General features: G+C 41.5%; 3 protein-coding genes and 1 pseudogene across 4 annotated transcripts; 1 reads left to right on the top strand and 3 right to left on the bottom strand.

The window, feature by feature from the left end:
• Positions 1-5015: 5015 nt before the first annotated feature.
• LOC124040023 lies at positions 5016-20019 on the bottom strand (annotated as a pseudogene).
• A 10029-nt stretch (positions 20020-30048) lies between these two features.
• On the top strand, positions 30049-31834 carry mphosph6 (M-phase phosphoprotein 6). The gene is made up of 5 exons (XM_046346102.1): positions 30049-30275; positions 30730-30842; positions 31044-31134; positions 31242-31342; positions 31429-31834. Exons 1-5 carry the CDS (start codon positions 30228-30230, stop codon positions 31556-31558), a joined length of 483 nt encoding a protein of 160 aa, XP_046202058.1. The 5' UTR covers positions 30049-30227; the 3' UTR covers positions 31559-31834.
• hsd17b2 (hydroxysteroid (17-beta) dehydrogenase 2) lies at positions 31769-35490 on the bottom strand. Of its 2 annotated transcripts, XM_046346079.1 has the most exons (5): positions 35071-35490; positions 34608-34820; positions 33084-33269; positions 32662-32799; positions 31769-32428 (listed from the first exon to the last, which is right to left on the bottom strand). In XM_046346079.1, exons 1-5 carry the CDS (start codon positions 35345-35347, stop codon positions 32073-32075), a joined length of 1170 nt encoding a protein of 389 aa, XP_046202035.1. In that variant the 5' UTR covers positions 35348-35490; the 3' UTR covers positions 31769-32072. The 2 variants fall into 2 exon arrangements, with proteins under 2 accessions (XP_046202035.1, XP_046202044.1); XM_046346088.1 differs by lacking the exon at positions 33084-33269.
• A 666-nt stretch (positions 35491-36156) lies between these two features.
• Positions 36157-65870, bottom strand: gpia (glucose-6-phosphate isomerase a). The gene is made up of 18 exons (XM_046346066.1): positions 65202-65870; positions 63715-63805; positions 59023-59091; positions 58282-58401; positions 57511-57594; positions 53418-53564; positions 53051-53122; positions 52797-52841; positions 52628-52681; positions 51632-51692; positions 51392-51435; positions 51013-51165; positions 50320-50449; positions 50079-50155; positions 49675-49803; positions 49359-49434; positions 36738-36804; positions 36157-36643 (listed from the first exon to the last, which is right to left on the bottom strand). The coding sequence occupies exons 1-18, from the start codon at positions 65318-65320 to the stop codon at positions 36520-36522; spliced, it is 1662 nt and encodes a 553-aa protein (XP_046202022.1). The 5' UTR covers positions 65321-65870; the 3' UTR covers positions 36157-36519.
• Between the last annotated feature and the right edge of the window lie 6219 nt (positions 65871-72089).

Here is a 72089-nt window from a genome sequence, read left to right as displayed (position 1 = left end):
AAAGCATTAACAAAGGAAGAAATCCCACAAATTAACCTGTTAATTGAAATGCATTCTTGGTGACTACCTCATGAAGATGGTTGAAAGAATGCCAAGAGAGTGCAAAGCTGTCATCAAGGCAAAGGGTGGCTACTTTATAAAATATATAATTTATAAAATATAAAAATATATTTTGATTTGTTAAACACTTTTTTGGTTACTACATGATTCCATATTGTTTTATTTCATGGTTTTGATGTCTTCATTATTATTCTACAATGTAGAAAATAGTCAAAATAAAGAAAAACCCTTGAAGGAGTAGGTGTCTTTTGACTAGTACTGTGTGTGTGTACACAGACACACACACTCATATATATTTATATTCATTCATCTACATTCCACCAAAATAGAATTATCGAAATGAAAACTATCAATGTGAATAATATGAAAATACAATTCAATGAAGGAATTGTACATTTCCAGTTGAGAATGAGGAGAAAAACAAAACAAAATGACATTCAACGAAACAAAAAGGTTCAGAGCAATAAAATAAATGTGTTTTCCTATTCCATTTCAAATTGGTTGGAAAGTGACATTTTTTGTTTTGCATGAAATGTTGACTGGTTTAGAATTGGCATAGACATTAGGCAATGGCATCAACATACTGAATAAATATTATTTATCAAATTGAAGCATTTTGTTAAATTAAGATGCATGTTTGTGTCTTGGCTGCCCAATTAAAAACAAATTCAGTGTTGAAATGAATGAGCAGTGAGCACATCAAATACATTTTCAGTGAACAAAACATTGTTTAGTCATCATTTGTTCTATTCTAATCGCATAGAATAACGAAGTTTGAAGAACTCAATGGTTCAGATCGGTAGTAATTTACACAACAGCTACCGACTGGGAAATGTAATTTATTTCACAACATCCTCTCATTGATCCATATTATCACTTGTAAAATAACAAGCTACACTACATGACAAAGTATGTGGACACCTGCTCGTCAAACATCTCTTTCCAAAATCATGGGCAATAATATGGTGTTGGTCCCCCTCTACTGCTATAATAAATAGATTTCTCTCTTCTGGGAAGGCTTTCCACTAGATGTTGGAACATTGCTGCAGGGACTTGCTTCCATTCAGCCACGAGCATTAGTGAGGTCGGACACTGATGTTGGGCGATTAGGCCTGGCTCGCAGACGGCGTTCCAATTCATCCCAAGGATGTTTGATGGGTTTGAGGTCAGGGCTCTGTGCAGGCCAGTCAAGTTCTTCCACACCAATCTCAACAAACCATTTCTGTATGGACCTCGCTTTGTGCACGAGGGCATTGTCATGCTGAAACAAAGGGCCTTCCCAAAACCGTTGCCACACAAGTTGGAAGCACAGAATTGTCTAGAATGTCATTGCATGCTGTAGCATTAAGATTTCTCTTCACTGGAACTAAGGAGACTAGCCTAAACAATGAAAAACAACCCCAGAACATTAGTCGTTTTCGACCAAACTTTACAGTTGCCACTATGCAATGGGTCTGGGAGCGTTCTCCTGGCATCCGCAAAACCCAGATCTGTCGATCCCAGTGCCGGTTGGTGAAGCATGATTCATCACTCCAGAGAACGTGTTTCCACTGCTCCAGAGTCCATTGGTGGCAAGCTTTACAACACTCCAGCCGACGCTTGACATTGTGATCATACGCTTGTGTGCGGCTCCTCGGCCATGGAACCCCATTTCATGAAGCTCCCGACGAACAGCTCTTGCGCTGACGTTGCTTCCAGAGGCAGTTTGGAACTTGGTAGTGAGTGTTACAGCACTTGGCTGTCCTGTTCTGTGAGTTTGTGTGATCTACCACTTCGCGGCTGAGCCTTTGTTGCTCCTAGACATTTCCACTTCACAATAAAAGCACTTACAGTTGACCGGGTCAGCTCTAGCAGGGCAGAAATGTGATGAACTGACTTCTTGTAAAGGTGGCCTCCTATTCCGGTTCCATGATGAAAGTCACTGAGCTCAAGTAAGGCCATTCAACTGCCAATGTTTGTCTATGGTGTCATGACGTTGCCCTCTGAGTACAGCGAGCACCATCCCCCGCTCTCTGCTTCTACAACCAGACTGCTGTGGTCAGAGGTCGTAAATTCCTGAGAAGACCTCATGGACACAGTAATAGAGTTGTTTTTCATGGAGACAAAGGAAATCCTTCCACCTCACAGAACTTGAGGTACAAACAAATTTCATGTTCCTGAGAAAGTGTAAAAGACCGGTGAAGAATCCAGCTACGAACTGGTGCGTTTGGCACAACTTGGGAAGCTCAAGAGAGACGGTGTAGCCACATTACCATAACACTGTTTATATAATAGCCTCAGATATGAGGTTTACATCTAATTGTTGTATGAGATTAATGAGTGAGTATGATACTGTTTGTATAATTGTGTAATATGATTGTGGACCGTTTAATGAAGAAAAATACAATTCCCTTTTGATTTGAACTAAATCAGAGGACCGCCCCTGAGCCCAGTTAGGGTCAGACATCCTGGGACAGCCCTTTTCTGCCATTCCGAATAAAACCCAACTTTGAGAAATTATCACCAGACCAAGCTTACCTTAATTACGAGATGGCTAAAGGTTGTATAATCTTTTAACCATACCACGTGGTTAAACATAAAGACTATTGATACCGACAGAATAAGAACAAGTCTTTGATATTGCTTACTAGTCTGCAGCTAGGAATTCGGCATCATTGAACGCAAAGAATGACAACCGCCTAAACATCCATTCTATAATGAATGTCACTTTAAACTATCCCCTCTAACCAAGACAGGGAAAGACGGACAATTCTACAAAATACATTTCACCAGCGATCAAGACGACACACTGAGCGTAAATATATATATTGATTGCAATTGTTCACATGAGTGAGTGTTCATGTGTAAAGTATTAGCATTTTAATTGTTAGAATTAACTCTGTAGTGACTTCTTGGTAAAACCCCCACTCCCCTTTTGTCAAACAAGCCACCATGCCGGTTTAGCCCACTAGGGCACATTCTATCATTTCATGTAACCATATTTACTGTTTGTTTATGCATTTCTGTGAATTACTTAGTTAGTAATAAATACATAATTTAAGACAATTGATGTATGGATGACTCATAGTGAAGACTGGGTTCGTGCAGATAACCAACAATTTACGACATTTGGAATGAGACTAACGTGAGGTAAAGTAAATTATTCATTAATCAGAAGACTATGGATCAGATATGAAAATATCTGAAAAGTTATATTGGGAAATTATAACTTTGTAATCTGAATACTTTCCTTCGTGCCCCAACTTCCTAGTTAATTAGTTACATGATTATTCAGTTTAATCGAGTAACTAATTACAGAGAATCTTTGATAAAAACAAAGTATTCAGTTTAATGATAGTGAAGACACGACAATGGCGATTGTATGGCTGTGTGCTCAATTTTATACACGTCAGCAACAGATGTAGCTGAAATAGCCAAAGCCACTAATTTGAAGGAGTGTCCACATACACTTTATATACAAAAGTATCTTGAAGGTTGGAACAAATGTCTGGATACAACTGAACTGCATACAAAATGTTTTGTGAGGAGAAATTTTGGGAACGTATTAATCGTGGAGAAAGATGTCAGAGACTTGCTAACTCCAGGACAAGCAGTGGCCCGGCCCTACCCTTATATGGTGGCATTTCCACAACAGAAAAGGTGCAGTCTAAACATTCAGTAACTTTGAAATAAATACAGTTACGATCAAAATGTGTGTTATATTGTCAATTAACATTACGACAATATATTTGTAATGTCAAAATTAGGCCAATATTCTTTATGGATCTGAAAGAATTGGATGAATGAAAGCAACTTGGCAAAAGCTGCACTCAGCCTCTTTAAAAGCTAGGAGGTCCCATCACCATATTGATTACATCTAGTCCGATCCATTTAGATCTGTGAACGCTAAAGGGCTAAGGCCTGGACAGGAAGAGAAAGCAAAGTGTTGGACACCTTCCAGCCCAGATAAGTTAAGGAAATTGTATGACTATTAGGACACAGCCTGTCTGAGATATTCAGTACAAAATGTGCATCACATCCATCTCTTAAACAGGCATACGGGCTATTGCTAAGCGTTCCATGCATATCCCCTTCACATTATAGATTCATATAAATATACTACAAAAATAAATACAGAAACAAATACAAATAATTTTGTAATAGGCAAAATAGTTGAGTACTGATCTTTTCATATTAGGAAGTTTGCAAACTACAGATATTGTCTATTCTACCAGTAGGAGCATAAAACTGTTCGCCATTAAACAGTATTGTGAAATAGCCATTGAACAGATCATTACAAAAATCATCCCCATTATGCAAGGAAACGGGTCCATTTGGGCTGTAGCAACTCAAGGATGTATTCTGCTGATGGTTGGATTGCCACATAGAACCCACACTTGGCCCAGTTCACAAGAGATGGCAAAACCATATTCATTCAGCTTGTTAAAAAAATAAAAATAAAAATACAATCCCTAATCATTGTAATTTTTTCTTCCTTTCCCCACCATTTTGCCTTTTGAAAATCACAAACGAAGGAGTTGCTGAAAAGCTTAAATGTTCAATGACTAGTTTTGTCAGTGCAAACATTTGACCCAATATAGTAATAATATCCACAGTTTAACCATACATTTTTTCTTGCAATTTCTGCTGTAAAGTGTGAATTGCCAGTAAGTAATAGAGACCCAACTAACTGCTAGTCCAATAAACCAGGGTGTACTGCCAATGCTAAAGTTCAGGCTTGACAACCTTCCTCCATATTCATATTACAGAAAGACTATACCCTCAAGACGAGGTCGAAGTCAATCTGCCCTTTCAACTGACAGAAATAGGAGAAATCTCCTTCCAACTTGGCTTAAAAAATATCACTACCAAAAGCCCTGGTAAGATTGCCTCGATCCTCCCGTTTCAGCGGCAGAGAGTGGAGTTGAGTTCTGTGACATAGCGCCCCCTACCTACAGAGGTCCTGCACTACAGGTTTACATTGGCGCTTTGGCTGGAGTTTCCTCCTCCTGCCAGGACAGCTCTGCTTTCTGTCTTGGTGGCTCCTGCTGTTGCTGCCTGATGACTGTCCTGTTCCTGTGCTTGGCTGTATGTTGGCACTGCTGTTCTGACAAGACATCAAACTCGCTCTGTCCACCTGTTGCCAGGAAAACATATAGGGTAAGATTAACTTTACTGTCCCATTTTTCCTTGAAACAACATTTACTGTGACATAATTTGATGTGTGGTAATTTAACACTAAAACGTGTCTGTTATAGTCACCTACCATGCTCTTGTTCGACTGGCTTACGTGGCTGCTGGAAGAGAAACTTGTATCCCTGTGATTGGTCAATCCAGCACTGGGTGCAGATGAGCCTCGCCTACCCCGCGTCGAGGTCACCGGTTTACAGCAGACTCCGTCCGAATCCTGGAGGAATCATGGCAACCAATCGAGCGAGGGCAAAATATGATTTCACGACAGGCATCTCAATGTTTTAACGCATGAAAGGGGAGATTACCTAAGGGACCTTTCTTTTTATTAACCCTGTTTTCTCCCCAATTTTGTGGTATCCAAGTGGTAGTTAAAGTCTTGTCGCGTACGGACTCCGGAGATGCGAAGGTCGAGAGCAGTGCGTCCTCCGAAACACAACCCAACCAAGCCGCACTGCTTTTGACAATGCCCACTTAATCCGGGAGCCAGCCGCACCAATGTGTCAGAGGAAACACTGTGCACCTGGTGCCAGGAGTCGCTAGTGCGCGATGGGACAAGGACATCCCTGCCGGCCAAACCCTCCCCTAACCCGGACGGGTCAACCAGACGCAGCCAGCTGCGACAGAGCCTGGACTCTAACCCAGAATCTCGAGTGGCACAGCCTTAGACCACTGCGCCACTCAGAAGGCCCCTAAGGGACCTTTCTGATACATTAAATATTTTAGAGCTTTAAAATCACAGGTGCGAATGAAAGGCCAACACTGGGGCTGTAGTTATAAAGCATCTCAGATCTACGCGCCAGAGTATTCGTAAAGTATTCAGACCCCTTGACTTTTACCACATTTTGTTATGTTGCAGCCTTGTTTTAAATGTATTACATCGTTTTTTAAATTTATGTAAATTAGATATTTCCATTTTTTTTTACATTTGCAACATTTCTAAAAACCTATTTTCGCTTTGTCATTATTGTGTGTAGATTGGTGAGGAATTTTTTTTATTTGATCAATTTTAGAATAAGGCAGTAACGTAACAAAATGTGGAAAAAGTCAAGGGGTCTGAATACTTTCTGAGGAGCAAAGTGTGTGGAGAAGAGCAAAGTGTGTGGAGAGAACTCTGTTTCACAAGGCACTCACAGCGTCACTGGAGCTAGCTGATGAAGAATGTGGCGAGGAGAATGACGAAGAGGGGGGGAGGAGAGGAGGAGCTGGGGGACTCTGCCCCTTCCTCAGAGAGATTGTTGATGCATTCCTCCATCTCCTGAAGCTCCACCAGCAACGTGACATTACCTGTGACATCAAGGGGGAAGGGGAAAAATGTGGGGTTCGACAATTTTATACTGTTTTGATATAGCGCTATAATTGGGCTCTAAAATGTCTCCTCTCCTTACCTTTTAAGGTCAGGGAGTTCAGTGATAGGGCAGCCCACTTCATGGTGATCCAGTCTCTGTATTCAGCAACTTCCTGGGTCACCCGGATGATTCTGCCCAGTATACTGCAAGACACACAATCATTTATATTACTATAAGTTCGAACAGTAGACACAATACTTTTTCCACTTAATATTGTTGAAAATATACAGTGCATTCGGGAAAGTATTCAGACCCCTCAACTTTTTCCACATTTTGTTACCTTACAGCCTTATTCTAAAATGGATACATGCATGGATTACAACCTTGAGTATGATGTTACAAGCTTGGCACACCTGTATTTGGGTAGTTTCTCCCATTCTTCTCTGCAGATCCTCTGAAGCTGTCAGGTTGGCTGGGGAGCATCGCTGCACAGCTATTTTCAGGTCTCTCCAGAGATGTTTGATCGGGTTCAAGTCAGGCCTCTGTCCTTGAGTGGCCCAGCCATTCAGAGACTTGTCCCGAAGCCATTCCCATGTTGTCTTGGCTGTGTGCTTAGGGCCATTGTCCTGTTGGAAGGTGAAACTTCATCTTTCCCTCGATCCTGACTAGTCTCCCAGTCTCTGCCGCTGAAAAACATCCCCACAGCATAATGCTGTCACCACCATGCTTCACTGTAGGGATGGTGCCAGGTTTCCTCCAGACATGAGACTGGGCATTCAGGCCAAAGAGTTCAGTCTTGGTTTCATCAGACCAGAGAATCTTGTTTCTCATGGTCTGAGAGTCTTTAGGTGCCTTTTACTGCAGGCTGTCATGTGCCTTTTACTGTGGAGTGGCTTCCGTCTGTCCACTCTACCATAAAGGCCTGATTGGTGGAGTGCTGCAGAGATGGTTGTCCCTCTGGAAGGTTCTCCCATCTCCACGGAGGAACTCTGGAGCTCTTTCAGAGTGACTATCGGGTTATTGGTCACCTCCAGCCAGCTCTAGGAAGAGTCTTGGTGGTTCCAAACCTTCTCCATTTAAGAATGATGGAGGCCACTGTGTTATTGGGGACCTTCAATGCTGCAGAAATGTTTTGGTACCCTTCCCCAGATCTCTGCCTCAACACAATCCTGTCTCGGAGCTCTATGGACAATTCCTTCGATGTCATGGCTTGGTTTTTGCTCTGACATGCACTGTCAACTGTGAGACCTTATATAAACAGGTGTGCCCCTTTCCAAATCATGTCCAATCAATTGAATTTACCACAGGTGGACTCCAATCAAGTTGTAGAAACATCTCAAGGATGAGCAATGGAAACAGGATGCACCTGAGCTCAATATCGAGTCTCATAGCAAAGGGTCTGAATACTTACGTAAATATGTTTTTGTTTATATATATTATACACACGTGTAGATTGTTGAGGGGAAAACATTTTTAAAAATCCATTTTAGAATAAGGCGTAACAAAATGTGGAAAAAGTCAAGGTGTCTGAATATTTTCCCAAATGCACTGTAGTGTTCAAAGTTCCATTCCTGGCAGTCAGCTCCAGCGAACCCATCACTCAGAATTACGTGACTGTAACCCTCCCCATGTGTCCCGGCCCTGCCCAATACCTCTCGCCGTGGTTGTTGAGGTGGTACTTAGCGATGGGCGACACAGCGTGGCTCAGCACCATGAAGGCATATTCAAACACCTGCTTCACCTGCATGGCCCCGTATGAGCTACGGCCCACATCATTACCTGGACAACACAGGACAGACACCAAACTCTCAAGGTCAGGTACAAGCTTAGACTTGGTAGGTGCTTATTGCAGGAGTTCTCAAACGTCATCTCAATAAAACAACTGCATCTGATGTTTTATTTATGGCAGAAGTCAGAAGCACAAGCCACTACATTGAATTAATTTTACTAACCCCATTTTCTCCCCAATTTGATGGTATCTAATTGGTAGTTACAGTCTTGTCTCATTGCGTACGGACTCGGGAGAGGTGTAGGTCAGAGATGCATCATATAGGTAGCTAGCTACCATACTGTAACCAGCATATGCAGTAAGGAGTCTTAGACAAACTACAAAGGTGTGAACCCGGGCTCACCTGGCTGCAGTGGGTCTTCAATGTAGAGCAGGGAAGGTCTGTATCCATCCAGCATGCTCTTCTGGACCTCGTCTTTGGAGAGGTAGCAGCCCCCATCCTTGATCCGGATCCCAGTCTTCAGGTAGTTAAAATGGCGGCCGTACAGCTCAAAGAACTCTATGAGTAGGACACCAGTGTTGGCGTTGGGACTGCAGGCGTTCTCCCTGCTATGGAGCTGAAACGCACACACTCTATTGTCTATTACTTGCTTCCTTCGTAAGAACACGTAGGAGTAAGAACACTATGCTGCTGGTGACAAATACAAGTTTATTCAACGGTACAAAATGTATATCTCCTCACTCTCAACGGTTGAGGAAAGGCCGGACAAATGCATCATATAATCATTTAATTGGAATACTAGATTATACTCTCAATGACAATAATACAAGGATGACGGGCACCGACCCACCTGTAAGAAGCTGACAGCAACAAGGAAGAGGCAGTAGGAACTGATGCCTCCTGTAAACACTTCATTCATGTCTCTTTGTAATAAGAACTGCTTCAGGACTAGCACCAGGTACGGAAGCACAGGATATTTCTGAGGAGAAACAGATGGAGAGAAAACTTTAGAGAACAGTAGTTCACACTATGAGGATTGTGCCTAAATTCAGATGACGCTCAATCATTAGAAAGAAACAGACACATACTACCAGATAAGCTAAATGCCTTCCATGCTCATTTCGAGGCATATAACGCTGAACCATGCATGAGAGCACCACCTGTTCCGGACGACTTTCTGGTCACGCTCTACGTAGGAGATGTAAGACCTTTAAACAGGTTAATGTTCAAAGCCGCTGAGCCAGATGGATTACCAGGACGGACACGTACTGACCAGCTGGCAAGTGTCTTCACTGACATGATCATCCTCTCCCTGTCCCTGTCTGTAATACCTACATGTTTCAAACAGACCGGCATAGTCCCTGTGCCCAAGAATGCCAAGCTAACCTGTTTAAATGGCTAATCGGCACGTAAAACTCACATCTGTAGCCATGAAATGCCTTGAAAGGCTGGTCATGGCTCACATCAACACCATCAGACACGCTGGACCCACTCCAATTCGCATACCGCCCCAAAAGATCCCCCAGATGACGTCATCTCTATTGCACTCCACACTGCCCTCTTCCCACCTGGACAAAACTAACATCTATGTGAAAATGCTGTGCATTGACTACAGCTCAACATTCAACACCATAGTGCCCTCCAAGGTCATCACTAAGCTAAGGACCCTGGGACTGAAAACCTCCCTCTGCAACTGGATCCTGGACTTCCTGACATGCCTCCCCCAGGTGGTGAGAGTAGGCAACAACACATCTGCCATGCTGACTCAACACCGGGGCCCCTCAAGGGTGCATGCAACGTTCCCTCATGTACTCCTTGTTCACCCATGACTGAGTGGCCACGCACGACTCCAACACCATCATTAATATTGCTAATGACACGACAGTAGTAGGACTGATCACTGACAACGATGAGACAGCCTTTAGGGAGGTGGTCAGAACCTCTCAACATCAGCAAGACAAAAGGAGCAGATCGTGGACTACAGGAAACGGAGGGCCGAGCACGCCCCCATCCACATTGACGTGGCTTTAGAGGAGCGGGTTGAGAGCTTCAAGTTCCTCGGTGTCTACATCACTAAGGATCTATCATGGTCCACACACACCAACACCAGTCCTGAACAGGGTACGACAATGCCTCATCCCCCTCAGGAGGCTGAAAAGATTCTTGCATGAGCCATCAGATACTCAAAAGTTTCTACAGCTGCACCATTGATAGCAGTGACTAGCTGCAATACCACTTGGTATGGCAACTGCTTGGCATCCGACCGCAAGGTGTTATAGAGGGTAGTGCGTACGGCCCAGGGTTTCCGTTAAGCGGCTTTTGTCCGATAAAACATTTAAAAGCTGAAGAACTCAACTGGCACCGGCAAATTGGAAGAAGAAAAAGTGCTATTGCGAAATAATGCTTTTTAGCCTATTGATTGATGGAAATACATTTAACTGGTCATGCTTATTGGTCTATAGGTTAATTTGCATACTTTTGTAGAATTAAATTGGCGCAGATATACAGATAGAGAGCCTTTGAGTGGAGAATCTGTCAGACTGTGCATGAGCCACTGCAGTAACATCTTGTGGTGCTTTCAAGACAACTGGGAACTCAGAGAAATAGGAGTTCAAATAATGACGTCAGTGATATTCAGCTTGTAAAGTCGGAGCTCTGGACAGGGGACCGAGTTCCCGAGTTGGAATTCCGAGTTGGATGAACGACTGGAATTCCAATTTTCCCCAGTCGGCCAAACCCTGCCCTAACCCAGACGAAGTTGGGCCAATTGTGTGCCGCCTCATGGGTCTCCCAGTCGCGGCCGGCCGACACAGCCCTGGAGCGAAATCCGGGTCTGATGCCTCTAGCACTGCAGCCTTAGACCGCTGCGCCACTCGGGAGGCCCATGCAGTGCCCTTTTGACAACAGTGTTTTCCCCCTAAGTGCATTATGGAATGAACATTCGCATGTAGCCTACTGCCTTGTGCGCATTACTGTTCTCAAATATGAAGAAACAAATGTTTATCAACATTTTTAGCTAAATGTCCTGACCTCTTGAATCACTCATTGCTTTTTAACAAAAACAAATTATGTAGCCATGGTCTACTGGTTGTATGAATTTAGGATCTATCGTCCCACAACTGTCTCAGAGTACGTTTGGAATAGGCTATTTCTTTCTTGACAAGCTGACCAATTGAATATGTAGCCTAAACTCTTCTACTATAGTAGATTGACATAGGCTGACGATTTTGCTGTTCGTTACTCGTCTTGTTGGCTGAGGAAAAGTAAACGTGGACAGTTATTCTAACATGTTCAAAGAGCACATCAGAATTCGGTAAGGACAGGACATCGTTGCATCCTCAACGTGCATGTTCTATTAGTATGAATTACCATAATCTAAAATGTGATTTCTGTCATTCTGAGCACCGTGGGTGGACGCTCGAATCAGGTTACCCACCTAATGCATATGGAGCCGGTAATCAAAATTTTGGCGGTAAAATGTCAGGCACCACCTTTTTCTAACGGAAACCCTGGTATGGCCCAGTACGTCACTGTCAAGGACTCCAGCTACCAAAGTCATAGACTGTTCCTTTTCCTACCGCACGGAAAGCGGTAGCGATGCACCAAATCAGGAACCAACAGGACCCTGAACAGATTCTACCCCCAAGCCAGAAGACTGCCAAATATACTGAAAAAAGATATAAAATGCAACAAGTTCAAAGATTTTACTGACTTACAGTTCATATGAGGAAATCAGCCAATTGAAATAAATAAGGCCCTAATCTATGGATTTCACATGACTGGGAATACAGATATGCATCCGTTGGTCCCAGATACCTCCGGATCTCGTCAAGGTATTTCTGTGCATTCAAATTGCCATCGTCAAAATTCAATTGTGTTCGTGGACCTATGTTATGCCTGCCCATACCATAACCTCACCATGTGACACTCTATTCACAACTTTGACATCAGCAAACCGCTCGCCCACACGACGCCATACACGTGGTCTGCGGTTGGGAGGCCGGTTGGATATACTGCCAAATTCTCTAAAATGACATTGGAGGCGGCTTGTGGTAAATAAATTAACATGACATTCTCTGATGGACATTCCTGCAGTCAGCAGGCCAATTGCACACTCCCTCAAACATTTAGACATCTGTGTCATTGTGCTGTGTGACAAAAGTGCACATTTTACAGTGGCCTTTTACTGTCCCCAGCACAAGGTGGATCTGTGTAATGATCATGCTATTTAATCAAGCTTCTTGATATGCCACACCTGTCAAGCGGATGGATTATCTTGGCAAAAGAGAAAACGCTCACTGGGATGTAAACAAATTTGTTTAGAGATAAGCTTTTTGTGTGTATGGAACATTTCTGGGATCTTTTATTTCAGCTCATGAAACTTGGAACCAACACTTTACATGTTGCATTTATATTTTTGTTCAGTGTAGTAAGTCCGGGTAGCCATTTGGTTAACAATCGACGTTGACCATTATTATTATTATTATTAACTTTTTTGACTCACACACTGTCACGCATTGGTCTTAGTATTTTGTGTTTTCTTTAATTATTTGTTCAGGCCAGGGTGTGACATGGGTTTATTGTGTTGTCGTATTGTTTTTTTTTGTAGGCATTGGGATTGCGGCTCAGTAGGGGTGTAGCATAGGTTTGGCTGCCTGAGGTGTTTCTCAATCAGAGTCAGGTGATTCTCGTTGTCTCTGATTGGGAACCATATTTAGGTAGCCTGGGTTTCACTGTGTATTTCGTGGGTGATTGTTCCTGTCTCTGTGTTAGTATTCACCAGACAGGCTGTATAGGTTTTCACGTTCCGTTTGTTGTTTTGTATTTGTATAGTTATTTCATGTATTCACTATTCGTCATTAAAGAACATGAGTAACCACCACGCTGCATTTTGGTCCGACACTCCTTCAACAAACGAACGCCGTTACACACACGCTGCTGCTACTGTTTATCTATCCTGTTGCCTAGTCACTTTATTCCTTGTTATATGTACATATCTACCTCAATTACCTCATACCCCTGCACAACTCAGTACTGGTACCCTTTGTACAGTGCCTTGCAAAAGTATTAATCCCCTTTGCATTTTTCCTGCATTTACAACCAGTAATTTAAGTGGATTTTAATTTGGATTTCATGTAATGGACATACACAAAATAATCCAAATTGGTGAAGTGAAAAAAATTACTTGTTGAATTTTTTTTAAAGTGGTGCGTGCATATGTATTCACCCCCTTTGCTATGAAGTCCCTAAATAATATCTGGTGCAACCAATTACCTTCAGAAGTCACATAATTAGTTAAATAAAGTCCACCTGTGTGCAATCTAAGTGTCACATGATCTCAGATATATATATATATACACACACACACACCTGTTCTGAAAGGCCCCAGAGTCTGCAACACCACTAATCAAGGGGCACCATGAAGACCAAGGAGCTCTCCAAACAGGTCAGGGACAAAGTTATGGAGAAGTACAGATCAGGGTTGGGTTATAAAAAAATATCAGAAACTTTGAACATCCCAGGGAGCACCATTAAATCCATTATTAAAAAATGGAAAGAGCATGGCACCACAACAAACCTGACAAGAGAGGGCCACCCACCAAAACTCACAGATCAGGCATGGAGGGCATTAATCAGAGCGGTAACAAAGATGACCCTGAAGGAGGTGCAAAGCTCCACAGCAGAGATGGAGTATCTGCCCATAGGACCACAGAGCTGGGCTTTACGGAAAAGTGGCCAGGAAAAAGCCATTGCTTAAAGAAAAAAATAAGCAAACATGTTTGGTGTTTGCCAAAAGGCATGTGGGAGACAACCCTAACATATGGAAGAAGGTACTCTGGTCAGATGAGACTAACATTTAGCTTTTTGGCCATCAAGGAAAACACCTGGTCTGGCACAAACCCAACACACCTCATCACCCCGAGAACACCAAGCATGGTGGTAGCAGCATCATGCTGTGGGGATGTTTTTCCATCAGCAGGGACAGGGAATCTGGTCAGAATTGAAGGAATGATGGATGGTACTAAATACAGGGATATTCTTGAGGGAAACCTGTTTCAGTCTTCCAGAGATTTGAGACTGGGATAGAGGTTCACCTTTCAGCAGGACAATGACCCTAAGCATACTGCTAAAAGCAACACTCTAGTGGTTTAAGGTGAAACACTAAATGTCTTGGAATTGCCTAGTCAAACCCCAGATCTCAATCCAATTGAGAATCTGTGGTATGACAAAGATTGCTGTACACCAGAGGAACCCATCCAACTTGAAGGAGTTGGAGCAGTTTTGCCTTGAAGAATGGGCAAAAATCCCAGTGGCTAGATGTGCCAGGCTTATGGAGACATACCCCAAGAGACTAATAGGCTGACCACACCGCTCATGTAGAGTGTGCGAGCGTTGCAAAATGAATTTAGAAATCTATGTTAATCAATTATTGCACCCACACTGCTCACGAGCGTCTGCGTTGCCAAGGGCTAAAATAGAACTCCTTTCTATTTATGACGCAGATCGCTCTGCAAGTCCTGCCTCTCCCATCTCCTCATTGGTTTATAGAAGCAAGTACCCACATGCCATCTCCTCATTGGTTATACCCACGTAGGTGATTTAAAGACAATCTGTGTTGCCATTCGTTGTAGTAATACTACGAAAGTTAGATGCTCTCCAAATGCTCTCCATCCAACCTCACTGAGTTCGAGCTGTTTTGCAAGGAGGAATGGGAAAAAAATTCAGTCTCTCGATGTGCAAAACTGATAGACATACCCCAAGCGACTTACAGCTGTAATCGCAGCAAAAGGTGGCACTACAAAGTATTAACTTAAGGGGGCTGAATAATTTAGCACGCCCAATTTTTTAGTTTTTGATTTGTTAAAAAAGTTTGAAATATCCAATAAATGTCGTTCCACTTCATGATTATGTCCCACTTGTTGTTGATTCTTCACAAAAAAAAAATGTTTTATATCTTTATGTTTGAAGCCTGAAATGTGGCAAAAGGTCGCAAAGTTCAAGGGGGCAGAATACTTTCGCAAGGCACGAAGTATTTTACTAATAGTCTAAACCTTTTCGTTACAAAGCATGTGACAAATAAATACATTTTGATTTGACACACACACACAGGGAGCATTGTACCTTTTTATAATCTTTGATGAGGGCAGCAGCTTTGACAGCATTCTTCATGTTGAAACTGATGTCAACTTTGACCTCTGTGAGAGAATCTGTCAGTTTGATGATTGGCACCTAAAGACCAGACAAGATCAGATTTGACTGGCATAGACACCGATAATTCCCTGTCCAGAATTATGTTCACAACACACACACACACTTAACAAGGCTTCCCTCCACAGACAGACACACAAGACACACACTACCCATTACCGTGGCCTTGTCCAGCACTTTGACAGAATTCTCCTCCACCACTTTGTGTTTCCTCAGCGCCTCTTCTAACCTCCACAGAGGGAGGGTGTCTCCTTCCCTGAACTTCACAAACACCACCAGGTCAATGTCACTGCAACATCAACACAAATAATCACATTATATTCCTCCTTGGCGTAAGTTGGTGATAAAGGTTATGAATACTTTTTCAGTAAGGGAAAGGACTTGAAATTCAACGACAGGTTACCTAGTGGGTAGATAGAGACCCGTGCTGAAACTTCCAAATACTTGAACCTGCAAAGCAAGTTCACACCATGAGTAATGAGATTGCATATAAAACTCCATGACAACAACGATAAGCTATAAAATTATCATATCAGTATGCATGCTAATAAGAATTACTGCACCATTTCAAATTCAATAAATAACTAGACAAGGAAGTCAATGGCTTTACATCTCCGACTACAGTGAAGGTGATTGACTTACGTCAGCAGTGGGCCAAAGGTCCTTAATGACCCTCTCTATCCTCTCCACCACCTCCCTCCTCATTTTCTCCTCCTCCGGCCGCGGGGACATGTAGGCATAGAAGTCCTGGATCTCCTCATGGAGCCTGCAGAGTAAGAGACACACAGCGTGGTTAGAATGTTGTGTTCTAGAACACGTTTGAAATACTTCAATAGTAATGCAGTCAGGGGTTCCCTGGTAGATTTGACACTTGAAACATGGATTCATTAAATGTATTTTTATCAAGTCTCGAGCTTATTGACAAACAAGTAGGCTAAATACCTATTACATTTCATATTTTCTGTTATAGCAAACTAATCACATAGCACTACAGTGCGTAGACCAGCAGTGGCCTTCAGTCTTCCAGTGTACTATGTAGCCTGTGATTACTGAGCAGGGAGTTACTATAAATACACTTGTGGGTAAGTATGACACTATACTAAAGAGCAGCAGTGTGTATTCCCAGGAGGACATGACATGTGCCAGCCCAGCCAGCTGCTTTTCAATACGTCATTCAGAGGGTAATAAAGTGCTTTAGAATAACCCTCAATGGTTCATGGGACAAGGCTATCTGCTGCATCACACTAGGCTTTAAATACAGTAGAGGAGATACGGTTCAAATGAATGTTTCTGCATGTACAGGTCTCAGTGCAGTGGTGGGTTTAACTGAAAACTCATAGTATAGGCCCTCGGCAATTGTGATAGTTTTGGGTATAGGCCCCATTTCTGATTCTGAAACTATATAGTATAGCAATAAAATATCTGTAATTTATGGAGCCCAAACTATTATAAAATCTTACATTGAAAATGTAGGAATACACGCCTTACACTGACTAACACAGGTACCATCATCTTCTCAGTATGTCAAGTAAGAAGGAGTGTGTTGACCAGATGAGGCATTGGAATGTATTAGAGCTGGTCTAGCCTTGTGTGGCGCCAGTTCAGATCTACCTGGTCAGGTTCTGAAGAAGAAAACTAATGAGAGGATAACACCGTGGACCCCTACTCTTTCAACTCACATGAGCCCAAATGTGTCTATGCACTAGCCTTTTGATAAGACTGCTCATATTCTAACCAAATGCTGCTGAATAGAAATATGAAGTTTATGGAAAGTAATCTTTATCAATGATGAGCTAGAAAATACATTGCCTGGCTACCCACACTCTTTGCTCCAGCCAAACACTACACCACACCCACAGACTTTAGATTCTTCTCAAAAGACAGAGCAGTGGAAGAATTTAGTTTGCAGTCTTTACCTGGCCGACTCCCCTCGCTTCACTGGGATTCTCTAACTCTTACCCTTTTACGGGAGCTAAGACACTGGCTTGCTAGTGCTCTCCCATGCCGTCCCTAGGAGTGGTGTATAACGTCTAGCCAGGCTTTTTCCACTATACTCGACTTGAGTGGGTTGAGTCAATTACATTATCTTCCTGTCCAGACTTGGGTGGGGTTATATCCTGCCACTGTCCCCCAACCCCCCGTCTCAGTCCCCAGTATCTACAGTGCCTTCGGAAAGTATTCAAACCCCTTGACTTTTTCCATTGTTAGGTTACAGCCTTATTCTAAAATTGATTCAAATGGTCCCCCCCCCCCAAATCTACACACAATAGCCAATAATGACAACCAAAAACTTTTGGGGTTTGTTGTAATTCTTTTTTTGACATTAAAACTAGAAATCTGACATTTACATAAGTATTCAGACCCTTTATCATTCATTTGTTGAAACACCTTTGGCAGCGATGACAGCCTTGAGTCTTCTTGGGTATGATGCTACATGCCTGGCACACCTGTATTTGGGGAGTTTCTCCCATCAAGGTCTGAGAGTCTTTAGATGCCTTTTGCCAAACTCCAAGTAGGCTGTCATGTGACTTTTACAGACAGGTGTGTGCCTTTCCAAATCATGCCCAAGCAATTGAATTTACCACAGGTGGACTCCAAGTTGGAGAAAAATCGGGAAGGATGATCAATCAAAACAGGATGCACCTGAGCTCAATTTTGAGTCTCATAGAAAAGGGTCTTGTAATTTGCACACAAAAAAATCTAACAACCTCTTTTCACTTTGTCATCATTGTGTAGTGTGTAGATTGATGTTTTTTTATTTAATACATTTTAGAGTAAGGCTGTAACGTAACAAAAATGTGGGAAGAGTCAAGGGGTCTAAATACTTTCCAAAGGCACTTTATGCTGCAATAGCCTCTCTCTCTCTCAGGACCTGAGCACTAGGACCATGTCTAAGGACCACCTGGCTTTGTGACTCCTTGCTGTCCCAGTCCACCTAGTCGTGCTGCTAATCCAGTTTCTGCTGTTCTGCCTGTGGCTATGGAACCCTGACCTGTTCACTGGACCTGCTACCTTATCCCAGACCTGCTGTCTCGACCTCTGAATGCTCTGCTATGAAAAGCCAACTGACATTTACTCCTGAGGTGCTGACCTGTTGCACCCTCTATAACCACATATTATTATTTGACCCTGCTGGTCATCTATGATGAACGATCCAGCCTTAATGGCCATTTACACAATCTCCACCGGCACAGCCAGTAGAGGACTGGCTACCCCTCAGAGCCTGGTTCCTCTCTAGGTTTCTGCCTTTCTTGGGAGTTTTTCCTAGCCACTGTGCTAGTACATCTGCATTGCTTGCTCTTTGGGGTTTTGGGCTGGTATTCTGTATGAGCACGTTGTGACGTCTGCTGATGTACAAAGGGCTTCATAAATAAATGTTATTGATTGACTGATTTAGTTTGAGCAGAGAGGGTCGTCACTAGTTACCACAGCCCAAAAGTAATAAACCCTGCATATGTATACCATTTATATTATTAAAATGTTATTTTAAACCTAGCCACAATGCTAACCTTAAATTAAGACCAAAAAGCACATTTGTGTTCACATACATTTTTAAGATAAAGCCACATTGGCTACAATGGTCCCATCTGATATTTCCTCCTCGAGACTGCCTTACATTTTTGAGGACATTTATTTTCATCGTTAGAGCGGCCACTAGGGTATCTGGTCAATATAATGGATAATCTGTGGTTTGAGAGGTCACTCAGGCTAGGAAAAAAAGACAATGTAGGATCCTTCTGTATGAGAAATCATCTCATGTTGATCAATTTATCAGGTACAAATCCTTGCCAACACACAGAAGTCCCTCCCTGTGCTCTGTAATAAATCGTCAGCCAGACAGTTCAAACATGACAAGTTAGAGCACTTATGCTGCCACGGGCATCCTTCCTTACCCCAAAATCCCTGCAGTGTAGTTTCTGGTTTTCCAAGGCGTGTCCGTGTAACCAACTCTACGGCAGTCAGTTTCGTCCACCGTAGAGTTGCAGCCAATACTCAATAAACTGCGGTTAAAACCGAAAGTGCTCGCTCGGTTGTCTCTCCTCCGTCTGTTCCCAAATTCGTATTCTCTCTCTCTTCCTCTCCAGCTACCGAATGCAGTGCCACCCACAATCCCGGCACCACTACTGCCCTTCCCCGCAGGATGCTGGTTGATATCTTCCTCCAATAAATCGGATAGCTGTTCTATTTTATTATCGCCTTTCGGATTAATCGTCCCTTGCATTCTCGCCTCTCTGCAGCTCGTGCCACTGTCGGGTACTCCGTCCTGAATCACGTTCCCCGTGACCCCGTTCACCGATACAGTTGTACCAGAACTAGTCTTGGTGGTGGGCGTGTTCGAGGTAGAAGAGCCGTGGTTCTTATGATTATTCAAACTCAAATTGCGCAGACCATGAGTCGTTATCCAAATCTTCAACCACGCGCTGCTGGGTTTGGAACCAGGAGAATATTGGATCCACGCACCCGTGCACGGCACGCTCGCTAGGTTTGCGTGACTGGCACTGTCACGATAGAGGTAGCTACACTGAGCTGCTAACGAAAGAGGAGAATTCATTGGTGCGGCTGGCTTCCGGGTTGGATGCGCGCTGTGTTAAGAAGCAGTGCGGCTTGGTTGGGTTGTGTATCCGAGGACGCATGACTTTCAACCTTTGTCTCTCCCGAGCCCGTACGGGAGTTATAGCGATGAGACAAGATAGTAGCTACTAAAAACAATTGGATACCACGAAATTGTGGAGGAAATAGGGTAAAATTCAAAACAAAAAAAAGAAAGAGGAGAATTGACAAGTTATGCGTACAGTATATACAAATCCAATAATGTAGATGTAAACAACAGTCAGTATTAACACGACACCAAATTACATTGTGGAAATACAGACGTGGAGTATTTCTTAAGAACAAAACGTGACAAACTAGTTTTCTCCAGACACTCCATCAATGGCGGAAATGACAGTATTGCTCAAAACAAATATGATGGATATACTGACAAGATGCATGTCTCTTCGCCCTAACAATGGGAGTAGATTTCCACAAAGAGGAACGGAGAGATGTCTAGCTCCCACCTATTTGTAGGATTGGTGGATATGTCATTATTGTTGTCATTTTTTTAAACGGCCTGTATTCAATGGAGACAGACGATATGCTACTAGCATCATGCCATGAATAACCATAGCCATCTCGAGACAACTCCGATATTGTTTTTTACTCAAAGTTGCCGGGATGTCACGTGTCCTACCTATATCAGTCCACTAACAACTTTAAGCATTACGAAAATACATTCGATTAAATAATCCTCACGTAGCCAATAAAACATACATTTTTATTGACCAAATTCGAAACTCCCATTTATGGCCTCCATACAAAAAATAATTGCGGATCAACGAAAAAGAATTACCTGCTTGAGGGTGGCAGACTTTCCGCCAAATTGGGCCATTCAATTTAAATTGAAGGGCTTTATTGGCATGGGCAACGTATGTTTACATTGCCAAAGCAAGTGAAATAGATGAACAAAAGTGAAATAAACAATAAAACATGTACAGTAAACATTCCACTTACAAAAGTTCCAAAATAAAGACATATAAATGTCACATTACAGTGTTGTAATGATGTGCAAATAGTTAAAGTACGAAAGGGAAAATAAATCAACATAAATATAGGTTGTATTTACAATGGTGTTTGTTCTTCACTGGTTGCCCTTTGTGGCAACAGGTCAAAAATATTGCTGCTGTGATTGCAGACTGTGGTATTTCACTCAATATATATGGGAGCTTATCAACATTTTATTATTTTTCGATTTTTTTGTGGGTCTGTGTAATCTGAGGGAAATATGTGTCTCTAATATGGTCATACATTTGGCAGGAGGTTAGGAAGTGCAGCACAGTTTCCACCTCATTTTGTGGGTAGTGTGCACATAGCCTGTCTTCTCTTGAGAACCAGGTCTCCCTTAGGTGGCCTTTCTCAATAGCAAGGTTTTGCTCACTGAGTCTGTATATAGTCAAAGATTTCCTTAATTTTGGGTCAGTCACAGTGGTCAAGTATTCTGCCACGGTGTACTCTCTGTTTAGGGCCAAATAGCATTCTAGTTTCCTCTGTTTTTTGGTCAATTCTTTCCAATGTGTCAAGTAATTATCTTTTTGTTTTCTCATGATTTGGATGGGTCTAATTGTGTGTCTAATTGTGTGGCTGTCCTGTGGCTCTTTGGGGTCTATTTGTGTTTCTGTGTTTCTGAACAGAGCCCCAGGACCAGCTTGCTTCGGGAGCTCTTCTCCAGGTTTATTTCTCTGTAGGTGATGGCTTTGTTACTGCCCTCCAGGACACCTACACCACCCAATGTTACAGGAAGGCCATAAAGATCATCAAGGACATCAACCACCCGAACCACTGCCTGTTCACCCCGCTATCATCCAGAAGGCGAGGTCAGTACAGGTGCATCAAAGCTGGGACCGAGAGACTGAAAAACAGCTTCTATCTCAAGGCCATCAGACTGTTAAACAGCCACCACTAACATTGAGTGGCTGCTGCCAACATACTGTCATTGACACTGACCCAACTTCAGCCACTTTAATAATGGGAATTGATGGAAAATTATGTAAATATATCACTAGCCACTTTAAACAATGCTACCTTATATAATGTTACTTACCCTACATTATTCATCTCATATGCATACGTATATACTGTACTCTACATCATCGACTGCATCCTTATGTAATACATGTTTCACTAGCCACTTTAACTATGCCACTTTGTTTACTTTGTCTACATACTCATCTCATATGTATATACTGTACTCGATACCATCTACTGTATGCTGCTCTGTACCATCACTCATTCATATATCCTTATGTACATATTCTTTATCCCCTTACACTGTGTATAAGACAGTTAGATTGTTAGTTAGATTACTTGTTGGTTATCACTGCATTGTCGGAACTAGAAGCACAAGCATTTCTCTACACTCGCATTAACATCTGCTAACCATGTGTATGTGACAAATACAATTGGATTTGATTTGAAGGTTTGGAAATAGTTTCCTTTTAGGTGGTTGTAGAATTTAACAGCTCTTTTCTGGATTTTGATAATTAGCGGGTATCGGCCTAATTCTGCTTTGCATGCCTTATTTGGTGTTTTACGTTGTACACGGGATATTTTAGCAGAATTCTGCATGCAGAGTCTCAATGTGATGTTTGTCCCATTTTGTGAATTCTTGGTTGATGAGCGGAACCCAGATCTCACAACCGTAAACAGCAATGTGTTCTTTAACTGTTTCAAGTATTTTTTAGCCAGATCCTAATTGGTATATCAAATGTTATGTTCAATTTGATGGCATTGAAGACACTTCTTGCCTTGTCTCTCAGATTGTTCACAGCTTTGTGGAAGTTAATTGTGGTGCTGATGTTTAGGCCGAGGTATGTATAGTTTTTTTGTGTGCTCTAGGGCAACGGTGTGTAGATGGAATTTGTATTCGTGGTCCTGTGAACTGGACCTTTTTTGGAACACCACTATTTTTGTCTTACTGAGAGTTACTGTTGGTTGGGGACAGAAGCACCAGATCATCAGTAAACAGTGGACATTTGACTTCAGATTTGTTGATATATATGTTGAAGAGGGTGGGGTTTAAGCTGCATCCCTGTCTCACCGGTTCTGTGTAAAGAAATGTGTGTTTTTTACCTATTTTAACAAGACACTTGTTTTTTGTGTACATGGATTAAAATGTTGTATGTTTTTCCCCCAACACCACATTCCATCAATTTATATAGCAGGCCCTCGTGCCAAATTGAGTCAAAAGCTTTTTTGAAATCAACAAAGCATGAAAATACATTGCCTTTGTTTTGGTTTGTTTGTTTGTCAATTAAGGTGTGCAGGGTGAATATGTGGTCTCTTGTATGGTAATTTGGTAAAAAGCCAATTTTACATTTGCTCAGTGCGTTGTTTTCGCTGTTAATGATAATGCAGTGGATTTTCCCAAGGTTGCTGTTGGTGCATATCCCACGGTGGTTATTGGGGTCAAATTTGGCTCCACTTTTGTTGATTTGGGGGGGGGGGGATCAGTCCTTGGTTCCAAATATTGGGGAAGATGTTAAAGAGTTTAAGTATAGCCAATTGGAATTTGTGGTCTGTATATTTTATCATTTCATTTAAGATATCATCAATCTCACAGGCTTTTTTGAGTTGGAGAGTTTGTATTTTGTCCTGTAGTTCTTACATGTAATTTAATAATCCAGTGGGTTCTGGTAGTTGATTCTAAGATTTGATCATGTATATGTTTGATTTTTGTTATAGAGCCAAAAAGAATGGAGAAGTGGTTTATCCATACATCTCTGTTTTGGAAAGATAACTCTTCGTGCTGTTGTTTGTTTAGAGTTTTCCAATTTTCCCAGAAGTGCTTAGATTCTATGGATTCTTCAATTACATTGAGCTGATTTCTGATGTGCTGTTCCTTCTTTTTCTGTGGTGTATTTCTGTATTGTTTTAGTGATTCACCATAGTGAAGCCGTATGCTTAGGTTTTCTGGGTCTCTATGTTTTTGATTGGATAGGTTTCTCAATTTCTTTCTTAGGTTTTTGCATTCTTCATCAAACCATTTGTCATTGTTTTTAACTTTCTTAGCTTGTCTGCTTGACATTTTTTCATTTGATAGGGAAGTTGAGCGGTCAAATATACTGTTTAGGTTTTCTACTGCCATTTTGTCCAGGAAATTGTCTAGAAGGGATTGAAATTGTTTTTGTCAAATTGTTTTTTGGTAGATTTCCATACTACTCTCCTTCCATCTATAGCATTTCTTAATTTTATTCAGCTCCTTTGGCTTTGATGCCTCATGATTGAGCCATTTCGGGCTCCCGAGTGGCGTAGCGTCTAAGGCACTGCATCTCAGTGCTAGAGGCGTCATTACAGACGCCCTGGTTTGAATCCACGCTGTATCACAACCGGCCGTGATTGGGAGTCCCATTGAGCGGCGCATGTTGTCCGGGTTTGGCCGGTGAAGGCCATCATTGTAAATAAGAATTTGTTCTTAACTGACTTGCCTAGTTAAATAAAGGTTACTTTTTTTTTAAAGTTAAAAATAAATAAAATTGAGTGACACTGTTCAAGTAGAGTGTGATTTTGCTGTGATCTGATAGGGTTATAAGTGGACGGACTGTGAACGCTCTAAAGAGACTCTGGGTTGAGGTCAGTGATAAAGTAGTCTACAGTACTACTGCCAAGAGATGAGCTATATGTGTACCATAGGAGTCCCCTCAAAGCCTACCATTGACTATGTACATACCCAGCGTCCAACAGAGCTGCAGGAGTTGTGACCCGTTTTTGATGGTTATGTCTGTTGTGTCTTGACCCTGCTGGTCATCTATGAACATTTGAACATCTTGGCCATGTTCTGTTATAATCTCCACCCGGCACAGCCAGAAGAGGACTGGCCACCCCTCATAGCCTGGTTCCTCTCTAGGTTTCTTCCTAGGTTTTGGTCTTTCTAGGGAGATTTTCCTAGCCACCATGCTTCTACACCTGCATTGCTTGCTGTTTGGGGTTTTAGGCTGGGTTTCTGTACAGCACTTTGAGATATCAGCTGAAGTAAGAAGGGCTTTATAAATACATTTGATTTGATTTGATGTTGTCGTAGTTGTGTCTAGGGGGGGATTATGGAGGAGGGAATGTTGTCAACTCCAGATAGGTGTTAGTCCCCCTGTGTGCTGAAAGTGTCAGGTTCTTGTCCAGTTCTGGCATTTATGTCGCCACAGACTAGTACATGTCCCTGGGCCTGGAAATTGTAGGATGGTGAAGCTGTCATCGTTAAAGTATGGGGATTCTATTGGGGGGATGTTGAGGTAATTTCCTTATTAATTTCTAGCCAGATGTAAAATGTTCCTGTTTTGACTAATTTAATAGAGTGGGTTAGGTCTGCTCTATACCAAATTAGAATACTCCCTGAGTCTCTTCCTTGTTTCACACCGAGTAGTTTGGTGGATGGGGCTACCAGCTCTCTGTAACCTAGAGGGAAACCAGTGGGTCCGTCTCCTTTATACCATTTTTCTTGTAGGATGACAGTCTGTTTTTCCAATTTATTTGATGAAGTCTAGGTTTCTGCTCTTTAGGCCAAAGGCAGATGACCTCAGAACTTGTATATTTCAGGATGAGATAGTAAAAGCTTTGTGTTCCAAAGTGTCTAGTGTTGTTTTTGTGTGGTTTAGGCTCGGACCGTCACAGTAGGTGTGAGCAGAGCATGTTGAGCATCTGATACATATCTCTTAGGTCGCAGGATGGGGCTTGGGCGGGTGTAATAATGGGGGTTGGGGCTGTTGCTCTGCTCATGGCTTGGGCATATCTCCTACAGTCATGTTGAGGCCCTTGTCGCAGGGGCGGGGGGGCATGAGGTTGGCAGAAGGGGCATAGGTCTAATATGGGGGGGCATAGGTCTAATATAGGGGGGGGGGCCTATATTGAGTGTGGCCAGGGTCTGCTTGAGGTGGTCTTAGCTGGTTGGGGTGTGGCTGCTGATGCTGTGGTCTGGGTGTAGGTCCTCTTGGCATGGGTTTTCTCAGTGCTCCTCCTTTTCTATGCTATATTTAAGCAATAAGGCACGAAGGGGTGTGGTATATGACCAATATAGCACGGCTAAGAGCTGTTCTTAGTCACGAAGCAACGCAGAGTGCCTGGTAACAGCCATTAGTTGTGGTATATTGGCCATACACCACAAACCCCGGAGGTGCCTTATTGCTATTATAAACTGCTCATCGATGTAATTAGAGCAGTGAAAATAAATGTTTTGTCATATCCGTGGTACACAGTCTGATATACAATGGCTGTCAGCCAATCAGCATTCAGGGCTCGAACCACCCAATTTATAATGGCAATTACACCATTTTATGTGCATGCTGCCACTTACTATGCGGGATGGAAACAAGATTCCCCCAAAAAACTGAACTACTAAAAAACAACCCCCCCAAAAATTATACAGTACCAGTCAAAACTTTGGACACACACACTCATTCAAGGGCTTTTCATTATTTTTTAAAACTATTTTCTACATTGTAGAATAATAGTGAAGACATCAACACTATGAAATAACACATATGGAATCATATAGTAACCAAAAAAATGTTAAACAAATCAAAAAATGTTTCTTCAATGTAGCCACCCTTTGCCTTGATGACAGCTTTGCACATTTTTGTCATTCTCTCAACCAGCTTCACCTGGAATGCTTTTCCAACAATCTTGGAGTTCCCACATATGCTGAGCACTTGTTGGCTGCTTTTCCTTCACTCTGCGGTCAAACTCATCCCTAACCATCTCAATTGGGTAGAGGTCGGGTGATTGCGGAGACCAGGTCATCTGATGCAGCACTCCATCACTCTCTTTCTTGGTCAAATAGCACTTACACAGCCTGGAGGTGTGTTTTGGGTCATTTTCCTGTTGAAAATGACCCCCAAAAAATGATGAGTCCCACTAAGCACAAACCAGGTGGGATGGCGTATCACTGCAGAATGCTGTGGTAGTCATGCTGGTTAAGTGTGCCTTGAATTCTAAATTAATCCCTGACAGTGTCACCAGCAAAGCACCCATCACATCTCCTCCATGCTTCACCTTGGGAACCACACGTTCACCGATTCTGTGTCTCACAAAGACACAGCGGTTGGAACCAAATCAGACGAAAGGACAGATTTCCACCTATCATTGCTCGTGTTTCTTGGTCCAAGAAAATCTCTTCTGTGTCTGTTACTTGAACTCTGTGAAGCATTTATTTGGGTTGAAATGTCTGAGGCGTGTCTGTTACTTGAACTCTGTGAAGCATTTATATGGGCTGAAATTTCTGAGGCTGGTAACTCTAGCGCTTGAAGGTTTTTGCGACTGAACTTGATTTGGTGCTTTGCAGGTACTATTTAATGAAGCTGCCAGTTGAGGACTTGTGAGGCATCTGTTTCTCAAACTAGACACCCTCATTTGTTTTCTTTTTTTTCTCACCTTTATTTAACCAGGTAAGTTAGTTGAGAACAAGTTCTCATTTACAACTGCGACCTGGCCAAGATAAAGCAAAGCAGTGCCACAGAAACAACAACACAGAGTTACACATGGAATAAACAAGCATACAGTCAATAACACAATAGAAAAAAAAGATGGCATGAGGAGGTAAGGCAATAAATAGGCCATGGTAGCAAAATAATTACAATTTAGCAGATTAATGTACTTGTCCTTGTCCTCCCACTCCTCTTTCTATTCTGGTTAGAGTCAGTTTGCACTGTTCTGTGAAGGGAGTAGCACACAGCTTTGTATGAGATCTTCAGTTTCTTGGCAATTTCTTGCATGGAATAGCTTTCATTTCTCAGAACAAGAATAGACTGACGAGTTTCAGAAGAAAGTTATTTATTTCTGGTAATTTTGAGCCTGTAATCGAACCCACAAATGCTGATTCTCCAGATACTCAACTAGTCTAAAGAAGGCCAGTTTTATTGCTAACTGTGCTAACATAATTGCAAAAGGGTTTTCTAATGATCAATTTGCCTTTTAAAATGATAAACTTGGATTAGCTAACACAACGTGCCATTGAAATACAGGAGTGATGGTTTCTGATAATGGGCCTATGTAGATATCCCATTAAAAATCAGCCGTTTCCAGCTACAATAGTAATTTACAACATTAACAATGTCTGCTCTGTATTTCTGATCAATTTGATGTTATTTTAATGGACAAAAAATGTATCCAAACTTTTGAACGGTAGTGTATATATATTTGTTTGTTTGTTGTTGTTTTAAATCAAACAGCTCTTCTGTTAAAAATAAATACATAAAAAAGATCTGATCCCTATATAGGCTCAAGGGGAACCTGGGAGTGTGGGTCTTCCGGCGTCATTACCCCTTGCAAGTCTTCTGTTGTAAAATCCTTGAGTCCCAAAAACTTTTCTGCTGCAGCCAAAATAATGTCTAGTTTCTTTGACTTCTTTGATACTTCTGCTGTACAGTTTATAACTGTGGCAATGAATGCAACAAATCCACCTTTTAACACACAGGATATATTTTGTTTGGCAGCAAACATTTACTACAGGCTGTGGTGTATCCACTACCATCTCTTCACTGGCATCTCTTGTATCCACAATTATTTTGATTGCCCTCGCATAGGAGATTCAATTGACCGCTCTAACTTTTGCTACCTCAATATCCTTACCCCTTACAGGGCACTCCAGGAACTCAGGATCATGATCCCCACCACAATTGCAACACCGTCGTCCTTCTACACACCGTTCTTCAGTATACTCTGTTCGTCTGCATACACTTGAAACATGGTCAAATCCTTTACAATTCTTACACTGCAATGGTAATTGCTCTTTATCAAAAAACAACAGGACTGACAGACTTTCTTATTTTTTTCCATTCACCCAGCAGGTCAGACGCTGGGCACCAACCCCACCCGGAATTCTCTTCAGGTATTCAACCTGAACATCCGTCGTCACCCCTGAGATGACTCCTTTGACGGGTGTTCTACTCCGAAGTTCAAAACACAAAACTTCTGTTGTCCGGATTCTTTTGAGGCCCACTGCAATCTTTCTCTGCTCGTCATAAATATAATTAATCAAAATATGACCACTCCTGGTACCTCTGACAGACTACACTTTTTCAAGCGCATACAACATTTTCAACACCTCATAGAGGTTTCCTACATATGCATCCTTACTCAACAACCGCATCCCAACAAGAAGCGATTCATTATCATTTACACACGTATCCTCCACTCCAATTTTAGACTATTTCCTTTTTGTACCAGTTTTCAATATAACTGTTGTCCATTCAGAACATTTTCCTTCACCAAATGTACTCGACATGCTGTTTCATTCAAACTGATCACCCACCTCTGCCTTCTTCTAGATCCAAACCTTCCTCTTCTTCTCTGCTCAAACGCCACTCTTGGAAATAGACTGATAAAAAAAATGGTTATGCATTTTAGCTAACCCTAACCCTTTAACTAACCTTAACCTACTTATCCTGTTCTCCTAAACCTGCTAAGAAAAGTCAATTTTGACAAAAGATGTATCCCGTCTAGCCAAAACTCAGTAGACTTGAGGTAGGTGCGTTTCCAAAATGTACATTATAGTCATTTAGCAGACTTACAGTTGTGAGTGGATATACTTTTGTGCTTTTTCCCTGTACTGGTCCCCGTGGGACTCATACCCACAACCCTGGTGCTGCAAGAGCCATGCTCTACCAACTGAGCCACACAGGAGTTTAACATCACTGAAGCTGCAGGAAAACAATAAATCTGCTTAAAATATAAACAAAATAGACTTCAGTCAGTATTTTATCTATCTATTACATTTGATGTTATTGAATATTTCCACTACTATTTATTCAAATCTGTTTTTGGCTGTGCCAATACAATTATTTAGGTGGTTAAATATAGTTTTTTAAATCAGTAATAATAACCCCTGAAATCCACATCCCTCAAGAGTGCTTTCTTCCACTGAAGTTAGTTACCCAGCCTTATAACCACAGCTCTACGATCAGATTACATATCCCAAATCCTACCCTTTACCGTGAGGGAGTAACATGTAAAAATGATCGTAGAACAGTGTCTAGTGGTAACTTCCTCTCCAATCTGAGCGCTGCAGAGAGATGACTCTTCGATCGATTGGTCGAGTCTGAGTATTATACCACACGGCGTGGAAACAAGCTCGTGGAACTTTTAAGATTCAAAGTCACAGCTTACTGAAAAACAAACCTTATTGCAGTCACCCAGAAGACGGACATATAGTTTAGTGTCAACAGTAACGTTACCAGAATCTCAAATTGAAATGGCGAATGACAACGCGAAACTCTCCAAAAACCTCTTGCGTATGAAGGTAAGAAATGCATGCTAACTACAATAGTTAGTTATCATACTAGCCGCTAGGAATGTTGCCCCTGCTAGTAGGCACGTTGCTAAACCTCAGAGACGGATAGAACTGTTGATGGATGGTAAAAGTGGCATCCAACTAAAACCGTATTCGATCTAGCTAGCCAAGTAACCTAGCTAACTTGGCTTGAGCAACCAGGCTAGCTTTGTCGGCTAACTTGCTTGGTTTGTCTGCTGGGACATCTTTGTCAACATACTTTTCGTAAATGAACTAGATTAATCTTGTGTTGTGTAGCTAGTTCAGACCTATGGCTATGGGTTCTCTCCAATAACATTTCATTTGTAAGTGATTCATAAGACCCTGTTGAAGTTACTCAGCAATGTCTCAGCAACTCTGATGCAGTGTAGAAGGTCCTGCACGTCTTGTACTGTACTTCTACAATTGCCATTCTGTCTACTAGTTCATGCAAAGAGGCCTGGATGCAGATACAAAGAAGCAACTGGAAGAAGAGGAGAGGAGGATCATCAGTGATGAGCATTGGTATCTGGACCTGCCAGAACTCAAAGCTAAAGAGTATGACCCCTTTCACTGTCCACCTGCGCATATTGAAGTAATTACATAAGGATGTAGACTAGTTTGAGGACACAGAACTGCCATCCTTCTCTAATGTCCAGCAACATACCATCGGACATTAAAGATAATGACAGTCTTCTCTCTAGTGTCCTCGGCTCAAATGTTGGCATATTTTATATTGTTTTTCCTGTCTTTGGTTAGGAATTTCATCATAGAAGAAAGAAGTTTTGGGCCTTGTGAAGACCTGAAGTATGGACGAATGTCATTCAAGGGGTTCAATACAGAAGTAGAGGTACTTATTAATTTACAATCGCACCTTAAGGTTTATCAAAGTAAGATTGGATACATTTACATGCGATGTGACTGTTTCATTGGTGTAAATCTATTTTCTCCATCCAGAAACTAATGATCATCATGAATGCTCCAAATGAGGAAGAGTTGGAAGAGGAGGAAATTAGCAGAATGGAGACTGATATCACAGATGAAGACATGGCTAGAAGGTAGGAAACAACAAGATTTATTTTGACGTGATTTCAAATTGTTTTGTTACATCGCCGTCTGATTAACTTTTCTTTCTACCTTGTAGGTACGAGAGCTTAGTTGGAAGCATGAAGAAGAAGTTTGCTAAGAAGCGGGAGAGGTCTGCAATTGAGGATGTTAATCAAAACGCAACTGAGACACACACAAAAAAAGCTTTTTTGAAGCCTCAGGACTGAGGGCATGCTTTTTTATTTAAATGAAGTATGTCAGGACTGTACAATGTTTTTATGTGCAACAATTTTTATTTTATTTTTACTGCCGTGTTTTCATGAACCGTAGGTAACTTCCAAAGATGTTAGACATATATTTTAAAGTTGAATGGATGTTATATATCCTCTTTTTAAAAGTACATTTCTTCAAGATGCATTGAGGGTTATGAACACAGGAAATGAAGCCCACATCCTTGTACCACGGACCAGGGTATAGTTTAATTAAAACTGTTACCCAATGTGGCGGCTTGTCTTGTTTTGTGAGAAATTGACAAAAACATACTAAATTCAAACAATAACAAGGGTTTTCAATAGCCTTGCTTATGAAGCTGCCAAAAAAGTACAAAGCCAACAGTCACATTTCTCTGCCAACCAAGCATGAGGGAAGATGGAGATACTAATCTATGGAAGCATTCCCGTAAACAACCTTGGGAAAGAATAGCCCGACATCACATATCAGTTATCTCACATGTTATCAAGTCTACGAACCTACTGAGGCTCCTGCCTGGAGCCCAGCTGGCAGACTGCTATTGAACTGAAACAGACTTGTAATAATCATGTCATAGAACCGTGTGGGGCAGAGGCGGTGGAGGCAGGGAATGAGCCAGGCAGACTGGCCAGGGGTGTAGACGGGTCTGGGGGCCACTGACATTAGGGCGTGGCACATGTCATCTAGCACGGGACGCAGGTCCTCTGAGGACATGACGGCCATCTTGGCAAAGCGTGCCTGGAGCGAGGAGATGTAGGCCTCGCCGTAGTCCTTCCGGACATCCTGAGATAGAGAGGTGAAGATCTCCTCTTGGTAACGGCTCCAGTCATCACTGCTACCGAAAATATCTGTGTTTTCAACCAAATGATAGACAAGTCTGTTAAGTAAATCAAAAGGGGGTAAACAATTTATTGAAAGGTACAGTAGACTTAGCAATACACAAAGTAAACAGCAGTAGAGGGTCAATTTCCTCAACAACTAAGCGCCGAAGAACGGTACTGAACTTCTTCGCTGTCTCGGGTCATAGCATTTTCATTTTAAACTGTCATATAACTGAATAATCATTATTTATTATACATACTTGTCCTGAAGCCTGCAGGTTGAATTGTGGATACATTGACACCCCATCTGGCCAACTCTAGTCTCATCACTCCAGAGAAGGTGTTCAGGGCTGCTTTGGATGCTCCATAGGCCACAAACCCAGGAACGGGCACATCACCTGCACAAACAGATTTTAGGTTTATCATCACGAAAGGGATAGGATTAAACCTTGAGCACAGAGTTGCAAGTCAAGCTGGCTACGGATAGAAGATTAGTTATATTTACAGTTTCCTCGCCTAATAAAGGCTGTCTGAGTAGTAGTGGGGGTTCTTGGCCAACTGTACTTGCTTTGAAATTGCATTGGTGTCATAAGTGGGATTGTAGCCAGTATAACTTGCGAGTGACTGCTCAAGGTCAATCCTAACCCTTTTGTTTTGACAATAACCAGTCCAGATATGTTACCTGCCATACTGCAGACGTTGACTAGCCTGCCCCTGGAGTGTCGGAGCAGTGGAAGAAACACCTGAGAGACCTCTACTGCAGCAAGGAAGTTCACTGCCAAGCAGTTCCTGTATACTCTCACAGGTATAATCTCTCCATCTGCCACATAGCCCAGGACTCCCGCATTATTCACAATCCCCCAAAGACCTGAGTCAAAAGGAGTGTGAACTTGAGACATTCCATGTCATGTGCATTATAGCATTATTTTGATCAGAAAAGGATAACTTATTTGTCCTTATATGTTAAGTTTGGTGCCTTTTCCAATGACATCTATTGGTGCTTTTCCACTGAGATTTACCCCCAAACTAGTGCATCACTGGTGTTTTATGTTAATGTAGGCTCTGTTATGGTGTTTCCATTAGGAGTCTGACACTAAAGACTTGTGGCGGGCAGATTAACAACCTCTGCATCATGCAAGACTTTCTTTGGGAGAAGGTGTTAAAGTTCAGTTAGCCATTGTTACATACAGTCAGTGACCTGTAGCCATGAAGGGATGCATCTGGTCAACAACAATATCCAGACACGCTGTGGCATTCAAGCGTTGCTTAATTGGTATCAAGGGACCTAGCGTGTGCCAGGAAAACATTCCCTACACCACCGCCACCAGCCTGTACCGTTGACACCAGGTAGGATAGGGCAATGGACTCTGCCATCAGAATGATGCAACAAGAACCAGGATTCATCATGACCAGGCAATGTTTTTCCACTCCTCAATTGCCCAGTGTTGGTGATCACGTGCCCACTATTGCTGCTGCTCTTATTTTTAGCTGATAGGAGTGGAACCCAGTGTGGTCGTCTGCTGCAATAGCCCATCTGTGACAAAGACTGACAAGTTGTGCGTTACGAGATGCTGTTCTGCACACCACTGTTGTACTGCACCGTTATTTGCCTGTTTGTGGCCCGCGTATAAGCTTGCACAATTCTAGCCTTTCTCCTTTGACCTCTCATCAACTAGCTGTTTTTGCCCACAAGACTGCCACTGACTAGATATTTTTTGTATGTTGCACCATTCTCATTAGACCCTAGACACTCGTGCGTGAAAAGCCCAGGAGGCTTGCCGTTTGAGATCCTGGATCTGGCGTGCCTGGCACCGACGATCATACCACGCTCAAAGTCGCTTAGGTCACTTGTTTTGCCCTTGTTTTGCCCATTGTAATGTTCAATTGAAGAGTAACTGAATGCCTCAATGCCTGTCTGCCTGCTTTATATAGCAAGCCATGGTCATTTGACTTACTGTCTGTAGGATCAAACCATTTTCGTGAACTGGGTGGTCTATCTAATAAACTGGCCACTGAGTGGGCATTGCCTCGGTTCCACGTCAGAGCCAGTTTGCCGGAGCCATGGCCCAGTGAGACAAGGGTGCTGGCACGCATAGATGGAAACAGAAAAGTCTGCCTTTTGGGTTCAACACGGGTAAATCCTTAGTGGAAATGCACCTTATGTGTCCTCAGTGCCTGATAGTTCTTGTAGTGAACAACACGTTACCTGCGTCCCCAACCTGAGTGCAAATGTAGTGGTGAGCCCGCTCTATCTGCGCAGCGTCTGTCACATCTAGCTGAAGGACTTGTAGCCCCTCAGACCCCAGTCTCTTCAGCTCCACTGCTCCTGGGCTGGTCTCATCCAGAACCCCAGCAAACACAGTCACTCCCAAGTCACTAATCCTTCTCGCTAGGGCATGACCAAAACCTGTATCACAACCTGTTCATGTTGAAGAGAAACAAATAAATGGGACACCAGAGCATACTGTTCCAATGTTCACGTGCACTTCATTCATGAGTACACAAAGCACTCAGCAGTATTGAAACCACATTCAATAACATTGTACAGAAGATTTAATGGGCCCCCCATCATGACTATGTTATGAATAGACTAGTATCAGTCATGTTTGATTGACAGTGGTTGGTATGATAGTGTCAGTGTATGGCACCCATATACCCACATCACCTACCTGTAATCAGCACAGCTCTTCCATGCATCGTCAGCATGTCCACTCGTCTGCCCAGAACCACATAGCACAACCAGAGGCTGCAGGTCAGAAAGAGCAGACTGCGGTAGCCTGGAAGGGCCAAAAAGCACAGAGGCCCCCCAAGAGCCAAAAGTGCAAAGGTCCAGTATTCCCTATCATGACTCCCTCTCGCCTTAGTTATAATTGCCCCAATGTATAGGGCTGTAACTATTGTATACAGAGAAGAGAAATACCAGAATTCAATGTCAACACTCTCCATTCTATCCACTGGCAGGTTGGTCTTGCTCTTACTTTCCTGATAGAGGTATCAATATCCTGTCCCCTTGGTTGGATATCCCCTTGGCTCTTTGACATGTGCATATCAAGTGTATCCTCAACTGAAAAACCCAAGCATTCTGTCTGTAACCTTTAAAGAAACATTAACCCCACCCCTCGGTCACTGCCAGCCGACACCTCCAATCAACAGTACTGTTACATTAGTACATGTGGAAACAGGCATGGCTCTGAATGAAACCTGTTCTAAACCAGACGTCGGGGGTGTATTCATTAGTTTCTTATTGGACAAGTTTGGGTGAGCCCCTCCTCGTCTTGGCCCATTTGCTAGTTTGGTTTCTGGTGAATACATCCCAGATGTGTGATAACAGCAAAAGCCTACTGTCCTGTTCTTATCATAACATCAGCAGGTGTGTCTGTTCCAGTTCACTCACCACTGATAATGGAGTTATTTATGCTCACCTGAGGGTCTATACAAAACTTAATGGCTTGCTATTTTTTTTCCAAAATTTATCTGATTGTGCTGTTACTATTGCTGGGTCGGGGCTAATCTATTTCAAGTATAAAACATGTAATTGAAAAAAACTACACTCCCTAAATTCTCTCATAACATCTAGTCAAGACAAACTCATTAAACCTAAATATCTACTCAAATAACATTTCATATGTAGTTGGTTTGCCATTAAATGATGTAGGCCTTACTTTTAAACAGATAGGACGTTGCTTCAGAAAATCATTCATGTGTACGTAGCATATATAACCTAATTTACTCAAAATTAACAAGACACAACCGTGTAGTGACAAATTACATTTATTTGGTAAGTCAGTGTTGACTAGGTTAGCGTGAGGGGCCTTGTCACCTACAGTAATATCTGCACATTCTAATATTAAGCAAGAGTTTCCCCTCCTCCCAAATGTGATTGATTCCATTATTAGGTGAGCTGTAATATACATTTAATTATACAGTTAAATCTTACAATTCACTTAAACACTCAAACAGACTGGTGATCACAATTGTAAAGTGCTCTTTTATGCGGGTCAAGGGGCTATAAGTTGGGGCCAGGACTACAATGTGGAATAGTTCAGGCAATAGTATGGTTCCAATAGGGATCAGCCAGGGGGTAAAGGTCAAAGGTCAGCCATGAAGAAGAGAAGGAATTAGGCTGAGTTCTTCTTGAGAAAGTTAATGAGCCCGTTGGTAGAGGAATCGTGAGTGTGGACCTCGGAACTGTCCCTCAGCTCTGGCTCAATGGCCTTGGCCAGCTGTTTGCCCAGCTCAACTCTGAGGGTAGGAAGGAGAATATTACAGTTATACAATAAAATATAGGCAAACATATATATTTAGAATTCAATATATGCTTCTCGCTGACACCTACCCCCACTGGTCGTAGCTGTTGATGTTCCAGATGACTCCTTGGACAAAGATCTTGTGCTCGTACATGGCTGGAAAACAGAAAAGAAAACTTAGTACCGGTAAATGTAAATAGAAAACGTAACATTAAAAAAAAATACAAAACATAACATACAACAAACATCACACCTTCCCAGAGCCACATACTTACACCCCCATCTCCAGCGCCCGCATCACACTCTGCCACATGGCCTCAACGGCCATTTTGTTTCTCTCCACACTTTCAACATTTATATGATAAAGCATTTGACCTTTCCATTTTGTTAAAGACGGAGGACTGGTCGATTTCCTGTCGAGTATTTTTTTTTCAAGATGATTGACGAGAAAAGTATTGTCCAACCCATCAGGTATCCCACTGCACCCTCACATGTAATATCTTGAAATATGCAGACAGATAGAATTTGTAGATAATTGTCCCTCTTTCTGGGACTCACCCACAAACAGGACCAAGCCTGGCCTGCTGAGGAGTGACAGACTCCATCCTAGCTGGAGGGGTGCTCTCATCTTATCTACCAACATAGACAGGGCTCTAAGTCCTCTAGCTCCACAATGAAATAGGGTGCAGGCCAGGCAGCAGGCTGTTAGCCAGCCTGCCAGCTTAGTGGAGTCTGCCACAAGCACAGTCAGTGTAGTCAGCTCAGCTATCCCCATTGAGACCGTGTCTGTGCCTCAACCTAGGTTGGGCAAAACTAAAAACATGGCGGTGTTCGCCTTAGCAATCTCACTAGGGTAAAGACCTCCTCCATTCCTGCCATTATTGAAAGAGATCGTGATACCTCACATCTCAAAATAGGGATACTTAATGTTAGATCCCTTACTTCAAAGGCAGTTATAGTCAATGAACTAATCACTGATCACAATCTTGATGTGATTGGACTGACTGAAACATGGCTTAAGCCTGATGAATTTACTGTGTTAAATGAGGCCTCACCTCCTAGTTGCACTTGGGGAACCATATTCCCCATGCATACCGCAAAGGCGGAGGTGTTGCTAACATTTACAATAGCAAATTTAAATTTACACACACAAAATAAATAAGACATTTCACCTTTTGAGCTTCTAGTAATGAAAATCTATGCAGCCTACTCAATCACTTTTTATAGCTACTGTTTACAGGCCTCCTGTGCCAAAAACAGCATTCCCAACAATTCCTATCGGACCTTGTAGTCATAGCAAATAATATTCTAATTTTTGGTGACTAATATTCACATGGAAAAGTCCACAGACCCACTCTAAAAGGATTTCGAAGCCATCATCGACTCAGTGGGTTTTGTCCAACATGTCTCTGGACCTACTCACTGTCACAGTCATACTCTGGACCTAGTTTTGTCCCATGGAATAAATGTTGTGGATCTTAATGTTTTTCCTCATAATCCTGGACTATCGGACCAACATTTTATTACGTTTGTATTGTCATTGCAACAAATAATCTGCTCAGACCACAACCAAGGAGCATCAAAAGTCGTGCTATAAATTCACAGACAACAAAGATTCCTTGATGCCCTTCCAGACTCCCTCTGCCTACTCAAGGACGTCAGAGGACAAAAATCAGTTAACCACCTAACTGAGGAACTCAATACAACCTTGCGCAATACCCCAGATACAGTTGCACCCCTAAAAACATTTCTCATAGGAAACTAGCTCCCTGGTATACAGAAAATACCAGAGCACTGAAGCAAGCTTCCAGAAAATTGGAACGGAAATGGCGCCAACCAAACTGGAAGTCTTCCGACTAGCTTGGAAAGATACTGCACTGTACTATCGAAGAGCCCTCACTGCTGCTCGATCATCCCATTTTCCAACTTAATTGAGGAAAATAAGAACAATCCAAAATTAATTTTTGATACTGTCGCAAAGCTAACTAAAAAGCAGCATTCCCCAAGTGAGGATGGCATTTACTTCAGCACTAATAAATTCATAAACTGAGGAAAAGATCATGTTTATTAGAAAGCAAATTACAGACTCCTCTTTAAATCTGCATATTCCTTCAAAGCTCAGTTGTCCTGGGTCTGCACAACTCTGCCAGGACCTAGGATCAAGAGAGACACTCAAGTGTTTTAGTACTATATCTCTTGACACAATGATGAAAATAATCATGGCCTCTAAACCGTCAAGCTGCATACTGGACCCTATTCAAACTAAACTACTGAAAGAGCTGCTTCCTGTGCTTGGCCCTCCGATGTTGAACATAATAAACGGCTCTCTATCCACCGGATGTGTACCAAACTCACTAAATGTGGCAGTAATAAAGCCTCTTGAAAAAGCCAAACCTTGACCCAGAGAAAAATAATAATATTTTTTTTGGGCCTATATCGAATATTCCATTCCTCTCAAAAAAATTAGAAAAGGCTGTTGCGCAGCAACTCACTGCCTTCCTGAAGACAAACAATGTATACGAAATGCTTCAGTCTGGTTTTAGACCCCATCATAGCACTGACACTGCACTTGTGAAGGTGGTAAATGACCTTTTAATGGCATCAGACCAAGCCTCTGCATCTGTCCTCGTGCTCCTAGACCTTAGTGCTGCTTTTGATACCATCGATCACCACATTCTTTTGGAGAGATTGGAAACCCAAATTGGTCTACACAGACAAGGTCTGGCCTGGTTTACATCGTATCTGTTGGAGAGATATCAGTTGGTCTCTGTGAATGGTTTGTCCTCTGACAAATCAACTGTACATTTCGGTGTTCCTCAAGGTTCCGTTTTAGGACCACTATTGTTTTCACTATATATATATATATATATATATATATTTTTTTTTACCTCTTGTGGATGTCATTCGAAAACATAATGTTAACTTTCACTGCTATGCGGATGACACACAGCTGTACATTTCAATGAAACATGGTGAAGCCCCAAAATTGCCCTCGCTAGAAGCCTGTATTTCAGACATAAGGAAGTGGATGGCTGCAAACAATCTGACAATTAATCTTAATGGTTGTACAGTCGTCTCAAAAAAAACTGAAGGACCTCGGCGTTACTCTGGACCCTGATCGCTCTTTTGACAAACATATCAAGACTGTTTCAAGGACAGCTTTTTTCCATCTACGTAACATTGCAAAAATCAGAAACTTTGTCCAAAAATGATGCAGAAAAATGAATCCATGCTTTTGTTACTTCTTGGTTAGACTACTGCAATGCTCTACTTTCCGGCTACCCGGATAAAGCACGAAATAAACTTCAGTTAGGGCTAAATACAGCTGCAAGAATCCTGACTAGAACCAAAAAATGTGATCATATTACTCCAGTGCTAGCCTCCCTACACTGGCTTCCTGTCAAGGCAAGGGCTGATTTCAAGGTTTTACTGCTAACCTACAAAGCATTACCTTTCTCTCTGATTTGGTCCTGCCGTACATACCTACACGTACGCTACGGTCACAAGACGCAGGCCTCCTAATTGTCCCTAGAATTTCTAAGCAAACAGCCGGAGGCAGGGCTTTCTCCTTCCTATAGAGCTCCATTTTTATGGAATGGGCTGCCTACCCATGTGAGAGACGCAGACTCGGTCTCAACCTTTAAGTCTTTACTGGAGACTCATCTCTTCAGTGGGTCATATGATTGAGTGTTCTCTGGCCCAGGAGTGTGAAGGTGAACGGAAAGGCCCTGGAGCAACGAACCGCCCTTGCTGTCTCTGCCTGGCCGGTTCCCCTCTTTCCACTGGGATTCTGCCTCTAACCCTATTACAGGGCTGAGTCACTGGCTTCCTGGTGCTCTTTCATGCCGTCCCTAGGAGGGGTGCGTCACTTGAGTGGGTTGAGTCACTGATGTGATCTTCCTGTCTGGGTTGGCGCCCCCCCTTGGGTTGTGCCGTGGCGGAGATCTTTGTGGGCTATACTCGGCCTTGCCTCAGGATGGTAAGTTGGTGGTTGAAGATATCCCTCTAGTGGTGTGGGGGCTGTGCTTTGGCAAAGTGGGTGGGGTTATCTCCTTCCTGTTTGCCCTGTCCGGGGGTATCATCGGATGGGGCCACAGTGTCTCCTGACCCCTTCTGTCTCAGCCTCCAGTATTTATGCTGCAGTAGTTTGTGTCGGGGGGCTAGGGTCAGTTTGTTATATCTGGAGTACTTCTGTCTTATCCGGTGTGAATTTAAGTATGCTCTCTCTAATTCTCTCTTTCTTTCTCTCTCTGAGGACCTGAGCCCTAGGACCATGCCTCAGGACTACCTGGCATGATGACTCCTTGCTGTCCCCAGGCCACCTGGCTGTGCTGCTGCTCCAGTTTCAACTGTTCTGCCTACGGCTATGGAATCCTGACCTGTTCACCGGACGTGCTACCTGTCCCAGACCTGCTGTTTTCAACTCTCTAGAGACAGCAGGAGCGGTAGAGATACTCTGAATGATCTGCTATAAGCCAACTGACATTTACTCCTGGAGGTGCTGACCTGTTCCATCCTCAACAACCACTGATTATTATTATTTGACCTTGCTGGTCATCTATGAACATTTGAACATCTTGGCCATGTTCTCCAAGATGTTCAAATGTTCATAGATGACCAGCAGGGTCAAATAATAATAATCACATGTTCTGTTATAATCTCCACCCGGCACAGCCAGAAGAGGACTGGCCACCCCACATAGCCTGGTTCCTCTAGGTTTCTTCCTTGGTTTTGGCCTTTCTAGGGAGTTTTTCCTAGCCACCGTGCTTCTACACCTGCATTGCTTGCTGTTTGGGGTTTTAGGCTGGGTTTCTGTACAGCACTTTGAGATATCAGCTGATGTTCGAAGGGCTATATAAATACATTTAATGGCTTAAATTTGTGGGATACAGAGATGAGGTAATTTTAAGGTCCCTCAGTCGAGCAGTGAATTTCAAACACAGATTCAACCACAAAGACCAGGGAGGTCTTCCAATGCCTCTCAAAGGGCTCGTATCGGTAAATGGGTGTAAAAAAATACATTTAAAAAAAGCCGACATTACAATGCTCAAAGGGATATTCAAAGTTATTAATTACACTTTGGTTGGTGTATCAATACACCCATTCACTACAAAAATACAGGTGTCCTTCCTAACTCAGTTGCCAGAGAGGAAGGAAACCGCTCAGGGATTTCACCATAATGCCAAATGGTCACTAAAACAGTTACATAGTTTAATGGTTGTGATAGAGAAAAACTGAGAAAGGATTAACAACATTGTAGTTACTCCACAATACTAACTAGTGAAAAGGAAGCCTGTACAGAATACAAATATTCCAAAACATGCATCCTGTTTGGAATATGGCACAAAAGTAAAACTGCAAAAAACATGGCTAAGAAATTAACTTTATGTCCTGAATACATGCTTATGTGGGAGGTGTTTCTGTATATATTCAGAAACTTATCCCTGTCATGCTTAGAGAAGATATTGTGTCAAGTGTTATTGAAGTGTTGTGGTTGCAGGTTCACTTGGCACATCTTTATTTAAAAAATATATTTTACCTTTATTTAACTAGGCAAGTCAGTTAATTAAGAAAAAAAATATTATTTTCAATGACGGCCTAGGAGAACAGCCTGTTCAGGGGCAGAACTGCCTGTTCAGGGGCAGAACGACAGATTTGTACCTTGTCAGGTTGGGGGTTTGAACTTGCAACCTTCCGGTTACTAGTCCAACGCTCTAACCACTAGGCTACCCTGCCACCACATCTAAAGACTTTTCTTTCGGGGTGTTACTATAGGCAACCAAGTGCTAACAGAGTCAGTATCTAACTAATATGTGTGAAATGCTTGATAGTGTATGTGATGTAAATAGAGAGGTCTACTTCCTTTGGAACCTGAATCTAGACTGGTTTTCATCAAGCAGTCCACTCAAGAGGAAGCTTCTTACTGTAACCAGTGCCTGTAATCTGGTTCAGGTTATTTTTTTATTTTAATTTATTTTATTTCACCTTTATTTAACCAGGTAGGCTAGTTGAGAACAAGTTCTCATTTGCAACTGCGACCTGGCCAAGATAAAAGCATAGCAGTGTGAACAGACAACACAGAGTTACACATGGAATAAACAATTAACAAGTCAATAACACAGTAGAAAAAAAATGGGCAGTCTATATACAATGTGTGCAAAAGGCATGAGGAGGTAGGCGAATAATACAGTTTTGCAGATTAACACGAGTGATAAATGATCAGGTCATGTACAGGTAGAGATATTGGTGTGCAAAAGAGCAGAAAAATAAATAAATAAAAACAGTATAAAAAACAGTATGGGAATGAGGTAGGTGAAAATGGGTGGGCTATTTTCCTATAGACTATGTACAGCTGCAGCGATCGGTTAGCTGCTCGGATAGCTGATGTTTGAAGTTGGTGAGGGAGATAAAAGTCTCCAACTTCAGCGATTTTTGCAATTCGTTCCAGTCACAGGCAGCAGAGTACTGGAACGAAAGGCGGCCAAATGATGTGTTGGCTTTAGGGATGATCAGTGAGATACACCTGCTGGAGCGCGTGCTACGGATGGGTGTTGCCATCGTGACCAGTGAACTGAGATAAGGCGGAGCTTTACCTAGCATGGCCTTGTAGATGACCTGGAGCCAGTGGGTCTGGCGACGAATATGTAGTGAGGGCCAGCCGACTAGAGCATACAAGTCGCAGTGGTGGGTGGTATAAGGTGCTTTAGTGACAAAACGGATGGCACTGTGATAGACTGCATCCAGTTTGCTGAGTAGAGTGTTGGAAGCCATTTTGTAGATGACATCGCCGAAGTCGAGGATCGGTAGGATAGTCAGTTTAACTAGTGTAAGCTTGGCAGCGTGAGTGAAGGAGGCTTTGTTGCGGAATAGAAAGCCGACTCTTGATTTGATTTGATTGGAGATGTTTGATGTGGGTCTGGAAGGAGAGTTTGCAGTCTAGCCAGACACCTAGGTACTTATAGATGTCCACATATTCAAGGTCGGAACCATCCAGGGTGGTGATGCTAGTCGGGCATGCGGGTGCAGGCAGCGATCGGTTGAAAAGCATGCATTTGGTTTTACTCGCATTTAAGAGCAGTTGGAGGCCACGGAAGGAGTGCTGTATGGCATTGAAGCTCGTTTGGAGGTTAGATAGCACAGTGTCCAATGACGGGCCGAAAGTATATAGAATGGTGTCGTCTGCGTAGAGGTGGATCAGGGAATCGCCCGCAGCAAGAGCAACATCATTGATATACACACAGAAAAGAGTCGGCCCGAGAATTGAACCCTGTGGCACCCCCATAGAGACTGCCAGAGGACCGGACAGCATGCCCTCCGATTTGACACACTGAACTCTGTCTGCAAAGTAATTGGTGAACCAGGCAAGGCAGTCATCCGAAAAACCGAGGCTGTAGAGTCTGCCGATAAGAATATGGTGATTGACAGAGTCGAAAGCCTTGGCGAGGTCGATGAAGACGGCTGCACAGTACTGTCTTTTATCGATGGCGGTTATGATATCGTTTAGTACCTTGAGTGTGGCTGAGGTGCACCCGTGACCGGCTCGGAAACCAGATTGCACAGCGGAGAAGGTACGGTGGGATTCGAGATGGTCAGTGACCTGTTTGTTGACTTGGCTTTCAAAGACCTTAGATAGGCAGGGCAGGATGGATATAGGTCTGTAACAGTTTGGGTCCAGGGTGTCTCCCCTTTGAAGGTTGAACAGGGGATGACTGCGGCAGCTTTCTATCAATCCTTGGGGATCTCAGACGATATGAAAGAGAGGTTGAGGGCTGTATCTGTTCTTGGTTCTGCATTTTTTGAATGCATGCTTATCTAAAATGGTGAGGAAGTTACTTTTAAAGAATGACAGGCTGGTAATAGGGGTTGCGACAATGGCGGCAGATAGTTTCAGAAATAGCGGGTCCAGATTGTCAAATTGAAGACAGCAGAGGTATATTTGGAGGGAGTTGGAGATTGAGGGCTTGTTTACTAGGGTTGTACCTGGTAGATTGATTTAGGACTGCTTAGATTGTAGGACTGGGGTGTTAAGCATATCCCAGTTTAGGTCACCTAACAGAACGAACTCTGAAGCTAGATGGGGGGCGATCAATTCACAAATGGTGTCCAGGGCACAGCTGGGAGCTGAGGGGGGTCGGTAGCAGGCGGCAACAGTGAGAGACTTGTTTCTGGAGAGAGTAACTTTCAAAATTAGTAGTTCAAACTGTTTGGGTATGGACCTGGAAAGTATGACATTATTTTGCAGGCTAACTCTGCAGTAGACTGCAACTCCTCCCCCTTTAGCAGTTCTATCTTGACGGAAGATAATTAATCAACCTACCAGGGTGTTTAAACACTACAGGAACAAGCATCCACATGTATCAATCACATTTTTACTAATACTGTAGAACTTTGTTCTAAAGCTGTATCTGTATCCATTGGATGCAGTGATCACAATATAGTGGCTGTATCCAGGGAAGTCAAAGTTCCAACAGCTGGGCCTAAAATAGTGTACAAGAGATCATACAAAAGATTTAGCTGTGACTCTTATGTGGATGATGTTAAACAGATTTGTTGGTCTGATGAGACTACTGAGGCGCATCCAGACGCTGCATTTGATGAATTTATTAACATTTCTTCTTCCAATTATTGATAAAAATCCACCTGTTAAGAAAATAACTGTTAGAACTGTTAAGGCTCCATAGATTGATGAAGAATTTAAATAATGTATGGTTGAAAGAGATGGGGCAATAGGAGTGGCTATTAAGTCTGGTTGGCTTACTTACTGCAAATTGAGAAATTATGTGACTAAACTCAACAAAAAGAAGAAACTGTATTATGAACCCAAGATCAATGATAAAAACTTGAGCACTTTAAAGGAAATGATGGGCAGAAAGACAAATTCAACTCCATCTTTCATCGAGTCAGATGGATTATTCATCACAAAACCATTTGATGTTGCCAATTAACTTCATGATGATTTAATTGGCAACGTGGGTAAACTTAGGCAGGAAATGCCAACAATGAACAGTGAGCAATTGTATTCATGCATAAAAAAATAAAATAAAGAACATTTCTTAAAGTTAGTGTGGGAGAGGTGGGAAAATTATCATTGATCAATAATGACAAACCTCTTGGCATTGAAAACTTAGTTGGAAAGCTACTGAGGATGGTAGCTGACAATAGCCACTCCTATCTGTCAAATGTTATATCTGAGCCTAGAGGAAAGTCTTTGTCCTCAGGCCTGGAGGGAAGCCAAAGGAATTCCACTACCAAAGAGTGGTAAAGCGGCCTTTACTGGTTCTAACAGCAGACGTATCAGCTTGCGGTCAGCTCTTAGCAAACGGTTGGAAAATTTTTTGTTTGACCAAATACAATGCTATTTCTCTGACTCAGACTTTCAGCATGCTTATAAAGAAGGGGTCTTAACATGCACTGCACTGACACAAATGACTGATGATTAGTTGAAATAAATTGATAATAAGATGATTGTGGGAGCTGTACTGTTAGGTTTCAGCGCAGCCTTTGATATTATTTGCCATAACCTGTAGTTGAAAAAACTTAAGAGTTTTTCAACCTCTTCAATATCGTGGATTCAGAGCTATCTAATGGAACTCAAAGGGTTCTTTAAATGAAAGCTTCTCTAAATGTCAAACATGTAAAGTGTGGTGTACCGCAGGGCAGCTCTAGGCCCTCTATTAAATACCTTTGGTAAAAATAAAGAGTAAAGACAGAAATACTCCTCAGTTTCATCAGCTGTCTGGGTGGCTGATCTCAGACGATCCCGCAGGAGAAGCCGCCGGATGTGGAGGTCCTGGGCTGGTGTGGTCTGCGGATATGAGGCCAGTTGGACGTACTGCCAAATTCTCTAAAAACGACCGTGGAGGCATCTTATGGTAGAGAAATTAATATTCAATTCTCTGGCTACAGCTCTGGTTTACATTCCTGCAGTCAGCATGTCTATTGCTCGCTCCCTCAAAACCTGAGACATCTGTAGTATTGTGGCAAAATTGCACATTTTAGTGTGGCCTTTTATTGTCCCCAAAAACAAGGTGGGTCTGTGTCATGATCATGCTGTTTAATCAGCTTCTTGATATTTTACACCTGTCAGGTGGATGGATTATCTTGGCAAAAGAGAAATACTCACGAACAGGGATGTAAACAAATTAATGACCAAAATTTGAGAGAAATAAGCTTTTTGTGCGTATGTAAAATTTCTGGGATCTTCCATTTCAGCTCATGAAATATGGGACCAACACTTTACGTGTTGCCTTTATATTTTTGTTCAGTGTATACAGTGCATTAGGAAAATATTCAGATCTCTTGACTTTTTCCACATTTTATTACGTTCTAAAATGGATTCTATTCCTCCCCTAGTCAATCTACACACAATACCCCATAACGACAAAGCAGAAACAGGTTGCAAATGTATTAAATATCACAGTATGAATATATAATTATGATATCATTAAAAAATAGAGCGTGTGAGCTGAGCAGACATTTAACAGAAAACACAAAAAATAAAGCGAAGTACCTTTTGAACTTTGAGGCGCCATGCCTTTTTCGGCCTTAATTTACCAACAGTCTGTGGATTATGTCATTGTACATACAATGGAGGAAGACTGCAAATTAAATACTGTGGTCAGTTTGTAATACCTTGTAAATTAAAGTATAGTGGCTGGGGGTCTACTTGGGGAGAGTGGGTCCACCAAGAGACTGAAGTGGGATGAGTAGAGGCCCCACACACAGAAGTGTCTGATGTCCTCCCAGTCAACCCGTCCCAATCGCATAAGCCCCTCTCCACTCTCACTAATAATCACCATTGAATCTTAACTATAAATTACAAACAAGGAATAATAATGACTTGACATCCTCTCCTAATCTGTCCAGAACTTTTAATCATTTTATAGCATGTTTGCAAGTCACCTAAATACATTGCTTCTGTTTCACAAGCCAACCTGTCTCCACCTCACCCTCCCAGTTCACTCCCATTTACCCCACCCAAGCTTGTTCCAACCTACCATCCAAGCTAATCCCCACCTCCCATCCTTGCCTCCCAAGCCAATCACCACCTCCCATCTTTGCCCTCCCCTATCCACCCAGGTAAAGTTTATCCCAACCTCCCATTGTTTCCCACCCATTCTTCTTCTCAGACACATTTACACCCATCAATATATCGACTTACTCATCCATTCACATGCAACACATACCCTATGCATTCACTTACCCCCATTCTCTCCAGCCCTCCTACACATATTCACCCTCTCATTCACATGCAGACACACACCCACCCCTTCACGCCCACTCTTTTATATTGTCTTTTCAGTGTCCATGTAGCTCATTGGTATCAGCTATGTCTATTGTTACTTCCTAGAGAAGTACAGCTGGGGGAAATAGAGTTTTAAATTGCATTAGGGGGAGGGTGGCAGGTAGCCTAGTGGTCAGGGCATTGGGCCAGTAACCAAAAAAGGTTGGTTGATCGAATCCCTGAGCTGACAAGGTAAAAATCTGTCGTTCTACCCCTGAACAAAGCAGTTAACCCACTGTTCCTGGACGTCATTGTAAATTAGAATTGGTTCTTAACTGACTTCCCAAGTTAAATAAAATATTGTCTCAAGTTACAATAAGCTGGTCTTGGGCATTGCTGCATGTAGACTAGTGTAGCCCAGCTTCGTTCTCTCAGGGCATTGGGCTCTCTTTCAACTGGAATGGTTTCTTGCAGCCTATTTCGGACTTCACCGGCACTTGTGAATGCCATCTTTTGTGTTCCTTTCTATACCCACAGCACTGCCGGGAAGCGGAGTTGAGACTCAATTCCTTTTTCCTCCACGGACTGTCTGATTTGAATGAATTGCTTGCGTTTTTTCTCAGCTTAGACAGGTCCTGGACAAATCGAATGGACTGGCCATGGAGTTTAATCTCCTTTCCCCTTGTACCTTCAGAATGTTGACTTTGGTCTGATGGTAATCCTCAAGCTGTGGAACTATGCAAGGTCATTTAGTGTTCTTCCGTTTCACGCCGAGCCGATGGAATCGTTCCAGATCCTTCTGTGATATATCCACGCCAAGCTCCTCTGATATCAGTTTTACCGCGTGGCTGGAAAAGTCTCCTTTTTCCTTATCTTCTGGTAAGGACAATATTCTCATGTTGTTTCGTCTCATTCTGTTTTCTTGCTGTTCGCAAACTTGTTTCCGGAAGGCTAATTTCATTGTCTTGTTCATTCATGCGCACACCTTGTATGTCTACAACTATAGAATCTATTTTATTTTCCAGCGAATCTACTTTAACAACCGATTGTAACAGTTTGTTTGTTTTGGTGAGCATCGAGAGCATTTTAACAAATGCTGTTCATTACTCTCATTTGCATCTCCAAGTTGTTCCTTGTCTTTTCCTCTGAGGGAAGCCATGGCTTGTTTGGGTTGTGTTGCCTAGTCACTTTACCAACCGATTGGTTCTCTGTTGTACATAACTGACCACTCACTCTCCCCCAGTTGCTTAGGGATATGTTGATCTATCGACTTTAAATAATTAATTTAAAAACTGTTGTCTGGCTTCTACATATAACCATAGTTTCGATGGTACAAAATGGAGCTACTCACTCCTCATGTGTCCTATCGGTACTCACATGTGCACCTCTTCCTTAACGATTCTATAAATCAATATTATAAAATACTAAGGTTTTATTCTGGGCAGGGATTGGCTGTTGACATGACAACAGCTACTACAGTACTTACCAACCAGTGCTCCCAGCATGAAGGGTGACAGCTTCTTGAAAACAATGGAGTTGCTGGGCTTATTCCCCTGGAAGACCTTTCATTGAGTGTAAAATACAGTGTTTAACAATAATTGACCAAACATGCTGTACATCAAAGCATAATCCATATCTTTTCATCAATAGATTATAGACTGGCCCAGTGTCTGTCTGGTATGTGTGGCAGTTACTGTGTCCCCTATTCCCTTTATAGTGCACTACTTTTGATAAGAGCCTCATGGCCCATAGGGCTCTGGTCAAAAGTAATGCAACTGTGTCTGATGAGTAAATCCACTCACTTTGTGTGGCAGCAGTTGCTCCAGCTCTGCTCCTCCCAGGCCAGTGGCCTCCAGCTCTTTCCTGGCTTCGTCTGAAGTCTTCCCCTTCATCAGGGCCTCCGTCTGGGCCAGGAAGTTGGCCATCAGGATCTATGGAGATCCAGAGGTATAGTCAAATACATACATATTAATGAACTGTTTTAAATCAAAATGTACATTTGACATAATTCTGGGTTTGACTGAGAAAGAATACTAGTCCGAAAAAATGAAATGAATTCAAGTCTGAATAAATTAAGTCGGAGTTGACAGTTTCGATGGTTGAACGACAGAATAGGTTATGTGGCAGAGTGAGGGTGTAAGCGTAGAGGATGTTGGATTAGCCATTAGGGTACTAATACATTTAGGGAGCCATGAGGGTGCACTACCTTGTGGTGGAGGCTGTCCCTGATGGGGTGCTGTGTCTGGGCAGGAATGAGAAAGTCAGCAGGAATCATACGTGTGCCTGGAAGGGTCAACACACAAAAGGTTACATGGAGAGGTCACGTTTGATTTTAATCTCATTTCAGCAGTTATTAGGGAATGATATAATAGAAACTGGTTCATATACTGTAACAGTCTATATTATGAACAAGGGTCTGGAGGACAGGACAGGTGTGTGGCAGTTACCTTGGTGGATGAGCTGGTAGAAGGCATGCTGTCCGTTGGTTCCGGGTTCGCCCCAGACGATGGGTCCGGTGTGGTAGTTGACACGAGCTCCATCTTTAGTGATGTACTTCCCGTTGGACTCCATGTCGCCCTGTGGATGAAAGACAGTTAAAGTTGTTGGTTAGACTGAAATTCATAAATAAACAAGGGGAAACATTGAAAGGAAGTAGTGTAAGGTAATCTATGATTATGAATCCCTTCTTATATTCTAGTGCACCTGCAAGTCACCCTTAATAGAAAGTGTTTTCCTTCCCTTTGAAGATCTGACAGACTGGATAGGTGTAAGCAAAAGCTTCAGCAAGATTTGACCATATTACTTACTATCACCTATCCAATTAAATTCAAATTGTCTACTCATCACGATCCTGTCCCTGGTTTCTCTTGCCCAAACAGATGCCCCGTCCATACGGCCCTAGCATATGGCTATTCCTGGCTCCTGCCTGCTTGCATTACTCAGAACTAGGTTGAAATACGAAATCATTTCAAATCACTTCAGCTGCAGTTGTTCGGACTTGTCTGTTGAATGGAACCAATATAACATTTCCAAAGTGCAAACCCCACCCACCTGCTTCAACATGCTTGGCGTGCCAAACGCTCAAAGTATTTTAAAGATTTCAAATAGTATTTGAACCCATGTACGGCCGCCTGCCTGACCTGCTGGAAGTATGCAGCGAAGCGGTGCATGTACTGGTCGTAGGGCAGCATGGCATGGGTCTCGGCCTGGAAGAAGTTGATGTACCAGACACCCAGCACGGCAAGCAGAACGGGGACATTCTGCTCAATGGGGGTGCTGCGGAAATGGTTGTCCTGGGAAGGACAACCCATTCATTGTTAACATATTACCAATTCTAAATACGTAGAATGTATGCACACATGACTGTAAGTCGCTTTGGATAAAAGCGTCTCCTAAATGGCATATATTATTTATTATTATATATTATAAATGTATTTAGTTTGGGATTATTTTCAATTGCCCCTGAAGGTATAAATAGTTGTGTTGAATTGACACTATGTGAGGGAGAAATGTGCATACCATCCAGTGAGCACCAGCCAGAAGCTGCTCAAAGTTCTCAAACCCTGCATGGTGACAAAAAAGGTAGAAAAAAAGTGTTAGGATCAATTCTTAAAGTCAAATCACTAGTAGTATTTATGCTGCTTTCGATGAATTACATTTCAATTCACATACAAACTTCTTGCATTTGACAAAAAGCGCAAATCTGCAATATTACACTACATCCCTAGAGTTCTAATATTGACAGACACACATACATACCTATGTGCAGTGCAATGGACAGTCCAATAGCCGACCACAAGGAGTAACGCCCTCCAACCCACTGAGAGAAAGCCAACATGACATCACAGTCACAAAATCAACCACTACAGAGCAGCAAGGTATCTTTTTCTTACTCAAAACCTTGAAAAGTTATACAAAAACAGACAATGGCCATCACCTCGACAGTGTACTAGTCAAACTATACTGCAATTATACACAGAATCGATGCACCCTTTCTTTAAAAAGACACCAATTCGTCAACATCGCTCATTTCCAACAGATGAGGTTAAAACCAGACTATGGGGGACAGAAGAACGCCGGATTGGCGCACATACAAATCTGTGGATATTCGTCATGATTGTAACAGGCCCACAATGTGGTTGCTAAAATCCGATTTGAATATATTTGGCTATTTTTGCTACATAACATTGAGAAGTAGTCCCTTTTCAGATTAAGAAGTGACTGCTAAATGCTAACTCCGGTTCATATAAGCTGGTAGCATAGAAGTCAGTCATTTTGAACTGTAATGCAGTTGATTGGTTTTTATACAAGCATTCTACTCTGATTTTTACCTCAACATAGTGTGAAATACATAAACAATACCCTAAATGTAGGCCAACTTTGCTGGAGAGCAATGAGGAATATTTTGGATCTTTCCCCCACTGCATCTTTCACCAATGTGTTTCAATGGCATTTCCATTGTTTTGATCAAGTTCAAATGACCCCTTTACCGCATGAGTCTATGGTTCAGAATGTAACGTGTCGATACCATAGCCACAAATTCATACGCTTAACAGTTGCATTCCAATTTATTTTGAAATAAATACTACACCCAGAATGTGGTCAAAATATCTCCCAGCAGAAAAATAATGCATAAATGCTTTTTATACAAACCATGTCAATTGGCAAAATAAAGCCTCACTTTAGTTCAGATTCATTCAATGATTAAATAGGGGGTCAGAGGCTAACTCAGTGTGCATAGAAGTGTATACTTACATCCCAGAATTCAAACATGTTGTTTGTGTCAATACCAAACGCCTGCACTTTGGGCTGGAAGAGAAGGGAGACAGAAAAAAGAGGAACAGTCAAATTACTTGTGCAATATATCGGTCGGCAGGCAGGTAACAATGTAAGGTGGAAAGTGTCATTCAAAATGGCCACTTACTGCATTGGTGGACAGCGCCACAAAGTGCTTGGCAACAGTAGATTGCTGTGAAGAAGAAAATGGAGTTAGTTGATCCAAATGTGATATGACACTCCAGCTGCGCTTTGGACTGTTCTAAACTGACCTGTGTGGCTAAAATTATGTAATGTCCGCAGAGAAAATATTAAAATCATTGGCTGAATTTAAGCTGAACTTATAATGGCATTGGTTACAGACAAAGGTGTCTTGTGATTGGCTGTCAGGAGTCTACTCACGTCATTGGCTGTCTGGAGGAACCAGTCCCTGGCAGACTCAGCGTTGGTGATGGTCTCCTGGGTGGTGAAGGTCTGAAAAAGGACAACAGCGTGACATGAGTCCCAGTGGAAGTAGTACACAGCGTGTGACACTGAAGGAGCATCATTAGCCTGCCACCTTTTCCAGCTTCAAACCATAAATTACTATTCAAACATGAAATCACACCAGAACACAACAATGTACACAGATTATTAACCACCATAGCACTGAATGAGACCTTGATTTATAGCATTGAATTATTTAGGCATCTAGAGCCCTATGGCTTTAGGATGTGTGTAACCATGGCAACAGGAGGAGGTGTGTGTGTGTGTTGAGTCAGTCTGTCACCTTGGAAGCGATGATGAAGAGGGTGGTTTCAGCATTGAGCTGGGCCAGAGTCTTGGCCATGTGTGTACCGTCAATGTTGGACACGAACCACACGTTGGGGCCACCCTTAGAGTAGGGCTTCAGGGCCTCAGTCACCATGAGAGGACCCTGAGAGGAGGATGCACAACATTACGGTGTTACCATTTCAACTTCCCTCTATCCTGTGTGCAATTCAAATGTAACTGCATTTTCTGTATCCATTAGGACTTCAGTGCCTGTCAACATGAGCCCTTTGAGAGGATACACAATATTATGAGTTATGACAGCATGACAAAATGATTTGAATCAAATCCCAGTAACTACAAGTACCAAGCCAACAGCTCAAGCATACTCTTTGTTCTGTTGCCTACTGTGCCACCTACAGCATACTGTAGCTTTGCATCAACACCCCAGCAGTGTATTCTCTGCTTATACCAGAGCTTAGTGGCACAGTAATAATTGCTTTATAGCTCACTACTGTAATACCAAAGCAGGGCAGAAAACAGCTATTTTGTAGTTTGAAAATAACAACTTTCCAAATACTCAAGGTAGTAGAAGAAAGTTGAGTTTAAACTAAAAGTAAACCATTTTCTTTGATTTTCAAATACAAGTCTCAGAAAACCCAATCATATTTCAAAGGATTTTGAATACCTCTCAGAAAACCAAATCATATTTTAAGGTATTTTAATATACGCAAATTATTTGAAACCTAAAAAATATTTGATGGCATTTACATATTTGATGAAGTACCAAAAACTATAATAGTTAGTTGAATCAGTCTAAATATATGATCATAAGCACATAGTTTGCAGGGCTCTTAGATGTTCATCTTTATAGAACCTATAATTAAATACATGAGGGACATGGAATCACCTCAACATTAGAGTAGACCACTTTTGCAGCTTCAAAATGACTAACACACATATTTTCATGAGTGAGACAAGGTAATACAGTAACACTTGACATCAAGTTCCTATACATGTGTAGTAACTCTTTACAATAGCTACATTGTTATTACATAAGTCAAATAAGACAACTCCGCTAATTGCTGTGCAATTACCAAAGTATTATACAACTACTAAATACAACAGCAGTTACCAGCAAAAAATGTAATAAAATGCAAAGCGCTGAAGGGGGATAGAAGGAATTACAGTTTTATTATTACAGAGGAAGAAGAACAGTGTAATGTTATGTGTTACTGAAAACGCTAACAGTAGAAACATGGCTATGAAGTGTCAAAAGGAAACAAAATATCCCCAAACTGCAGTGTTGAATCAACTACAACCAAGGTGGGTGGAAAATCATGCTAGTTTGTATTCGGCGTAAACTAACCCTTGAAATATGGTATAGTGTGTGTTCAAAACAAGAACACTTACCCTCAGATGGACAAAGAGGTTCAAAATTGTGGCTTTCAAACTTTTCAGTGGCATGTTGGAAGTGCCATAGTTGAGCGTCAACGTATTTATACTTACAGTACCTATAGAAAGTCAACATCCTTGGATTTCTTCACATTTTGTTGTGTTACAAAGTGGGGTTAAAATTGATTTGTCATTTTGTCAATGATCTACACAATAATCTACCCCCCCCCCTCTCAGTCACAGGTTAGAAACCACATTGGCAGCGATTACATCTGGGAGTCTTCTTGGGTAAGTTTCATAAGAGCTTTGCACACTTGTACTGTGCAACATTTGCCCATTATTATTTTTTTAATTCTTCAAGTTCTGTCAAGTTGGTTGTTGATCATTGCTAGACTGCCATTTTCATGACTTGCCATAGATGTTTATGTACAATCCAGGTGTGCAAAGCTCTTAGAGATTTACCCAGACAGACCCATATCAAATTTTATTGGTCACATACACATGTTTAGCAGATGTTATTGCAGGTGTTTTGAAATGCTTGTGTTTCTAGCTCCAAGAGTGCAGTAAAATCTAACAATTCACAATAATACACATAAACCTAAAAGTTAAAGAATGAAATGAAGGAATATATAAATATTAGGATGAGCTGTAATCGCTACCAGAGGTGATTCTAACATGTACTGACTCAGGGGTGTTTAAATGTCAATGCCACCTTGTAACGAATGTGAAAAAAGGGGGTGTAAAATGTCTATAAGCACTATATCTATACATAATATCATTGATTAATTGGTTTGATTTGATTATGTACCCCTGGGGCAATGACAGTCAGGAGACTGAACATTTACAAAATGTTCAGATAGAAATGTATTGTGTAGATCAAATATGACTTTCATTTTTTATTTGTATTTAACCAGGCAAGCCAGTTAAGAACAAATTCTTATTTACAATGACAGCCTGTCCCAGCCAAACCCTAACCTGGACGACGCTGGGCCAATTGTGCGCCACCCTATGGGGCTCCCAATCACGGCCGGTTGTGAGACAGCCTGGAATCAAACCAGGGTCTGTAGTGACACCTCTAGCAATGAGATGCAATGCCTTAGACCGCTGCGTCACTCATTCTGGAATAGTATACAAGATTGTGTGTGCTCTATTCATTCTATTTACAGTACATCTTCAACATGCAGTTCCAGATATAGCCCTGTCATAGTTGAAGGCAGCCAATCCAATATTTTCAGAAAAGTAGTAATTTCCTATGATCTGTACTCAAATATTTAGTAGTAGTTGCTCAAATAAGTAGTTACCTTCTCATATCTGTACTCAAATAGTAAAAAAATTAATCTTTGTTTTCTTTACTATGTTATTGACTTGTTAATTGTTTACTCCATGTGTAACTGTTGTCTGTTCACACTGCAATGCTTTATCTTGGCCAGGTCGCAGATGTAAATGAGAACTTGTTCTCAACTAGCCTACCTGTTAAATAAAGGTGAAATAAAAAAATATATATATTTTTTAAATTCTGTATTCAAATAGTTTTTAAAAAAGTAATATTTTTGTTGGATATGTTTTAAAATCGTAACTATTTGTTCCCGCCAAAAAATACTTACTTTCCACAAAGCTTAGTTAAAACTATAGTTACCCCAGGTCTGTACCAAAGCCATATACTGTATGGCTCTGAGAGACTATTGAATAGCTCAGAGGATCTGACTCAAATAATGAACCATTACAGTTTATAATATTCAGCATGACTCAGTCAAGCATCCAATACAGCTCACACTACAATAGGACACGTCTACATCTTCATTTGAATTGTTTTAAATAAGTGGGAACAAGAGAAGAAAATAAGAAAAGAGAAAAAAGAAAATAAGCATTGTATGGACTTATTCTAGTCTCCGATTTGGTCCTGCCGCACATACCTAAACGTACACTACGGTCACAAGACGCAGGCCTCCTTATTACTCAGAGAATTTCTAAGCAAACAGCTGTAGGCAGGGATTTCTCCTGTAGAGACGTTTTTTTATTGGATGATCTGCCGATCCATGTGAGAGAAGAAAACACGGTCGCAGGTTCAAATCCCTGAGCCAACTAGATGAAAAAAATCTGCCGACGTGCCCTTAAGCAAAGACACTTAACCCTAATTGCGCTTCTAAGTCGCACTGTATAAGAGCATCTGCTAAACTACTAAACTTTTTTTTAAGAGGGGTCTTATGAAAGTGAATGGCAAGAAACTGGAGTAACAAACCATCCTTGCCGTCTATGCCTGGCCGGCTCCTACTCATCACTGAGAGTCTCTGCCTCGGATCCTATTGCAGGGGCTGAATCACTGGCTTGCGCACTCGCTCTCTCCCATGCCGTCCCTAGGGCGCATTTACCCCTAAGGTGTTAAACTGTAGACCCTGCTGGTCATCTATGAACATTTGAACATCTTGAAGAACAATTTGGTCTAAATGGCCATGTACTCTTATAATCGCCACCCAGCACAGACAGAAGAGGAATGGCTACCCCTCTGAGCCTGGTTCCTCTAGGCTTTTTCCTAGGTTCCTGACATTCTAGAGAGTTTTTCCCAGCCACTGTGCTTCTACATCTGCATTGCTTGCTCTTTGGGGTTTTAGGCTGAGTATCTGTATAAGCACGTTGTGACAACTGCTGATGTAAAAAGGGCTTTAGAAATTACAATGGATTGAAAATAAGAAAATAGTTGTTTGACAAGTCACACTCACCAGGTCAGACCCACCGATCCCAATGTTTACAACATCAGTGATGGCCTTTCCACTGAAGCCCTTCCACTCGCCACTACGCACTTTCTGCAACACACACACACAAAAACAAGAGGCACATGTCAGATGTGTGCGTACATCTCAATTTAAAAACAATGACATATAATCTACCTCCCTTTCAAATACTCTTATTTCCAACGGCCATTAGCTGACACCGTCAACTACAATACAGTTAATTAACTATATGAATTAATTTATTCACAAATCTTACATTTTTTGTATAGTGACTGTGTTGCATTTGAATCCATTCAGATTTAGTTTAAGACCGAGGGGAGAGAAAGACCCAATAAAAAATATATACTGGCAATTTCCCAGACACTGTTGTCCTGGAAACTTCCCAATAGATGCTTAGAGATGGAACAAATCAAACGTTATATGTTACATGCACCGAATACAACAAGTGTAGACCTTACCGTGAAATGCTTACTTGCAAGCCCGTACCGAGTCAATGTGCGGGGGTACAGGTTAGTTGAGGTAATTTGTACATGTAGGTAGGGGTGAAGTGACTATGCACAGATAATACACATCGAGTAGCAGCAGTGTGCAAACAAGTGGGTAGGGGGGGGGGGTGAAGGGGGGTTCAATGTAATAGTCCGGTGGCCATTTGATTAATTGTTCAGCAGTCTTATGGCTTAGGGGTAGAAGCTGTTATCTCTATGTAAAGATGCCCTTGCATAAATGCTGGGGTAACAGCTGAAACTGGACTCCACTCACATGACAGAAGGCCTTCATCTTGTCCAGGACCCTGTTGACCTCGGGCATGACATCCTGGCCATCTACGTTAATGGGAGTGTTGGAGCGGTTACGCAGGGCAATGTGGAGGACGGCACGGCCCTACACACGCGCAGACATGCAGAGACACACACAGTTAGGGGAGGGGGAAGAAACTTGATTATAACACCCTTATTAATCATGACTAAGATGTTTATTACTTAAAGGGATAGTGCAACATATTTTTGCCCACGCCTCTAAGACATATAGAATATAATCACCTCAATACAATACAAATAGTGATATCAAAATCTGAATACCATTCTTCGCATGTGCAAACATATCGAATGTGTATATATACCTATGTGTATATAACGTGCAGTCTCATTGAGGAAGTGATTGCACAATGTTGTCATTGTGTCATGAGTGGCGTTTGGAGAGTGGGTGGGAACCATGATTTCCCTGAATGACTTTGCAATAGTGACCACAAAGTGTCCAACAACTGCCCACTCTTTAGAAAAGAGTTATTGTGAGTGTCCTACTTTGTCAAATTGCATAGTAGCCTCCTCTCATCTCGTTGGTAGTATAGTGTTACTACAATAAAATGATTATATTTGTAAGGTTACCGCAGTATAATCAGAACTTCTCAACTTTAATTTTCTATATCTGGCCGTGTTAAAAAAGTTAAAAATGTTCAGGCAAAGTACCACAATAGAAAGAAAAGAACTCAGGTAGTCCTGGTACCTCAGTGAAGTTAATCTTCTCTCCAGAGAACATCTTGTCTCTGGCTTCCTCCACTCCCCTGGACTTGGCCTGCACAAGAAAGATTCAACTTATTGAGAGTTAATTGTTGCAATCATTGAATAGCATCATTGTTGCTACCATCTGCAATCACTCAATGCCCACAAACAGGTTATTACAACAAGCGTAGCATTTGCAACAGCATATACCGGTAGGACTAGAAATGTCTCGATTTTAGCAATCCTTCTTCCTTAAACAGAAGGAAGTGTTGGTCTGAATGTAATGTCCGTTTCACCACATTCCCAGGGTACTAGTCTAGCATAATACTCTGGATGAATGAATGGAAGTGGGTGGGCTGGCCAAACTCCAATTACAAGGACATCTTCCATCCCTGTCAAATGTGTTTGTCAACAGTGTACTCTCAGGGGTTCTATTGTTGGGGAATGGACCGGAATTGCTGATGTGACTATAATATGAAGAGACAAGTTTAAGTATAAAATGCTACTAGATGCATTGCATTATCAAGATTTCTCACAGTCATCTGGTAGCTAGCACAACAATAATCAGTTGACATGCAGAGGTAGGACTATAAATAGACTTTCACTAAGAGCGAAGAGGCTTAAGGTTGATGAGGGTTGACAGCTGGAGCCATGCATGATACGTGCACATCAGTGATGTGCAGTCAGGGTTGGTAGTGTTTAACCTGTGATAGAATAAAAAAGCTGTTATGAAAAGTCAAATAAAAAAATACAATTATATATAAAAATATATATATATTTTGTGTTAGGGCTTTTTTTTTACAATTGTGGTGGTTTTTATGCGCAAAATATACATTTTCTAAAACTGTATTAAAATAAGGCGCCAGGGAATTCCTTTCCAGCCATTCAAATCGTTCTCACTTCATCTGACCTCGGCCCAAATTCCTCACTCCTCCTCAACCTGAGCTCAAGCCAGCAGTATACCACCCTGCATCCAACTGCTGGCTTGCTTCTGAAGCTAAGCAGGGTTGGTCCCTGGGTAGAGACCAGATGCTGCTGGAAGTGGTGTTGGAGGACCAGTAAGAGGCACCCTTTCCTCAGGTCTAAAAAAATAAATATATATCCCAAAGCCCCAGGGCAGTGATTGGGAACATTGACCTGTGTAGGGAGCTGTCTTTCAGATGGGATGTTAAACAGGTGCCCTGACTCTCTGTGGTCACTAAAGGTCCCATGGCACTTAATTGTAAGAGTAGCGGTGTTAACCCTGGTGTCCTGGCTAAATTCCCAATCTGACCCTCATACCATCACAGTCACCTAATCATCCCCAGCTTACAATTGGCTTGTTCATCCCCTCTCCCCTGTAACCATTCCCCAGGTTGTTGCTGTAATGTGTTCTCATTCAACTTACCTGGGTTAAATCAATAGCATGTCATTTCTCACTTAGTAGATTTCCATGCCCTCATTTCTAATATGGTAACATGAATAAGGATGTTTAGAAGTCAGTACCCAACACTAATCAGAAGAAATGAGTCTTCCATGAAAGCAATTCAATTCCTTCTCTTGGGCTTTATTTGTGTCGAGGAAACAGCGCCTCTTAAAGGTCTGGATTAATAAGACCATTCCTGGCATACAAGCAAACCAATAAAGTACCAAACACACTGTTTTGTAGTGGTGTTGGGTTTAAAAAAGGTACATTTTTATTAAATCACACTACATAGAGATGTTTTCTTATATTTTTTGTGAAAAACATACAATTATTTGGCAGTTGTATCATTATATGAGTGTTGTCACAACGTTTTAGCCACTAGCCCATTTCTCCAAACGTTCAGGTCTGTAGGACAAGTCTCAATATGAGAATTGCATATTTCAAGACTTGGCATATGACTTGGCATATGATGATAATTTCTCGTCCATCAACTGGAAATCAACCCGTCCCTTGTCGCTAAGACGATGGAAAGGTCAAATTCTTTTTATCAAATTTTGTAAGTGCATGGGCGATAGCGAGAAACCAACTTGTGCAGTTTGAAGCCACGTGGCGGATGAGTTATGATGGCACTGGAGATGGGGGTGGGTCTGGACTGGTGCGATGTAGTTGAAATAGAAAATTGCACCATTACGATACTCCTCTCAGAGAGCTGACATTTGTTGAACTATTCAAGGAGAAGCATTAGGTTACTAAGAGCAGGATAAACTGAATTACTTTTATGGTGGACTAACTTCACCACACAATTTATTTTCATAATTTAAAAAAGCATTGCCTGATGACTCAAACTGAATTCTTCCACTGCTCTATATTCGCTACATACTTCAGTCTGAGACCGTCATCGTTGAAGTTATTTGCGCTGACATCAAAATGAAGAGTTTTGTACAAAATAAAGTAAAATCAGAGTATCAATGCCAATGACACATTTTCAAAACGCCGCTTTACCCATGTGTGTTCTGGCTCTGGCCCAACTCAATCGCTTTCTGGGACCAATCAGAACGGTTGGAAAGAGTTTGCGTTCTAGAGCCCGTCAGGGAGGTACTCAGATCCAGACTCAATGCGGAGAAGAACCTAACATCTGTGGGCTTGGAGTAGCGTTTGACAGGCGCAAGGAGTTTGGTTAGCCAGGCAACAAAAGCTATTGGTTTTCTAACCAAAGTTGCAAAGAAAAATGTTGTTAAACATTCAATGAACACAAGCGACCAGCTAAATGGATAAAAAGAGTGTGGTGGTAGTAGCAGGAACAGCAGCATCTAGTGGGCAAAACATACTTTCACACGAATTCAGAGTCAATAATGTAAGCGACTTCAGTGGCTAATTTCTCTAACCACTGGTTGTTGGGGTGACGGGTTCGGGTCCGCGGGTGGCTTTTGATCATTTTATTAGATTCCACATGTCTTACTCAATATTAGGAAGAATTATGGTCCAAATCAAATGTCAGGTACTATATTTATTGAGGATTATATGAACCCTAAATTTTTTTTTTTAATTATCAGAAATCAAATGATAATTTCAACAAAATAATGTTTCAGGAATGCCAATCTTATGTTTCTAACAACAGAAACAATTTCAGAACAATCTGAGATGGTGGGTGTCATGGCTTTCTGAATGAATGACCCATGCAGAATAAAATAATGGACATGGGACTCTGCTGTGACTTCTACAGCGCTGTCACAGACAAATGTACAAGTAAAGACAGGCCTAAATGCATTTTCCTTATTAAATTTGCAGGTTGGGCTAATGTTGCTTAATGAGAAAAGACATTACTGAATGCATTTGATTCATCAAGCTAGAATTTCACTTTGATAAGACACTAACGTTTTAACTTTTTCAGCAATTTCTATTGTTGATATGGAAATTGTGTGTAAAAATACTTCACATAATATTGTGTGATTGCACATGCAGCGCATTGGAAGAATTGCAAATGCTATGCAGTTTGCATTGCGAATTATCCAAAGGAAAGATGTCCATATATTGGTTGTTGGATGGTGAACTTGGACTTAATCTTGGTTTTGAATATATCAAAAGTAGATGTAAAAGTATAAATAATTTCAGATTCCTTATAAAAAAAAAAGTAGACAGCACCATTTTCTTGTCATTAAAATGTACAAAAAGCTAGGGGCACACTCTAACACCAAGACATTATTTACAAAAGCTGTATTTGAGTTTAGTGTGTCCGCCAGACTATAGGCAGTAGGGATGACCACATGTTCTCTTGATAAGTGCGTTCATTTCACAATTTTCCTTTCCTGCTAAGGGATCATTCAAAATGTAGCGAGTAAGACAGTCGTGAAGAGGGCACGACAAAACCTATTCCCTCAGGAGACTGAAAAGATTTGTCATGGGTCCTCAGACCCTCAAAAGGTTCTACAGCTGCACCATCCTGACTGGTTGCATCACTGCCTGGTATGGCAACGGCTAGCCCACGACCGCAAGGCACCCCAGAGGGAAGTGCGAACGGCCTCACTGGGGCCAAGCTTCCTGCCATCCAGGACCTCAATACCAAGCGGTGTCAGAGGAAGGCCCTAAAAATTGTCAAAGACTACAGCAACCATAGTCATCGCACAACAAGCGGTACCGGAGCGCCAATTCTAGGTCCAAGAGGCTTCTAAACAGCTTCTACCCCCAAGCCATAAGACTCCTGAACATCTAATCAAATGGCTACCCAGACTATTTGCATTGCCCCCCCTCATTTACACCACTGCTACTCTCTATTATCATCATCTATGCATAGTCACTTTAATAACTCTGCCTACATGTACATATTAACTCTACTAACCAGTGCCTCCCGGACATAGACTCTGTACCAGTATCCCCCTGTATATAGTCTCGCTATAGTTATTTTCCTGCTGCTCTTTAATGACTTATTACTTTTATTCTCATCTATATTTTTTTAACTGCATTGTTGGTTTAGGGGCTCGTAAGTAAGCATTTCACTGTAAGGTCTACGCCCGTTGTATTCGGCGCATGTTACTAATACAATTTGATTTGAGAACTTTGGGTTGTCAGGGAAAATGTATGGAGTAAAAAACACATTTTCTTTAGGAATGTAGTGAAGTAAATGTGGTCAAAAATATAAATAGTAGAGTAAGGTACAGATACTCAAAAAGAACAACTTAAGTAGTACTTTAAGGTATTTTTATATCACTGTGTATAGGTCCATGACGTAGGTTGGTCATTCCCATTGAGTCAAAACTAGTTAGTTATGAGAAGACATAACATTGATATGTTTACCATGGACAGCAGCATCCTCATGACTTCCTCATTGACAAGATTCTTGGAGTAATCAAGCAGGATGTCTCCATCGTCTGTCTCAAGGGTTGTGCTACCAAGGAAAGAGATAACAGAAAACAAATGTAATAATCTAGAATGATCAAGTAGGGTTTCTAACAAATTCCTTATCATTTCTATGTACAGTGATAAAATGCATCTTCCTGTGTCAATTACATCATTTATTCTGAATTGTAACAAGATTACGTGTTACTGACTGTATGTGTTGCGGTGCAACAGTGTGGCTTGGAGAGACAAGGTACACAATTGTATTACCCCAAGCCACAAGACCACTGAACAATTAATCAAATGGACACTGGACTATTTACATTGACCCCACTCATTTATTTTGTACGCTGCTACTCGCTGTTTATCATCATCTATGCATAGTCACTTCACCCCTACCTACATGTGCACATTCCCTCAACTAACCTGTACCCCCGCACACTGACTTGGTACCGGTACCCACTGTATATAGCCTCGTTATTGTTATGCAACTTTATTTTAAATATAATTTAAAAAAAAATCTTTTTACATTGGTTTATTTGATAAATAAACTCCTCTTGAACTGCACAGTTGGTTAAGGGCTTGTAAGTAAGTATTTCACGGTAAGGTCTACACTTGTGGTATTCGACGCATGTAACAAATAAAGTTGGATTTGATTACGGAAGATGGTGCAGGTTTTATTGTAGGGGCGTAGCTAGCTAGCCTTGTTGCTTAACGGCTGGCGTACGTGCCTTCAGAACCCCCCGTTAGAACGTCGTGACAGCAATCTTGATGGTTACATTGTTACAGTAAATGTGTCAGTGGTACCTAAAAGATGTCTGTCTATACTGGGTTTAGGTCCCTCGTTAGCTAGACTTAAAACGCCTACTGGTAGGCTATGCATGTGCAAAACTGCACGTAGTTAGCCAACGCCAGCTGCTGAATGAAAGGAAGCGAGCATACAGCTTTAGCTAGTTAGGGCTAACATTACCTAGCAAGCTAACCCAGTTAAATGGGGCCCTACATAAAACGAATATAATTGACAGCTCGATAACAATATAGCTAGTTATAATGTAACTGGGTGTAGTAGAGCGAAATGGAACATGAACAATTCACAAAGCAGATACGAAGCAGTTTTACGACTGGAAAAACAATCGATCACAAACGATGACCTTGTACTGTGTACTCATACAAGTATGAAGCGCTTGCGATTAGCCAGATAACTACATAGCTAAAAGACAAATGACTATTCTTGCTTCCCTGCTTACATTGTAAAGCTTAGTTATGGATTCATATTTGATTGGTACCAATGTGTACAAAAAAACGCATCCCATGCACTGGCTCTATTGATGTAGTTAGCTCCGTATTCAATTGCTTGACCTATACCGTTACTGATGCAAGATACCGTGCCAAATGTCTGTATAGTATCGGCTATTGGTCATAATAACAATCGAAAGCTTACTTACCTAAATTTGCTGAATCTATCCTTGTCAGCCTCAAACATGTCCCTCATGTTGAGGTTCCCAGCTTTGGATTTGTACCATTGTTCAAGTTTCTGGAAATGTGGATCACTTGAAAGCCCCATGGTGACGGTTGAATTGATAATGCTCGCGTTAAAACCCAACTTCCGTGCGTGTAGGATGAAAGAGCAATTCAGTGTGAGAGGCTGGGGAATAAGAATGGGCTATATGCGGACACGCCTGCTGCCCAAATTGATGACGTAGGTCGCACAGCGAGTGTCGTGTGGAGACGGACAAATTCAGTTAAATCAGTCGTCTTGATAGCAATGGCGTCTTTTTAATAGTTGGACAAAGTCTATGGGGGAAATTGTGATTTTGTAAGGTTTTTATATAAACGCCTAAAATAGCGTCTGTGGTAAACACAGGCTTAGGAAATCTTATACCTTTTGTTATATGATCTCATCACCTCACATCCATTTTTGTGAATTTTGAAGAACGTATATTATAATTTAAAAAACGCACATAAAGGCTTTATAATTAATTAAGGTCATGTTAACTGACAGCTATTATCTCATAGAACAAAACGCATTCGAGCTCTTAAACCTGTGTTAACCTTATACCTTATTTTCGAACTTTATTCCAAACCCCTATTAATTCCACATAAACGTTTCCCATAGAGATGGCAAACCAGAGGTGACTTATTTCCGGGTTTTAGGAATACAAACTGGCAAACTCTGCCGCGTTCAAGTGCTAGCCGGGACTAGAAAACTCGAAAATGTCAGATTTACTACTTGATTTAATTTTTTATTGCAACAATAATAACAATATTACACATCAATACAGGGACATTTATGTGAATACAATGAAAAATTAAACAATAGAACACCAGGCGAACCCCCTAATTCACAACATCATTTGTATGTGACAAGGCGATGAGACATTCAGAGACATGGCTGTTAATATTTCTTTCGGCATTAAAAAAATATGGATTCTGAATCAGAGGAACAAAAAAACACAAGGCATTTTGTAAAAATTGAATCTTTTGTGCAAGAAGTCATTAACAGGGTAGATGGAAGAAAAATATTTTTAAACAAGTTACTATTTTTAAATAACTTTTAACTGGACAATTAACGTAAAAGCCTCATAGCCTTTGTCGAGTCTCATAGCCAAGGGTCTGAATACTTATGTAAATAAGGTATCTGTTTTATTTTTTTTTATAAATGTAAAAACATTTCTAAAAACCTGTGTTTGCTTTGTCATTATGGGGTATTGTGTGTAGATTGATGAGGAACGTTTCTTATTGAGGAACGAACCTACCTAAGCTCCAGACACTTTGACAGCTACTTGAAGTTGATTCAGTTGTCCACCTCAAATGGAGCTTCAGGATTAAAACAGTTTCAAACAAACCTAAATGTTCTGTATTTTTATTTTCTTCAGTCCTGATGGCAGCGTTCACACTGCAACGATAACAACTGGCTGACATTTTTGCAAGTTTTTATTTTTAAATCGCATAAGTATTCAGACTCTTTACTCAGAACTTGGAAGCACCTTTTGGCAGCATGGGTTGGTCACTTCCATAGCAATATTTTGAATTATAGTCACCAAAAACGACTTCTTTAACTGCCAACCGTATCCACTTATTGTTAATTTTTTTATCCAAAATATAAGTCATTAATTTGTAAACTTGGAAAAGAGGCAACTGTATAATATAACATGTTCTCATGTTCTCAACAAGTCCAAGTAAAGGAAGTGAAATTGCTTTGAAAACCTTCATGTATCTCTGAGTAATATTGACCTGAAATTTACCAATGAACTCATCAAATGGCAAAACTCCCTGTGCTGTCTAACAAATCACATACAAAATTAATACCCTTGTCAAACCAAACACAATTTAAAATGGATTTCCTCTATTAATTTAATAACTCTATTGTTCCAAATCAATCTTTTGTGTGGGGGGGGGGGATTCAAGTCCACCAAGTTTATTAAACAAACTGTTAGGGATATGATACCACAGATGTAGGATTAGACAGGTATAATTTCAACCATTTAATTCTAAAAGCACCCACTAACGACTCAAAATCAATAGTCTGTAAACCTCCACGATCATAATCTTTCACTAATTGAGCTTTCCGAATCTAATCAGTGCTAGAGGCGTCACTGCAGACCCTGGTTCGATTCCAGGCTGTATCACAACCGGTCGTGATTGGGAGTCCCATAGGCCCAGCGTCATCCGGGTTATGGTTTGGCCGGGGTAGGCCGTCATTGTAAATAAGCATTTGTTCTTATCTGACTTTCCTAGTTAAATGAAGGTTAAATAAAAATACATATTTTAAATAAATACAACAAAATAGATTTACATTTACATTTAAGTCATTTAGCAGACGCTCTTATCCAGAGCATAAATTTTAATCCTTTTCAAATAATTAGCTTTTTTATTTCACTGGACTGATGATACCTGTATCTGGTGATTTCAAGACAACTGGAAACTCGGTGAATTTTTTTTTTATCAAATCATGGCGTGAGTGATCTTCAGGTCGTAGCTCGAGAAAGATGCCCGAGTTTCCAACTTGGAATTCCGAGTTTGGATGACCATTCAAACCGTTTCTTTCCAATCAGATCACATTTTTCTGTGTTCCCAGTTGTCCTGAACGCACTGAACTCGGATAATTCCCGAGTTGTTTTGAACAAGGCATAATGCCGCGTTCACAATAACTGGGAATTCTGAATAATACGAGGTCCAATCATGATGTCAATGATCTTCAGGTCGGAATGTCGGAGCTCTAGAAAGAGGCCAGAGTTGGAATTTCTAGTTGGATGACTGTTCAAATACATTTTTCACGTTTTTTCGAATTGTTTCGATTTGGGAATTAGTCTCAGCGGAATTAGTCTCAGCCTCTCACAGTCCCGACTCTCTCCTTCCTTTCCTCCGGTGAGACTGACCAGAGAGAGCGGACACTGTCTTCCACCTGATGACAAAACTCCTTATTACAAGAGAAAGTTAAATATTCCTCAATATTAAAACAGACATGAGGAGCTGCTAATAATAATACAAACACAGGGCTATTCATACACTTGGCTACTCATTCATTGAATCCTACTACACCAGCACTGACGTTCGTCGGATGTGGCAGGGCTTGCAAACTATTAAGGACTACAAAGGGAAACCCACCTGCGAGCTGCCCAGTGACGCGAGACCCCCAGACAGGCGAAATACCTTTTATGCTTGCTTCGAGGCAAGCAACACTGAAGCATGCATGAGAGCACCAGCTGTTCCAGATGACTGTGTGATCACGTTCTCCGTAGCCGATGTAAGCAAGACCTTTAAACAGGTCAACATTCACAAGGCTGCGGGGCCAGACGGATTACCAGGACATGTACTCAGAGCATGCGCGGACCAACTGGCAAGTATCTTCACTGATATTTTCAACTTCTCCCTGACCGAGTCTAATGTTTCAAGCAGATCACCATAGCCCCTGTGCCCAAGAAAGTGAAGGTAACCTGCATAAATTATTACCACCCCATAGCACTCACCTCAGTAGCCATGAAGTGCTTTGAAGGCTAGTCATGGCTAATATCAACACCATCATCCCGTAAACCCTAGACCCAGTCCAAATCGCATACCGCCCCAACAGATTAACAGATTTCGCAATCTTAATCACACTCCACACTGCCCTTTCCCACCTGGACAAAAGTAACACCTATGTGAGTATTCTCTTCATTGACTACAGCTCAGCATTCAACACCATAGTGCCCACAAAGCTCATCACTAAGCTAAGGACACTGTAACTAAACTTCCTGACTAAATTTAACTGGATCCGGGACTTCCTGATGGGCCGCACCCAGTTGGTAAGTGTAGGCAACAACACATCTGCTACGCTTATCCTCAACATGGGGTCCCCTCAGGGGTGCGTGCTTAGTCTCCTCCCGTACTCCCCGTTTACCCATGACTGCGTGGCCAAGGACAACTCCAACACCATGAGGCGGCACATTTGGCCTAGCGTCGTCCTGGTTAGGAGAGGGTTTGGCCGGCTGGGATTGCCTAATCCCATCATGCTTTAGCGACTCCTTGTGGCAGGCCAGACACCTGCGAGCTGACAATGGTCACCCGCTGGACTGTGTTTCCTTCAATACATTGGTGCGGCTGGCTTCTGGGATAAGCCAGCAGTGTGTCAAGAAGCAGTGTGGCTTGGCAGGGTCGTGTTTCAGAGGATGCATGGCTCTCGACCTTCGCCTCTTGAGTCCGTAGGGGAGTTGGAGCGATGGGACAAGACTGTAACAACCAATTGGATATTACGAAATTGGGGAGGAGAAAGGGGTAAAAGTACAAACATTTAAATTTAACAAAAGCTTTCTGACGACACAATAGTGATAGGCCTGATCACTGACAATTATGAGACAGCCTATAGGGAGGTCATCAGAGACCTGGCAGTGTGGTGCCAGGACAACAACCTCTCCCTCAACGTTATTACTTATTAAATCTGTCATGGAAATAAATGCATTTCCTGTTACCAAGTCATTTACTTTTTCTATGCCTTTCGTTTTCCATGTGGACCACTTTATCAGTGGATTCTGAAAAGCTATCCAAGGATTGTTCCATAGGGCTGTGTTTTTTAGGGAGTGATATTGGTTATTGTAGAATACTTTCATTTTCTTCCATGTTGTTATAGTGTTCCTAACTATGAAGTTGTTAATGTTCTTAGCTTTATCCTTTGAAGATAGACACATAAATAGATTATGGGGATGAGCATGTGCATCTTCAAGATGTACCCATTGTTCCTCTTTATTTAGTGCATTTAACTATACAGTATGTCGCATGTAAAAGCCTTGGGTAGCAAGTGTAACGCCGTTCTTCGTTTGTAGAAAGAGAGTCGGACCGAAATGCAGCGTAGTGGTTACTCATGACTTTAATAGAATAAGTGACACGTGAAATAACGATACAAAATACAAAACAACAAACGGAACGTAAAACCTAATTACAGCCTATCTGGTGAAACTACAGAGACAGGAACAATCACCCACGAAATACAAAGCGAAACCAGGCTACCTAAATACGGTTCCCAATCAGAGACAACGAGAATCACCTGACTCTGATTGAGAACCGCCTCAGGCAGCCAAGCCCATACAACACCCCTACTCAGCCGCAATCCCAATAATACAAAAAAAACAATACGAAATACAACAACATAAACCCATGTCACACCCTGGCCTGACCAAACATATAACGAAAACACAAAATACAATGACCAAGGCGTGACAGCAAGTTGATACAATTACATCTATGGAAGGTTAAAACCACCCTCAGATTTAGGAAGATGTAAAACTTTACTTTTTATTCTATGAATTTTAATTGCCCATATAAAGTCTGTTATAACTGAGCATACTTCGCTGGGGTAAGAGGTATTCACTTTGGGAGCCATACTATTCTGAAGAGGTTTATTCCACCTGTAAGATTTATGAGATGATTGTTCCATTTAATTAGACCTGCTTTCATATGGTTCAGAACTTGAAAATTCTTTATATATTTGTTGTCACTTAAGAATCCTTCGTATTTAATATATTTTGTGCCACTTAAAAGGATTGCTGTAGATTGTGAGTTATTCTTTTTATGTTTCTTATTTCCATAATTTTTTCACGTTAATTTTATATCCTGATATTTTAAAAGTAGTCTGTAAATATTTTTAGCAAAGGAGGCATTGAGTTTTTAAAAATAGTCAGATATATCAGGAGATCATCTGCAAATAATTTTAGTTTATATTCATATTTACTCATACCTCTTACATTTGGGTCTTGGAGATTCAATTGCCAGTGAAAACAGGAGGGGGGAGAGGGGACATCCCTGTCTTGTGCCCCTTTCAAAGCAATTTCCTCAGAAAATGTATTATTTGTGTAAATATTTGCTTTAGAACATTAATATAATATCTGTATTAAATGTATTATTTCAGCTGGAAAGTTGAAAGATTTGAAAAAAAAGTTGAAAACAATTCTATGGGAAAGCCATCCATTCCTCTTGCTTTTATCTGTGCAAATATTTTTAAAAGTGTGTAATATTTATTTTGGGGTGATCTCTGTTTTTAGTTATTATTTTTGCTTCAGGGTTGTTGACTCTAAGAAGGCAATAGGATCCGTCCAACTGTTTAATTCTGATTTATATACATTTTCATAGAAGCTTTGATTATTTTTATTAAGCGCATTGTTGTTCCTAATTTCCACATTTTTATATCTTTATCTTTTAAAATTATAACTGGTATAATGTGTTTTCATTTTATGAGAGCTGCAAGATACACTACATGACCAAAACTATGTGGACCCCTGCTCATCAAACATCTCATTCCAAAATCATGGGCATTAATATGAAGTTGGTCCCCAATTTGCTGCTACAGTATTTACCTGGTTTATTTGCCATTAAGTAGTATGCTTTATTTGAGTTTAGTTTCTCTTCAAAAGTAAAATATTGTATTCCTGCTTAAAGTTCAGAAACATTTATCTTTACCTTTAATGGGCTTTTTCTAAAACGGTGAATTATTTTTCTTTCATTCTAATTTCCAAATCAGATGTAACTTTTTCAGAGTACGAGATTATCATTCCTCTAATGTACAGTTTAACGGTATCCCAAATTATATCAGGAGTCGGCTTTTCTCTGTCCTCTATGTCTCCATTCATAATGGTTTCAATTTTTTCATTTACATAGTATGTATTTTATTAAAAGTGTATTTCTTTAAATATAGCCTACACACAATAGGTTTCAACACACCAGTATGAGTAAATGTTTTTTGTGTGTATAAAATACATCAAATTATATTTGAATGTGGTTGCAACTCTGTGGAATACAGTTTTACTGCAATAGAGTGCAAAAATAAGTGCTATTCCCAAAGTTTAGCATGCCTTTCCAGGATG

The sequence above is a fragment of the Oncorhynchus gorbuscha genome, linkage group LG01 (assembly GCF_021184085.1).
Source record: "Oncorhynchus gorbuscha isolate QuinsamMale2020 ecotype Even-year linkage group LG01, OgorEven_v1.0, whole genome shotgun sequence".
Taxonomy (NCBI): domain Eukaryota; kingdom Metazoa; phylum Chordata; class Actinopteri; order Salmoniformes; family Salmonidae; genus Oncorhynchus; species Oncorhynchus gorbuscha.
The sequence above is the reverse complement of the archived record's forward strand: the minus strand, read 5'-3'. Positions and strand labels throughout refer to the sequence as shown.

Excerpts from the sequence above, each read along its gene's own strand:
- hsd17b2 (XM_046346079.1), bottom strand. The coding sequence starts at position 35,347 with ATGGAGAGTGTTGACATTGAATTCTGGTATTTCTCTTCTCTGTATACA. Across the intron at positions 34,821-35,070 it reads AAGAGCTGTGCTGATTACAG|GTTGTGATACAGGTTTTGGT; the intron begins GTAGGTGATGTG and ends CAACATGAACAG. Across the intron at positions 32,429-32,661 it reads ACCTGCAGGCTTCAGGACAA|ATATTTTCGGTAGCAGTGAT; the intron begins GTATGTATAATA and ends TTGAAAACACAG.
- mphosph6 (XM_046346102.1), top strand. The coding sequence starts at position 30,228 with ATGGCGAATGACAACGCGAAACTCTCCAAAAACCTCTTGCGTATGAAG. Across the intron at positions 30,276-30,729 it reads AAAACCTCTTGCGTATGAAG|TTCATGCAAAGAGGCCTGGA; the intron begins GTAAGAAATGCA and ends TCTGTCTACTAG. Across the intron at positions 31,343-31,428 it reads GATGAAGACATGGCTAGAAG|GTACGAGAGCTTAGTTGGAA; the intron begins GTAGGAAACAAC and ends TCTACCTTGTAG.
- gpia (XM_046346066.1), bottom strand. The coding sequence starts at position 65,320 with ATGGGGCTTTCAAGTGATCCACATTTCCAGAAACTTGAACAATGGTAC. Across the intron at positions 52,842-53,050 it reads TCCTCCAGACAGCCAATGAC|CAATCTACTGTTGCCAAGCA; the intron begins GTGAGTAGACTC and ends TCTTCTTCACAG. Across the intron at positions 36,644-36,737 it reads AACAGCTACGACCAGTGGGG|AGTTGAGCTGGGCAAACAGC; the intron begins GTAGGTGTCAGC and ends TCCTACCCTCAG.